General features: G+C 39.2%; 1 protein-coding gene across 1 annotated transcript; it reads left to right on the top strand.

The window, feature by feature from the left end:
* The first annotated feature begins 12,028 nt into the window (after positions 1 to 12,028).
* LOC132216193 (THO complex subunit 2-like) lies at positions 12,029 to 16,537 on the top strand. Its single transcript, XM_059665342.1, has one exon. The coding sequence runs from the start codon at positions 12,029 to 12,031 to the stop codon at positions 16,535 to 16,537; it is 4,509 nt and encodes a 1,502-aa protein (XP_059521325.1).
* The last annotated feature ends 55,552 nt before the right edge of the window (positions 16,538 to 72,089 follow it).

The raw sequence follows: 72,089 nt of genomic DNA on the forward strand, positions 1-72,089 counted from the left end.
AAGAGAGAATGTGCAAACTCCTGGGCAAGTTCGGGTCACAGAGTAACAGAGAACAAGAGAGAGGAAATTCTTTGGGGATTTTAACCAAGAACTTCTTCAAACTAACCAATTAACTTTCCAAGATTTTGTGTGCTTCTGATGGGGTCCACCCACTAACCGAGCCATTGTTCTCCAGGCTAGACTGACCAGCAAGCACCTCTCCTGCATCACCCCAACTTCTGCACATGTGCCTGCCTCCCACTTTGTTCTATCCCTTCCCCAAAATCCATAATCTGGTACTGGAGGGTGGGAAAAGGGGGTGTTAATCCTCTTGGAGGAATAATGCTATGAGAAGTTGTAGCTTCCTGATGAAGCTTCCTTTCAGACCATGCTTACAGTGTCTGACTTCCCTTTGCTTTCTTTCCTTTATTAATGTTAACTAGCCAACTATGACAATAACATTAATATAAATATATTGGAAAGCAGCAGGTGAGGTGGGATAGTGTCTATGAGATTACTAAATCTTCAACTATTTCCACTGCTATTTTATTTTTAAACTATAAATGTGGATTTCTATAATAAAATAGAAAATAATTATAAGCATGGATATATCTATAATTTATATTGAGTCTCCAAAATATTTTTTGAAATAATCTTTTTAACTTAGACCTGCTATCTTTGCTTTCAGAACTGATCATTGCAATGCTGATCCAACTGTAAGAGGAATGCAGCTATATATTTTAAGATATCATAGGCAGTCTTCAAGCTTTTAAAAGTATTCATTTTAGGCCAAACTCCATCTCTTGTTTAGATCAATATCCTTTAGCCTCTGGTTTTTAGTGACTGTTCAAACAACTAAAGTTCCCTGGGGGAAAATAGTAATAAAGTCCCATAGAGTCCTTGGTAACAGGTTTCCTTATCCTACAAAAAGTGGAAAATAGATGATTTGATGAATAAGGGTCTACCCTAAACAGAATCAAAAGGAATTACATACCACATTTTTATTATTTGAGCACAAGAGTTATATCTTTCAGCAATCATTTTAAATTGCTTACTCTTTCTTCTAACCCTTTGTTCTCCAGAGGTCTTGTCATGCTCTCTGAATAGAATATCTTTCCCACTATTTGCCTCTCAATCCATATTTGTGCCCCTATCAAACATCCATTTAAAATAAGTTTTCTTCATCAAGCCCACTTGAATAGTTCTACTTCACACTGATCATTCCATTATTCCATTTCTCTGAGTGCTGATGTTTTCTGTTGCATTAATTTGTACCTGTTTTCATGTCATCTTTGCATGTGTTGTTATAGCTTTTCATTTGCATGTGTCTCCCTATTATATTGTAAATTCCCTGAGAATGAGGACAATGTCTTTAACTTCATTTGCATATCTCCATGACATCCAGTAGAGAATGCCATTTGAAGGCAGCACTCATTAAATCACATTTTCACTGACAAAATCATGTCTAGCTTTGGAGAATATGGTTTATGAAGCACTCAATGTAGTTACATCCAAAATACAAATTTCATATGACATGTAATGAAATAGCATTTATATATATGCTATTTAAAGTGACCACCCACCCTGGGTTGTATGTTTTTTGAAACATGTATTTTCTACATAATATTGTGTATGTATATTTTCTGAAGACTTTTACATAAGATATATATATATATCTTCAAAGGTTGGAAAAATAAAATTAATTCCTTCCTTCCAGTAATATCCAAAATAAACAAAAGAATATAATTTCCTAGTATGTTCTTTCTTCCCTTAAAAAGTGATCAGACTGAACGATAGAATTTCTAACAGCCTTGGTGTTCTATAGTATCTAGAATATATATAACCTCTTTAGCTTTTTTAAAATATAAATTTGCCTCAACCTCCTTTTTAAAATCTCATCAAAATTGCCTCAAATTCTCAGTCCCAGAATTCTGCTTGTTTCCCTAAACTCAGAATCTTAAAACCTAAAAGCTGGAAGAGTTCATATTTCAACAATTTCCAAATATGCCAAAACAACAGGTTCAGGAAAGAATTCATAAAACTGAATATTCCAAGCTCCACTATCAGCACTTATCATATGAGATAGGGCCTAAGAATTTGTTTTAACAAGGACCCTACTTATTCCTGATGTTTTGGGAAATCAATGACTTTGTCTGGTTTCTTTGTTAAAGATATAAATAAATGAAGACATTATACATGTGTGTGTGTATATATATATATATAGCTACACTAATAAAAGACAAAGATGCTAATTGACCATACCTTTGCTATGCCCTAAGCCATGCCCACCAGCCAATCAGAGCGACCATATGCAAATTAACACAACCAAGATGGCGGCCAGCAGCCACGCAGCTGGAGCAAGCTGGAGGCTTGGTTGCCTGGGCAATGGAGGAAGCCAAGCTCCCTGCCAGCCCCGAGCCAGCTGAGGCCTCCACTCATGGCAACAAAGTTTCAATTATAGAAGACAAATAAATCCCAGATACCTGCTTCCAGCCAGCCTCCACTGGAAGCTTGGGTGGCTGGGGGTTGTGGCCAGCCTGCAAACAGCCGTCAGCCCTTCACCCAGGCTAGCCAAACCCTCATGGGGTGAGGGTCCTCACTGGGGGGCTTAGCCAGCCTAAAAACGGCCCTCAGCCCCTCACCCAGACTGGCCAGGCACCCCAGCAGGACCCCCCACCCTGAAGGGACTGTGGCCAGCCTGCAAACAGCCCTCAGCCCCTCACCCAGGCTGGCTAGGCACCCCAGTGGGGACCCCCACACTGAAGGGGCTGTGGCCAGCCTGCAAACAGCCATCAGCCACTCGCCCAGGCTGGCCACACCCTCATGGGGTGAGGGTCCCTGCTGCAAATTGCCATCAGCCCCTCACCCAGGCTGGCCAGGCACTCCTATACAATAAAAGGGTAATATGCAAATTGACCCTAACAGCAGAACAACTGGGAATGACTGGTCACTATGACACACACTGACCACCAGGGGGCAGACACTCAATGCAGGAGCTGCCCCCTGGTGGTCAGTGCGCTTTCACAAGGGGAGCTCTGCTCAGCCACAAGTCAGGCTGATGGCTGCCAGTACAGAGGTGGTGGCGGGAGCCTCTCCCGCCTCCTCAGCAGCGCTAAGGATGTCTGACTGCAGCTTAGGCCTGCTCTCCGCTGGCAAGTGGACATTCCCCAAGGATTCCTGGGCTGCCAGAGGGGTGTCTGACTGCCAGCTTAGGCCAGATCCCCCAGGGAGAGGGCCTAAGCCAGCAGGTGGTCATCCCCCAAGAGGTTCCAGACTGTGAGAGGGCATAGGCCAGGCTGAGGGACCCCCTGAGTGCACAAATTTTTGTGCACTGGGCCTCTAATGTATATATATTAAATGTCATGCTGCTCTTCAGATCTAGAACTGTCATTCTTAATTCCTCCCTGTCCCACACCCCCTATTCCCCTCTATTCCCTGGGCAGTTTCATCTTCAATGCTTTGCCTAGGCCTTGCCCACATACTTTCTCACGTGGAAAATCCTTTCTTTCCCTTTCTTGCCAAATCAGTCTTTGTGGTGCATATCTATCATGATGCCATTTCTGATCTCACATTCATATAGTCCTATTTCTTCACTGAATTCTTTGTTGAGTCATTTATCTGACATTGCCTCAGATACCCATGGCATGAAGATTCTCTGTGGATAATATTAAATTCTATTCTGGCTTGTGTTCCCATCAAACCTATTAAAAATTCTACCACTGGGAAAAAATTCTACCACTAGGAAAATACAATTTATCAATGTCAATAAATCCTTACTTATTTTGGGAAGTTTTTTTTAACTACTGGAAAACCATATCAATGATCTGTGTAGTATGAAAGTACTATGGTAACTCATTTTCTTAGCAAAGTGGTTCTCAAACATTAATGTACAAATAAGTCACCTGCATTAGAATCTCTTAGTCTGGTCCTGTGGTATTTTAATATGCACATATTGTGTTATTACATAGCTTTTGATTTAACTTTATTTCTCATTAAATTTTAAATCTCACAAAGCATTCTATCTTCTCCATGTGCCCAATAACATCTGTGTTTCATATACATAATAAATGATTAATAAACACTTGCACTGAATAATTAAATTTGTCAAAGACTGCTAACTAACTTTCTAATCTTAAAATATCTTATTAAAGATCACTAAAGAGAAAAGTTTGATTGCAAGAAATCTAAAATGCACCATAGAAAATCCTTACTTTTCTGTTTATGCCAATAATTAAAGGTAAGAAAAAGGTAAAAGATGTCATTTTCAGAAAGGAAACTCCACAATATGTAAAGATTGGGTTTTCTTTTGGTACCATCAACCAGTTCACACGAATGTTTATATAAAACTTACAAACTAAATTACCTTTCTTTTTAAACAAAATCATCAGTGGTAAATTTTGGAATTTAGGAATAACACTCACCCATGGAGGATTAATAACTGTTAGAATAGATGCTCTTGTCCCAGCTGGCTTTAGACTATAACTAAAAAAATTAGAAAGGCCTGTTTCTTGAGAAGAGCTTTGTTGGAATCAGTTGTAGAGAACGCTTTCCCTATTATCAGGTTGTTAATCAACTTGCATCTCTTATATACACATCTAAAAGTCGTGTGTGACTGAGACTTAATGGATCACCAAAGTAGTTAATTAGGGATCCTATCTGACAAGGATGCAGGTAGTAGTAGGTAGTAGAAGACACTCAGTGGACTTCAGACCCTCATTACTATGAGTCTCTTTGCAGTAAATACTTCTGGAGATGTACAAACTTTTTCAGGTTTCTAGAACTCATTTAGACCAGTGACTATCATAGTTTTTAACCAAGAATTTCTTCTTTTGGATTAAGGCTCAATGCTTCACTTGCTATAATCACAAACATTATTCAGTTCATGAACAGATGGCTATATCAGTCTAAATCCATTTACAATTATCCTTCATGTCATCTGAAATACATATAGAAAAAAACAGCTACTAAATTTACAGTTGTATATTTTTAAAATTTTGTTTTGGCTCCTCATTAAAATGGAAAGCATTAATTTTGTTTGCAAATTTTGTTATTATCAAAAGACATCTATTTCCAATTTACTTGAGAACTTCTTTCCCTTACTTATAATTATTTTATTAGTGACTATGGATAATATCTCTGAGATATAGGTTGGTATTGTTATCTTCATTTTATGGTTACTGCATTTAATCTTATTTTATTCTTATCTCTGGTCTCATGTTTAGGACAATATGCATCCTGGCAAGAGTCCGATTTCCCACATTCCCGTGATATAGCCCAAGTCCTTTGTTCCACATTTAACAATGGACCCTCCTCTAAACCATATTATCGCCATAGGTATGCTGATTTCTGCAGGTTTTCTAGGTGTGAAGTTATAGCCCATATTTATTACCTCCAGTAAACATTAGCATTGGGCTGTGATTGAAAGTGTAGCAAGTGGGATTTTATTCTCAGCATTCAACAATGAGGAGAGTCCTTGCATGCATCTGTGGTTCTATCAGAGACTTTCCATCTTGTGTTCTCACCCTCCCTTATTTTATTTTATCCTCTGACAAAGACATTCTCATTTGTTTATAAATGAATTTCATGTTCTCAGATACAGGGAGGAGCTGAAGAAGGAAAAATAGAGAACCTCAGAGACTACATGGGAGAAGGTTCAGCGCACAGACTGCAGACACGTGGCCTGAGTAGTATCAGGGTCTGCTACTAATGGTCCAGTATTTGGGGAAGTTACTTTACCTCATCATGCCTCAGTTTTTCTATGTATAAAATGGGGATAAAAACAGAATTCTCCTAATAGAGTTGTTCTGAGGATTAAAGGAATTCGTATTTGTAAAACACTTAGAAAGATGCCTGGAATAGGAGTGATATATAAATAGGTAAATGACAGGTGTTCTGGGTCATTGAAATGGAAAATGGAGAAATAACTGATTATAGTTTTAGGACTTTGCACCATCTTAAGAATTTGAATCATTTTAATATACACATTTATGTAGAAAAATCAAGGCCTCTATATTTCATACACTTCTTTGTTGCTTTACCAGTGGTCGGCAAACTGCGGCTCGTGAGCCACATGCGGCTCTTTGGCTCCTTGAGTGTGGCTCTTCCTAAGCCTTTGGAGTAGCCTAATTAAATTAATAACAATGTACCTACCTATATAGTTTAAGTTTTAAAAATTTGGCTCTCAAAAGAAATTTCAATGGTTGTACTGTTGATCTTTGGCTCTGTTGACTAATGAGTTTGCTGACCACTGCTTCAGGCCATTAATTAGACAGTGGAAGAGAAATCACAATGAGTAGTTTTGGTATGTTCAAATGGTTACCACAAGAGGCAAACACTTTTTGGAGATCGTTAAGTCCATCTTGTAAATAAATATAAAAATGGTACTGGTTACTTCCTCCAGGAATCTCTTGCACCATGCTACAAGACTCTTTGCTTGAAAATTCCTGTAAATAAGTCGCTAACAATTTGCTAATGAATGAATCATTAAGTATATCATTGGTTTTTACCTACACAAGGAGAATACTTTTTTCCAAAAACTGCCTTTTCTTTCAGGCATAGCAAGGCCTGAAACATTTGCACAAAAATTTTTTAAATTAATTAATTTATTTTTTATTGTTGACTAGTGACCCATCGTGCGAAATCGTGCGAGACCCGGGACCACTCCCCAAGCCATGGGACCTTACCCAAAGGCTCTGAGCACAAACCCCTGCACTTGCTACTGGGATGAGGTTCATGCAGGCAACCATCTTGGCTATGCCCCTCATGCCGGTCACGTCATTTCGCTTATTCACATTATGCCCCTGTCTGCCCAACAGTGCTTTAAACCACACCCTGGCCACACCCCCTAAGGGCACCTTGGCTTTGCTCAGAGCCTCTTCCATGGTCAAGCACCTGCATGCTAACTTGTACCCGCCCCTGTCCTCTGCCTGGGTTCAAACCTCCTTCTAGCAGGACTTTTTTCATGACGCCTCTGAGGGCAGCAAAGCTATGCCCTACAGACCGGGCGTGCCCTCATGTTAAGGGTACGTCCTTGTGTACACTACTCCGTGGCACCTCCTCTCTATTGGTGTTCACCCTCATTCTGCTGACTCCACGTCTGTCCCTTATGCCCATGTCCCTGCTTTTAACTCCAGTAATTCCTGTGCCTGAGTTTACCTTTCCTGCACTCTCTGGGCTAGGCCAAGGTCATGCCTCTACCCACAGGGCCAGTGCCTGCACTCCTTCCCATAGTTCCAGGCTCTGCCCCTCTGGTCCGAGTCCCGGAGTCCCGCCCCATGTGGCCGGCCGGCGCTGCGGGACGGCCCCAAGTCCTGGAGTGCCGCTCTGATGCCCTGCCTCCCGGTACATGGGGCCACAGAAACCCTGGTAGAAGCCACGCAAAGTGGCTGCCAGCCCCGTCCCCTCTGCCCTGCCCTTGCTGTGCATGCCGCCATCTTGTGATGGTGTTATGGTGTGAGGGTTAATTTTCATATTATCTCTTTATTACATAGGATAGTATTACAGATATCTCCCATTTCCCCACCTTTATCCCCTGGTCCCAGCCCCTACCTCCCCCAGAGGCAAGGTCTGATCAGCAGCTGCCACGAAAGCTGCAGATCAGGCCCGGAGATAGGCCTGGAGAGAGAGGCTCTGCCTGATCCACCGCTGCCATGGCGGCTGTGGATCAGTCCCAGAGATAGGCCCAGAGACACTGACTGGCAAAGAAACCGACCTATCAGAACCAAATCTGGGTGAACTCCAAGGAGCCAATGGCTGCCTAGGAGGTGGAGCTTTTGACGCTGACTGGCATAGAAACTGACTAATCAGAACCTAATCTGGGTGAACTGCAAAGGCAGAACCTATGTGGGGGCTGAGGAGAGGTTTTAAGGGCAACAGCTGTTTGGTGTAAGGTGTAAGAAAACGGTTCAATTTCTTTTTTTTTATTGCTTAAAGTATTACAAAGAGTATTACATATGTCTCCTTTTTTTCTACCTGCCCTCGACAATCCCTTGGCCTCCCCTACCCCCAGTGTCTTATGTCCATTGGTTATGCTTATATGCATGCATACAAGTCCTTCACTTGATCTCTTACCTGCACCCCCACCTGCCCCCCAACCCTCCCCGGCCTTCCCGCTGTAGTTTGACAGTCTGTTCCAGGCAGGCTGTCATGTGGTATTTTTCCTTCATTGACTGGCTTATTTCACTTAGCATAATGCTCTCCAGTTCCATCCACGCAGTTGCAAATGGTAAGAGTTCCTTCCTTTTTATAGCAGCATAGTATTCCATCGTGTAGATGTACCACAGTTTTCTAATCCATTCATCTACTGATGGGCACTTAGGCTGTTTCCAGATCTTAGCTATTGTGAATTGTGCTGCTATGAACACAGGGGTGCATATATCCTTTCTGATTGGTGTTTCTGGTTTCTTGGGATATATTCCTAGAAGTGGGATCACAGGGTCAAATGGGAGTTCCATTTTTAGTTTTTTGAGGAAACTCCATACTGTCTTCCATAGTGGCTGCACCAGTCTGCATTCCCACCAGCAGTGCACAAGTGTTCCTTTTTCTCCACATCCTCTCCAGCACTTGTCGTTTGTGGATTTGTTGATGATAGCCATTCTGACAGGTGTGAGATGGTACCTCATTATTGTTTTGATTTGATCTCTCACATGATTAGTGACTTTGAGCATGTTTTCATATGTCTCTTGGCTTTCTGAATGTCCTCTTTTGAAAGGTGTCTATTTAGGTCCTTTGCCAATTTTTTGATTGGATTGTTTATCTTCCTTTTGTTGAGTTGTATGAGTTCCCTATAAATGTTGAAGACTAAACCCTTATCAGTGATAACATTGGCAAATATGTTCTCCCATGTAGTGGTCTTTCTTGTTGTTTTGTTGATGGTTTCTTTTGCTGTGCAGAAACTTTTTATTTTGATGTAGTCCCATTTGTTTATTTTCTCTTTAGTTTCCAATGTCCTAGGATCTGTATCGGTGAAGAAATTGCTTCGGCATATGTCTGAGATTTTGTTGCCTTTGGATTCTTCTAAAATTTTTATGGTTTCCTGTCGTACATTTAACTCCTTTATCCATTTTGAGTTTATTTTTATGTATGGTGTAAGTGGGTGATCTAGTTTCATTTTCTTGCATGTATCTGTCCAATTTTCCCAACACCATTTATTGAAGAGACTATCTTGACTCCATTGTATGCTCTTGCCTCCTTTGTCCAATATTAATTGGGCATATTGGTTCGGGCCGATTTCTGGGCTCTCTATTCTATTCCATTGATCTATATGTCTGTTCTTGTGCCAGTACCAGGCAGTTTTGAGAACAGTGACTGACTTTGTAATACATCTTGATATCTGGTATTGAGATCCCACCTACTTTGTTCTTTCTCAAGATCGCTGCAGCTATTCGGGGCCTTTATTTATTCCAGATGAATTTTTGGAGGGTTCGTTCTAGATCTGTGAAATATGCCGTTGATATTTTAATGGGAAGTGCGTTGAATTTATAGATTGCTTTGGGTAGTATGGACATTTTAATGATGTTGATTCTACCAATCCATGAACACGGTATGTTCTTCCATCTCTTTATGTCTTTGTCTATCTCTTTTTTCAATGTCCAGTAGTTTTCTGAGTAGAGGTCTTTTACCTCTTTAGTTAAGTTTATAACTAGGTAGCTTAATTTTTTTGGTGCGATGGTAAATGGTATTGTTTTTTTAGTCTCTCTTTCTGAAAGTTCACTACTGGTGTATAGAAATGCCTTAGATTCCTTGGGGTTAATTTTTTATCCTGCTACATTGCCAAATTCATGTACTAAGTCTAGTAGTTTTTTGATGGAGTCAATAGGGTTTTGTATGTATAATATCATGTCGCCTGCAAATAAGGACAGTTTTACTTCCTCTTTTCCAATTTGGATGCCTTTTATTTCTTCTTCTTGCCTAATTGCGATGGCTAATACTTCCAGTACTATGTTGAACAGGAGTGGTGAGAGTAGGCATCCCTGTCTTATTCTTGCTCTTAGGGGAAATGGTGTTAGTTTTTGTCCATTGAGTATGATGTTGGCTGTGGGCTTGTCATATATGGCTTTAATATGTTGAGGTATGATCCTTCTATTCCCACCTTGCTGAGAGTTTTTATCAAAAATGGGTGTTGGATTTTGTCAAATGCTTTTTCTGCATCAATTGATATGACCGTGTGGTGTTTTTTCTTTCAATTTGTTTATGTGATGTATCATGTTTACTGATTTTCGGATATTGTACCAAACTTGCATCCCTGGGATAAATCCTACTTGGTCGTGGTGTATGATCTTTCTGATGTACTGCTGGATCCGATTTGCTAAGATTTTGTTGAGGATTTTGGCATCTATGTTCATGAGGGATATTGGCCTGTAATTCTCTTTCATTATGTTGTCTTTACCTGGTTTTGGTATTAGGGTGATGCTGGCTTCATAGAATGAGCTGGGAAGTGTCCCTTCCTCTTGAATTTTTTGTAGTAGTCTGAGGAGAATAGGTTTTAGTTCTTCCTTGAATGTTTGGTAAAACTCCCCTGTGAAGCCGTCTGGTCCTGTGCTTTTGTTTGCTGGAAGCTTTTTGATGACTGCTTCAATTTCTTCCATAGTTATTGGCCTGTTGAGATTTTTAGATTTCTCTTGATTGAGTTTTGGAATGTTGTATTTTTCTAGGAATTTGTCCATTTCCTCCAGGTTGTCTAGTTTGTTGGAGTAGAGCTGTCCATAGTATTTTTTAACAATCATTTGTATTTCTGTGGGGTCTGTTGTTATTTCACCTCTATCATTTCTGATTTTGTTTATTTGGGTCCTCTCTCTGCTTCTTGGTGAGCCTGGCTAGAGGTTCATCAATCTTGTTTATCCTTTCAAAGAACCAGCTTTTGGTTTCATTGATTTTCTGTATTGTTTTTTTTTGGTCTCTATGTCATTTATTTCTGCTCTAATCTTTATTATCTCCTTCCCTCTGCTCACTCTGGGGTTTTCTTGTTACTCTCTTTCTAATTCTTTGAGATGTAGAGTTAGATGATTTATACCATTTTTTCTTGTTTTTTTGAGATAGGCCTGTGCCAGAAGCTGGTCCATCCTTGCTTCTTGACACAGTCACTGCAGGAAAGAAACATCTGCACAGCATATGTTTCAAGAGACCTGGCGTATATAGCATACTGTTTTTAATATGTTTGCTCTCCTTAGCACTATGTGTTTTAACCAAGGTCACCTCTCTGAGATAGGTTGTTTCCCCAGGTAGGGATTTTTCCCTGAAGTTAGGGAGGGGATTAAACCCCTTAACTAAGTGCCAGGTGGGTAGTTAATCACTTTAACTACAAACAATAATGCTTAAGCTACATAATCTTTACTTCCTGGAATGGAGATAAGAAACGCCCTAACCTTTGCAATAGAAATTGACAGGATTAAAATCAACTGGTATAAATACAGATGTAACAAGACAATAAACACCAGAACTTGGCTGGAGATCCTAACCAGAACCTGGCTAGAGATCCTGGCTAGACTGCTGATCAACCGAACGCTGTCTCAGTGTCATTCCTTCTTCGCCGACTCCGTCCACACCTTTGGGGACCCCTGGACCTGCGGGGGCTGGACCCCAACAGGGTAGCACACTTCCTGCTCCACCTTGCTGTCTGCCAGCACCAAGAAGCACTTCAGCTCCAGCGTGAGCACCCGGCACTCCGCGTGCAGGCGCAGCATCTTCGTGGCTGGCACCAAGCAAAAAATCGGCCAAGAGACAAGCTGGTATCTCAAAAAACTTATTAGTCGGGACACTCCCAATCTCAGCAAGTCCTTTTAAAAGGCTCATCTGTGCAGAGAACACATCACTTCTCCAGAGCAGACTGACTGAATTTGGAGCTGCAAGGTGAGTGAAGAGAATTCCTACTGACCCTGATATCGACAGAACTTACCGAGGTGGGAGCATTCATAGTAGACTCTGAAATCATTGGGGCCTGAAACTCGAAAAGCAAACGCGCAGTTCCCAGCATTCCTCGTGGGCGGTACTTCCCTTTGATCCCCGAGCTGCCTAGCGGCACTTCTGGGCCTCTGTCACTAAGGCGACGAAGATGGAGGCGGCCTCGGTGTTGGTCCGGGTCGAGTGGATAAAGAACTGGGAGAAATCAGGAAGAGGCGACCTTTTGGACTTATGTTGGCTTCTCAGCAAAAACAAGAGCCACGGCAGTTCGACTTACAGAGATTTCCAGCGAGCTCTCTATGAGTTATCACACCATGTCATTAAAGGAAATCTGAAGCCCGAACAAGCAGCTGATTTTTTAAATGACATCAGCGAATTTCGTGAGGATATGCCCTCCATTCTTGCTGATGTCTTTTACATGTTAGATATTGAGACAACCGTTTTAGAAGAGAAGAGCAAGAGAGACTGTTTTATGCAATTGGTATTAGCGTGTTTGTATTTCGTCTCAGACACGATTCTAAAGGAACGCCTGGATCCAGAAACATTGGAATCATTAGGACTTATCAAACAATCACAACAATTCAATCAAAGGTCAGTTAAAATCAAGACAAAACTCTTCTATAAGCAGCAAAAGTTCAATTTTTTAAGAGAAGAGAATGAAGGGTATGCTAAGCTGATTGCTGAATTGGGGCAAGATTTATCGGGAAATATTACTAGTGATTTAATCTTAGAAAATATCAAATCTTTAATAGGATGCTTTAATCTAGATCCCAATAGAGTTTTGGGTATCATTTTAGATGCGTTTGAATGCAGACCAGAATATAATGACTTCTTTATATCTTTATTAGAATCTTATATGAATAGGTGTGAACCGCAAACACTTTGTCATATACTTGGGTTCAAATTCAAGTTTTACCAGGAGCCGAATGGAGAGACTCCTTCATCTTTATACAGAGTTGCGGCAGTGCTCCTACAAGTTAATCTTATTGATTTAAATGATCTTTATGTATATCTTCTTCCGGCTGATAATTGTATTATGGATGAATATAAACGAGAAATGGTGGAAGCTAAGGAAATTGTTAGAAAACTTATGGTGGTTGCATTGTCTTCTGAAAAAATTGATAAGCAAGAGAAGGAAAAGGAAAAGGAGGAGGAGAAAGTAGAAAAGCCACCTGACAACCAAAAACTTGGTTTGTTAGAAGCCTTATTAAAGATTGGCGATTGGCAGCATGCGCAGAACATTATGGTTCAGATGCCTCCATACTATGCTGCTTCCCATCAGCTAATAGCTCTTGCTATTTGCAGGCTTATTCACATAACTATTGAGCCCCTCTACCGAAGAGTTGGCGTTCCTAAAGGTGCTAAAGGGTCACCTGTTAATGCTTTGCAAAATAGGAGAGCACCAAAACAAGCAGAGAGCTTTGAGGATTTGAAGACAGATGTCTTCAATATGTTCTGTTACCTTGGTCCCCACCTTTCTTGTGATCCCATTTTATTTGCAAAAGTGGTGCGCATAGGCAAATCCTTTATGAAGGAGTTTCAGTCTGATGGAAGGACACAAGAAGATAAAGAGAAAATGGAAGTTATTCTTAGCTGTTTACTTGGCATTACTGACCAGGTACTATTTCCATCTCTTTCTCTAATGGACTGCAATGCTTGTATGACTGAGGAACTATGGGGAATGCTTAAAAAATTTCCTTATCAGCATAGATATCGTCTATATGGCCAGTGGAAGAATGAAACTTACAACAGTCACCCACTTTTAGTAAAAGTTAAAGCTCAAACAATAGACAAAGCTAAATATATCATGAAACGTCTAACCAAGGAAAATGTGAAGCCTTATGGAAGACAAATTGGGAAATTGAGCCACAGCAATCCAACTATTTTGTTTGATTATATCTTGGCACAAATACAGATGCATGATAACTTAATTTCACCTGTAGTAGATTCACTGAAATACCTCACTTCATTGAATTATGATGTCTTGGCCTATTGTATCATTGAAGCTTTAGCAAATCCAGAAAAGGAAAGGATGAAACACGATGATACAACCATTTCAAGCTGGCTTCGGCATCTTGCCAGTTTCTGTGGTGCAGTTTTTCATAAATATCCAATTGATCTTGCTGCTCTTCTGCAATATGTGGCTAATCAGCTAAAGGCAGGCAGAAGTATTGACCTGCTCATATTGAAAGAAGTGGTACACAAAATGGCAGGAATAGAAATCACCGAGGAAATGACAACGGAGCAACTAGAGGCCATGACTGGTGGAGAGCAACTAAAAGCTGAGGGAGGTTATTTTGGCCAGATCAGAAACACTAAAAAATCCTCCCAGAGATTAAAGGATGCACTATTGGACTATGATCTTGCTCTTCCCCTTTGTTTGATAATAGCTCAGCAGAGGAATGGGGTGATCTTTCAGGAAGGTGGAGAGAAACATTTGGAACTTGTGGGAAAGCTCTATGATCAGTGTCATGATACCCTGGTACAATTTGGTGGATTTTTAGCATCTAATCTAAGCACAGAAGATTACACAAAGAGAGTACCTTCAATTGATGTGCTCTGTAACGAATTTCATATACCCCATGATGCAGCATTTTTCTTGTCTAGGCCAATGTATGCACACCATATTTCATCCAAATATGATGAACTTAAAAAATCAGATAAGGGAAGTAAACAGCAACATAAAGTCCACAAGTACATAACATCATGTGAAATGGTGATGGCCCCTGTCCACGAAGCAGTAGTCTCATTGCACGTTTCCAAAGTCTGGGATGGCATCAGCCCTCAATTCTATGCCACATTCTGGTCATTGACAATGTATGACCTTGCAGTTCCACACACCAGCTATGACCGGGAAGTCAGTAAACTTAAAGTCCAGATGAAAGCAGTTGATGACAATCAAGAAATGCCTCCAAATAAAAAGAAAAAAGAAAAGGAGCGCTGTAGTGCTCTTCAGGACAAGCTTCTTGCAGAAGAAAAGAAACAGATGGCACATGTACAGCGAGTTCTACTGAGACTGAAACTGGAAAAGGACAACTGGCTTTTAGCAAAATCTACCAAAAATGAGACCATCACAACATTTTTACAGCTGTGTATATTTCCTCGATGTATTTTTTCAGCAATTGATGCTGTTTACTGTGCTCGTTTTGTTGAATTGGTACATCAGCAGAAAACTCCAAATTTTTCCACACTTGTTTGCTATGATCGAGTTTTCTCTGACATAATTTTCACAGTTGCAAGCTGTACTGAAAATGAAGCGAGTCGATATGGGAGGTTTCTTTGCTGTATGTTAGAGACTGTGACCAGGTGGCACAGTGATAGAGCCACATATGAAAAGGAATGTGGAAATTATCCAGGATTCCTTACTATATTACGGGCAACTGGATTTGATGGTGGAAATCAAGCTGATCAACTAGACTATGAAACTTTTCGACATGTGGTACATAAATGGCATTACAAACTAACCAAGGCATCAGTACATTGCCTTGAAACAGGTGAATATATTCACATTAGGAATATCTTGATTGTGCTAACAAAAATACTTCCTTGTTACCCAAAAGTTTTAAATCTGGGTCAGGCTTTGGAAAGAAGAGTGCATAAAATCTGCCAAGAAGAAAAAGGGAAAAGGCCTCGTCTATATGCATTAGCTAGTGGCTACTCTGGGAAGTTGAAATGTAGGAAGTCATGCATGGTACCTGAAAATGAGTTTCATCACAAAGACCCTACTCCGAAGAACGCAGTTGCCAGTGTACACAATGAGCCTGTTGGTGGGTCTTCATCTTCCATAGGAAGTGCATCTAAATCTCATGAAAGCAGTGCTGAGGAGAATGATAAATCAATGGAAAGATCTCAGTGTGGTGTGAAAGCTGTAAATAAAGCTTCTAGTGCCACACTCAAAGGCAATTCAAGCAATGGCAATAGTGGCTTTAATAGCAGCAAAATTATTAAAGAAAATGACAAAGAGAAACGGAAAGAAAAGGAGAAAAGAGAAAAGACTCCAGAGGCCAGGGCACTTAGTAAAGATGGTAAAGAAAAACCAAAGGAAGAACGGCCGAAGAAAGACGAAAAAGCAAGAGAGACAAAGGAAAGAACACCTAAGACCAACAAAGAGAAAGAAAAATTCAAGAAGGAAGAAAAAGCTAAAGATGAGAAATTCAAGACCACTGTCCCCAACATAGACTCAAAATTGACTCAAGAAAAGGAAATAGAGGAGGAGTCATTCAGAGAAAGAGATATAGCAAAGGAAATAAAATCAAAAGAAAATGTTAAAGGAGGAGAAAAAAGACCAGTTTCTGGGCCCTTGAAGTCACCTGTTCCCCGATCAGATATTACTGAGCCTGAAATGGAACAAAAACGCTGCAAAATTGACATGCACCCTTCTCCATCACATACCTCCACAATAAAGGACAGTCTCATCGAACTCAAGGAGTCTTCAGCAAAGCTGTACCTTATTCATACTCCTTCACCACTAATCAAGAGTAAGGAGAGAGAAACAGACAAGAAAGAATTGGACAAGTCAAGGGAAAGATCCAGAGAAAGAGAGAAAAAAGATGAAAAGGACAGAAAAGGTCGGAAACGACATCACTCAAACAATGACCGGGAAGTGCTACCAGACTTAACCAAGAGGCGAAAAGAAGAAAACGGAACAATGGCGGTTTAAAAACCAAAGGACTTGTATGCATGCATATAAGCATAACCATTGGACATAAGACACTGGGGGGTAGGGGAGGCCAGGGGATTGTCAAGGGCGGGGGAAAAAAAGGAGACATATGTAATACTCTTTGTAACACTTTAAGCAATAAAAATAAAAATAAAAAAAAATAAAAAAAAAACATTTTAATAAAATTTTGTAACTTAAAAAAATAAATAAATAAAAAGAAAAAAATAAAAACACAAAAGTGGCCCTAACCGGCTTGGCTTAGTGGATAGAGCATCAGCCTGCGGACTGAAGGGTCCCAGGTTTGATTCTGGCTAAGGGCACATGCCTGGGTTGCAGCTCGATCCCCAGTGAAGTGTGTGCAGGAGGCAGCCGATCAATGATTCTCTCTCATCATTGATGTTTCTATCTTGCTCTCCTTCTCTCTTCCTCTCTAAAATCAATAAAGAAATATATATATATATATATATATTTTTTTAATATATTTTATTGATTTTTTTTTTTTTTTTTTTACAGAGAGGAAGGGAGAGGGATAGAGAGTTAGAAACATCGATGAGAGAGAAACATCGATCAGCTGCCTCCTGCACACTTCTTACTGGGTATGTGCCTGCAACCAAGGTACATGCCCTTGACTGGAATTGAACCTGGGACCCTTGAGTATGCTGGCCCACGCTCTATCCACTGAGCCAAGCCGGTTAGGGCAGGATGCCTACTTTTAATAAACCAAGTTCACTGTAATGAAATAGTTCTATTCTTTTGGTCTCTCATGCTCATCAGATTGAAGGAGCCAAGGTTTCAATGAAATCCTGAAGCGAGGTGAGCTTGCGGTGCTGAAATTAGCCATCCTTCCTGAAGGCCCTCCTTCAGGTCCTGGCCTTTAGAGAATCCCGCCAGGCTCTCTACTTTGCCCGGGTGTTCACTCACCCGTGGCAGACTGTAGCGACTCCTGGGAGGGCCGCCCTGAGGCTGAGGCTGAGGCTGTGCGCACTAGATCTGAGCTGGCAGTGAAACCATCTGACTGAGCTGGTTCATGATTTATTTTAAGTTCTTGAATCAGTCATTGTTTTTTTTTTTTTTTTTAAATGGCCAAAAATGCTTTAAAGTTTATATTGAAGATACTGGCAAAGGAGAATATAAAAATACAAAATTTAAAGATAAAAAAACAATTAGTGTCATATTTGGTCTCTAACATATTTCTAAGATGATTCTAATTTTATTTTTATTTATTTATTTTTTTATTGCTTAAAGTATTACAAAGGGTATTACATATGTGTCCATTTTTCCCCCCCGCCCTAGACAGTCCCCTAGCCTCCCCTATGCCCCGGTGTCTTATGTCCATTGGTTATGCTTATATGCATGCATACAAGTCCTTTGGTTGATCTCTTACCCCCCTACCTCCTGCACCCACCCTCCCCGGCCTTCCCGCTGCAGTTTGACAATCTGTTTGAGGCAGCTCTGCCTCTGTATCTATTATTGTTCAAAAGTTTATAATGGTCTCTATTATCCATGAATGAGTGAGAGCATGTGGTATTTTTCCTTCATTGACTGGCTTATTTCACTTAGCATAATGCTTTCCAGTTCCATCCATGCCATTGCAAATGGTAAGAGTTCCTTCCTTTTTAGAGCAGCATAGTATTCCATCGTGTAGATGTACCACAGTTTTCTAATCCATTCATCTACTGATGGGCACTTAGGCTGTTTCCAGATCTTAGCTATGGTGAATTGTGCTGCTATGAACATAGGGGTGCATATATCCTTTCTGATTGGTGTTTCCGGTTTCTTGGGATATATTCCTAGAAATGGGATCACAGGGTCAAATGGGAGTTCCATTTTCAGTTTTTTGAGGAAACTCCATACTGTCTTCCATAGTGGCTGCACCAGCCTGCATTCCCACCAGCAGTGCACAAGTGTTCCTTTTTCTCCACATCCTCTCCAGCACTTGTCGTTTGTGGATTTGTTGATGATAGCCAGTCTGACAGGTGTGAGATGGTACCTCATTGTTGTTTTGATTTGCATCTCTCGGATGATTAGTGACTTTGAGCATGTTTTCATATGTCTCTTGGCTTTCTGAATGTCCTCTTTTGAAAGGTGTCTATTTAGGTCCTTTGCCCATTTTTTGATTGGATTATTTATCTTCCTTTTGTTAAGTTGTATGAGTTCCCTATAAATTTTGGAGATTAGGCCCTTATCAGATATGTCATTGGCAAATATGTTTTCCCACATAGTGGGTTTTCTCGTTGTTTTGTTGATGGTTTCTTTTGCTGTGCAGAAGCTTTTTATTTTGATGTAGTCCCATTTGTTCATTTTCTCTTTAGTTTCAAGTGCCCCAGGAGCTGTATCAGTGAAGAAATTGCTTCAGCATATGTCTGAGATTTTGTTGCCTTTGGATTCTTCTAGAATTTTTATGGTTTCCTGTCGTACATTTAAGTCCTTTATCCATTTTGAGTTTATTTTTGTGTATGGTGTAAGTTGGTGGTCTAGTTTCATTTTCTTGCATATATCTGTCCAATTTTCCCACACCATTTATTGAAGAGACTATCTTGGCTCCATTGTATGTTCTTGCCTCCTTTGTCAAATATTAATTGAGCATATTGGTTCGGGCCGATTTCTGGGCTCTCTATTCTATTCCATTGATCTATATGCCTATTCTTGTGCCAGTACCAGGCAGTTTTGTGAACAGTGGCTTTGTAATACAACTTGATATCTGGTATTGAGATCCCACCTACTTTGTTCTTTTTCAGGATTGCTGCAGCTATTCGGGGTCTTTTTTTATTCCAGATGAATTTTTGGAGAGTTCGTTCTAGATCTCTGAAGTATGCTGTTGGTATTTTAATGGGAAGTGCGTTGAATTTATAGATTGCTTTGGGTAGTATGGACATTTTAATGATGTTGATTCTACCAATCCATGAACACGGTATGTTCTTCCATCTGTTTATGTCTTCCTCTATATCTTTTTTCAGTGTCCTGTAGTTTTCTGAGTAGAGGTCTTTTACCTCTTTAGTTAAGTTTATTCCTAGGTAGCTTAATTTTTTTGGTGCGATGGTAAACGGGATTGTTTTTATAATCTCTCTTTCTGAAAGTTCACTATTGGTGTATAGAAATGCCTCAGATTTCTTGGGGTTAATTTTGTATCCTGCTACATTGCCAAATTCATGTATTAAGTCTAGTAGCTTTTTGATGGAGTCTCTAGGGTTTTGTATGTATAATATCATGTCGTCTGCAAATAAGGACAGTTTTACTTCCTCTTTTCCAATTTGGATGCCTTTTATTTCTTCTTCTTGCCTAATTGCGATGGCTAATACTTCCAGTACTATGTTGAACAGGAGTGGTGAGAGTAGGCATCCCTGTCTTGTTCCTGTTCTTAGGGGAAATGGTGTTAGATTTTGTCCATTGAGTATGATGCTGGCTGTGGGCCTGTCATATATGGCTTTTATTATGTTGAGGTATGATCCTTCTATTCCCACCTTGCTGAGAGTTTTTATCAAAAATGGGTGTTGAATTTTGTCAAATGCTTTCTCTGAATCAATTGATATGACCATGTGGTTTTTTTCTTTCAATTTGTTTATGTGATGTATCACGTTTATTGATTTGCGGATATTGTACCATCCTTGCATCCCTGGGATAAATCCTACTTGGTCATGGTGTATGATCTTTCTGATGTACTGCTGGATCCGATTTGCTAAGATTTTGTTGAGGATTTTGGCATCTATGTTCATGAGGGATATTGGCCTGTAATTCTCTTTCATTATGTTGTCTTTACCTGGTTTTGGTATTAGGGTGATGCTGGCTTCATAGAATGAGCTTGGAAGTGTTCCTTCCTCTTGAATTTTTTTTGTAGTAGTCTGAGGAGGATAGGTTTTAGTTCTTCCTTGAATGTTTGGTAAAACTCCCCTGTGAAGCCGTCTGGTCCGGGGCTTTTTGATGACTGCTTCAATTTCTTCCATAGTTATTGGCCTGTTGAGATTTTTAGATTCTTCCTGATCAAGTTTTGGAATGTTGTATTTTTCTAGGAATTTGTCCATTTCCTCCAGGTTGTCTAGTTTGTTGGAGTAGAGCTGTCCATAGTATTTTTTAACAATCATTTGTATTACTGTGGGGTCTGTTGTTATTTTGCCTCTATCATTTCTGATTTTGTTGATTTGGGTCCTCTCTCTTTGCTTCTTGGTGAGTCTGGCTAGAGGTTTGTCAATCTTGTTTATCCTTTCAAAGAACCAGCTTTTGGTTTCATTGATTTTCTGTATTGTTTTTTTGGTCTCTATGTCATTTATTTCTGCTCTAATCTTTATTATCTCCTTCCTTCTGCTCACTCTGGGGTTTTCTTGTTGCTCTCTTTCTAAATCTTTGAGTTGTAGAGTTAGATGATTTACTACCATTTTTTCTTGTTTTTTGAGATAGGCCTGTAGCGCTATAAACTTCCCTCTCAGGACTGCTTTCATTGTGTCCCATAGGTTTTGGATTGTTGTGTTTTCATTGTCATTAGTTTCCAGGATGTTTTTAATTTCTTCTTTGATCTCATTGGTTACCCAGTCAATATTTAATAGCATGCTATTCAGCTTCCAGGTGTTTGAGTATTTTGGGTTGTTTTTATTGTAGTTTATTTCTAGTATTATGCCATCGTGGTCTGCGAAGATGCTTTTTATGATTTCAATCTTCTTGAATTTGGGGATACTTTGCTTGTGACCCAATATGTGGTCTATTTTTGAAGATGTACCATGAGCACCTGAGAAGAACGTATATTCCCTGGCTTTGGGGTGAAGTGGTCTGAAGATGTCTATTAAGTCCATCTGATCTAGTGAGTCATTTAGGATTGCTGTATCTTTGCTGATTGTTTGTCTATAGGACTTATCCAGTGCTGTCAATGGTGTATTAAAGTCCCCTACTATGATTGTATTGTTGTCGATCTCTCCTTTGATATCTTCCAGGAGTTTTTTTATGAATTTGGGTGCTCCTGCATTGGGTGCATATATGTTTACCAGGGTTATATCTTCTTGTTGTATTGATCCCTTTAGTATTACGAAGTGGCCTTCCTTATCTCTTGTTAAGGCCTTCACTTTGAGGTCTATTTTGTCCGATATAAGTATTGCTACCCCAGCTTTCTTTTCCTTTCCATTTGCCTGAAAGATATTTTTCCATCCTTTCACTTTCAGTCTGTGTGAGTCCCTTCTAATGAGGTGGGTTTCTTGTAGACAGCAGATGTATGGGTCATGTTTTTTTATCCATTCAGCCACTTGATGTCTTTTGGTTGGAGTATTTAGTCCATTTATGTTTAAAGTTATTATTGAAAGGTACTTGTTTGTAGCCATTTCTTTTTTTGTGTGGCTGTTTTCTTTCTGAGCTTTTTATTTCTTCTTTTTACACCAGTCCCTTTAGCATTTCTTGCATTGCTGGCTTGGTGGTGATAAACTCCCTTAGCCTTTTGTTTGTCTGTGAAGCTTCTTATTTCCCCTTCAATTTTGAATGATAGCCTTGCTGGATAGAGTATTCTTGGATTCAGTCCTTTGCTTTTCATCACTTTGTAAATTTCTGTCCATTCTTTTCTGACCTGATGTGTTTCTGTTGAGGAATCATTTGATAATCTAATGGGAGATCCCTTGTATGTAGCTTTCTGTCTCACTCTTGCAGCCTGTAAGATTCTCTCTTTGTCCTGAACATTTGCCATGGTAATTATGATGTGTCTTGGTGTGGATCTTTTAGGGTTCACCTTGTTTGGGACTCTCTGTGCTTGTGTGACTTTTTTCTTCCCCACCTCAGGGAAGTTTTCTGATATTTCTTCGAATAGGTTTTCTAATCCTTATTCCTCTTTCTGTTGTTCTGGCACCCCTATTATTCATATGTTGTTTTGTTTCACGTTGTCCCAAAGCTCCCTTAGGCTCTCCTCCAGTCTTTTAATTTTTTTCTCCAATTGCAGTTCAGCTTGTGTGTGTTTTGCTTTCTTGTCTTCTAATTCACTAATTTGGTCCTCCGCTTCTCCTAGTCTACTGTTGAAACTTTCAATGGTGCTTTTTATTGCAGCTATATTGCTCTTCATTTCTTCTTGGGTCTTACATAAGTTATTGATTTTTTTCATCTGTTTCTTCTTGCTTCTTGCATAAGTTGTTGATTTTTTCCTCCATTTGGTTTATGCAGTCTAGGACCCTTAATCTGAATTCTTTTTCTGTCATGTTGCATGCCTCTGTATCACTTAGCTGCTTTTCTGGCGAGTTCTCCTTTTCTTTCCTTTGGGGGTTTCTTTGTCTACCCATGTTTGGTCTCACTGACATGTCTAGATGTTGAGTCATTCAGTGGCTGCTCCCTGGGGAGCTGTGGTTGCTCCTTAGGTGGTTGTGGTCGCAGCTGCTCCTTAGTTTGCAAGAGCTCCTTTGGTGGTTGCTATTCACAGCTGTGGTGGCTCTTCTGGCTGGTGGGGGAAGGCTTCATGTACAGCTGCTGTTCCTCAGGCAGAGGGTGTGGTGATCAGGAGGCTGCTGTTGTTTGGATCTGCTGAGTTGATTTAAAGGCACAAAATACAACACAACAAGGCACAACGTACCAGGCACTGAATGCAAATGTATTCACGATATAAATAACCCCAAATAAAGGTGACCACCTGAGCTAAGATAATTAGGGGATAAGGAAGAAAGAAGAGAAAAAGATAAAAGAGAAAAAAGAAAAAAAAAGGAGTGCAAAAATGAAATTGGGAAAAAGGAGGAAAAAAAGTAAGAGTGAAAAGAGAGAATAAAGTAGAAGAGGGGAAGAGACTATTTATATGAGGAGAAAACTCCAATAGAACCACCACTAATCACAACAAATACCAGCAACAGATCCCTGGAGATGAATGCAAACTACAAACAACCAATAATATCAAGCGAGGCAAGGGAAAACAGAAGCACAAAAATAACCAGGGGTGGGGGACCAGCAGAAAAAGAAAAAGAAAAAGCAGAACAACCTCACAAACAATCCTAAAAAAAACCATACCAATATACTCAACAAGCAAACAACAACAAAACAATAGAAAGAGAAAAGAAAAAAAAACTTTGGATAATGAAGAACGATAAGGGAGAGTTGTATAAGGATTTAGAGCAGGGGATTGGAAATAGGATATATAAGTAGGGTGAAATTTTGACAGCGGGTAAAAAGAAGTAGGGAAAATCTAAAGCAGGAATAGGGTAAGAGAAACAGGACAACAAAAGGGGAAATGTGAGGAAGAGGGTTTTAGCATAGAGGTAAAATTGAGGTAGAGAAAAATGATGCTAAAGGCATGATGAAAATAGAATGGAGAACACTATTCCCAAAATAAAATAAAGAGAAAATAAAATGACACTTTAAAAAAAAATGGTAAAATGGTAGCAGTAATAATACTGGTTAAAAATAAAAATGTAATAATTAAAAGGGTAAAATTAGGTGATGGAAAAAGAAAAAAAATTGGTTTCTTAGTTAAAAGGTGAAAAAAGAATTAAAAAAAAAAATTGCAGTAGTGAAGGTCCTTCCATTCTTCTACTCTTCAGTCTGGCATGCCTTAGTCCTGCCAGGTATTCAGGAGAATGTTGAATTTCCCTGCGATATACTGTTCTTCCATGTTGTAAACCACAGTCCTGCTTTTAAAGCTGGCCGTATTTGTTTCCCAGACTGCCTTAATTTGTATTTAACTAAGGGTCAGTTTGTGGCTCAGCCTCTGGTGGCAGTGTTTCTGGGTTGACCTCCGAGGCTCTACGACCTCTCTATCCAATAGTTAGGGTTTATTTTCTCTATTACACTTAAAACTGGTTTGGGGAAGTCCCCTGTCCAGAGCTGGTTCTTTAACCCTTACCCCGCTTGTGTTGTTGCTGGGACTCCATTGTTAATATCTTGACCATGCCCTTTACCTCGTGTAGTGGTCGGCAAACTGCGGGCTCACAAGCCACATGTAGCTCTTTGGCCCTTTGAGTGTGGCTCTTCCACAAAATACCCCATGCGTGCGTGCACATACAGTGCGATTGAAACTTCGTGGCCTATGTGCAGAAGTCGGTATTTTGTGGAAGAGCCACACTCAAGGGTCCAAAGAGCCGCATGTGGCTTGCAAGCCTTAGTTTGCTAACCACTGACCTAGTGGAATCTGACTATAAAATAAAGACTTGGCTTGTGGGTACTGTCGCTGTCTCTCCATCAGAGAAGCAGCGTCCCATCGAGACCCAGCTTTTATTCTCTTGTCTGTCTTTTCTAAATCCTTCACCGCACCTCCCCCCTCCCCCCCCTCCCCCCGCCTCAGGTTCACTCTTGGCTATGCTAGTGCAGCACATGTGGTGCTCAACATGGGGCTGAGTATGCCAGGGCCATGCCGGCTCGCCACAAATTTCAATTCCTCTTTTGGCAAAATCTATTTTATCCCTACTTCTTCATTTTCCACATGCATGGTCCTCAAAATACTAGACATGCTAAAGGCATCTGACTACCTACTGTCTTTTCACTTTTAAAACAGGCATTCAAATACTTTTCTGTAATTTGAATTTGTAGCACTGTTGTAATGAAATCCTTTTCAATTTTAAGCTTGCATACTTATATTCAATGGAGAGAAAGGCAACTAATATAATTTAACTTAATTTAAAATTTGTGGTGCTTTGAAAGAATATGTCTTGTATATATGTATGGTAAATGAACATCCTCATTGATTCAGCATGGATCTCCTAATCTGAGAGATAAGATCACTTAGCCTGTCCAGTAAAGAGATCAGTGCACTATACCAGTGAACAATACGTGACACTAAATGCCTCAGGTCAGCCCTCATAGATCAGAAGCCTAGGGATCCATATGTTAAAAACATACACAGTAAAAGATATTACATGAAGGACTGGGCTATTGTCATGAAGCAGGTCAGAGAAATTCTGTAATGGTAGGACATTAAGGCTGCATTGCCATGGGCAATTAAACCAATGTTTGGTAACCCAACACCATAAAGTAAAGACATAAGAACTTACAGGGAATGAGTCCAATTTGGGGTACTCAAAGAAGTATCCAAACCCTTCTATTTTTGTGAAAGAACCTAGAAGAAGCCTAATTTCCAAATGACTACTTTTTAAAATGCCTGTATATATCTCAAGTATATGTTTAAGAGGTTCAAACTTGCATTCAAGCACTTAACGTGTAGAGAAGCTGCAGTAAAATCTCATAAATTATAAACAAGTGATATTTTATCAAAATGCAAGTTTTTATTTAGATAATAGAAATTTTAGGTAATACAAAATATAAATAAGTGTCTTCAGAAACCACATTGGTTAGTTGTATGCTAAAATACACTATGCAAAGATAATTTACACTTGAGAAGAGTGTTCAGTGTAGATGTTGGTTAAATTTTATGACATATGAGAAAATTTGATTTTTCTATAACAGCGACAACATTTACTAAAAAAAAAAAAAAAGATGGCCTATGGAAATTTAAAATGTTTATTTTTTCACCCAAACAAGCAATTGAAATTTGAATTCACAAAAATGTGAGTTTTTACTTTAATAAATATATTATGAGGTATATTTCTTTAATCAAAGTGGTATAATCTTAAGTCTAATGAGAGTGGTTTTCCCCAAATTGAAGATATATTCCCTACAAATGTGAAGATAACTTGCTGTTCTATTTACTAGTAACTATGCCACAAAGCTAAATGTTATCAGACTATGAAAATTATTCAGAAGAAAATCATCTTTGTCAATGTGAGATTTCACTGCTGAAATATTTAAGAACCCAAATCACCAGGCGTGTTTTATAAACCAAACTACAGATGTTCTCTGTGTCATAACCTGCAGCAACTTTTAGGCATTCCATACGGCTAGCAGAACTATTAACAAGCACATGCAAAAATTGTGGGATGAAGCAAAACTGAATAATTCAGATAATTGATTTATGCCTGATAAGTGTCACTCAAGGAATTTTATGACATTATTTAAATTAAAAAAAAATGGTATGGTAGGTTTTAATTCCAGCTATAAAAATCATTGAGTGATTGCAATTTTGAAATTAGGTTGGGAAACATAAACACCCACAGTCCTCCAGAGATAATATTTTTAGATTTTAAGTGGTGAATAAGCTCTAATTGTCATAGTTATGCAGGTAGATACTTGTTAATATAAATAGAAAATATTAAGCTAACAACTCTTCATAATGTTATATCATAAACAATTCTCCATGTAAGCAGATAATTGTGCCAGTTTATTGAATACAATCTGGTAAATAAGAAACCTGAATAGACTGCTATATATATAATCACAAGTCCTGGTACATTGGGAAAAGAGCATAGGACTGAGAAAGCAGAGGAACCGAGGGCTTGGATCTGCTCAGTTACTTGGAATCAAACCTTAAGACAATTATTTTGCTTCTTTAGGCCTAAATTTATTTATCATGAAAGTTTTGGGAAATGTGCTACAAGATTTTTAAAATTACATCCAGTTCTATCTACACTAATAAAAGAGAAAAATGGTAATTGGCGTACGACGATACCCTTTTCATTGGCTAATCAGGGCTATATGCAAATTAACTGCCAACTATGATTGGCAGTTAACTGCCAACTAAGATTGGCAGTTAACTGCCAACAAGATGGCAGTTAATTTGCATATGTAGGCACAATGCAGGGAGGCGAAAGGGAAAGCAGGAAGAAGCCCCCTGCCACTGACAGTGATCGGAAACCCAGGGGGGAGCTAAGAGCCGGGGGCAGGGCAAAGGCGGCCCTGGGGCCATGATCGGAGAATCAGGTGCCTTTGCCGCCCTGGCCAGTGATAGCAGGAAGTAGGGGTGGAGCCAGCGATGGGAGCTGGGCACGGTTGAAGCTGGCAGCCCCAGGAGCTAGGGGTCCCTTGCCTGGGCCTAAAGTGGAGCCCATGATCGCGGGGCCGCTGCAGCTGCGGGTCCCCGCTGCCCGAGCCGGACGCCTCAGCCAGAGGCGTTAGGCCTGGGCAGGGGTGGAGCCTGCAACCGCAGGGAGCTGAGGGTCCCATGCCCAGGCCTGACACCTCTGCCAGAGGCCTCAGGCCTGGTCAAGGGGCCGATCCGGTGATTGGTGATCGGAGGGTGATGAGGGTCAACTCCTCTGGCCAAGGCATCAGGCCTGGGCGGGGGGCGGAGCCGGGAATTGGGGGGATATGATGGTCCCCTTGCCCAGGGCTGAAGCCTGGGTCAGAGGCGTCAGGCTTGGACGGGGGGTGGAGCCAGCGATCAGAGGGAGATGGGGGTCCCCTGCCCAGGCATGATTCCTGGGCCAGAGGCCTCAGGCCTGGGCAGGGGCCAGAGCCAGTGATTGGGGGGAGATGGGGGTCCCCTGTCCAAGCCTGACACCTCTGGCGGAGGCGTCAGGCCTGGGCAAGGGGCCGATCAGGTGATCAGAGGGTGATGGGGGTCTACGCCTCTGGCTGAGGCATCAGGCCTGGGCAAGGGGCAGAGCCAGCAATCGGAGGGGTCTGGGGGCCCCCTGCCCAGGCCTGACGCCTCGGCTAGAGGCATCAGGCCTGGGCGGGGGGCAGAACCAGTGATGGGGGGAAATGAGGGTCCCCTGCCCAGGCCTGACACCTCTGTCAGAGGCGTCAGGCCTGGGCAAGGGGCCGATCCTGCGATTGGAGGGTGATGGGGGTCAACGCCTGAGGGCTCCCAGTATGTGAGAGGGGGCAGGCTGGGCTGAGGGACACTCCCCCCCCCCCACACACACCCAGTGCACGAATTTCGTGCACCGGGCCCCTAGTAGTTAGATAATTCTGCTTACCTCCTATTTTATATTTGTATCTCATTAAGAGAGAGAGTGAGTATAAGAGAAAGACGCATTAAATGAAGAGGCTTTTGTAAAGAAACATACTCTGGATGCACCTAACTATGCTGGCTCGGACAGATTTCTCTTCCCCACCCCCAAACCCCTCCCCCAAACCCCAACCTCCATGCAGAACAGTCATGAATGATCTTTGAGGAAAAGTAGAAAACATACCTGTACTGGGCAATTGGTCTATTCATCCCCACACCCCTACCCAGGGAGAGAAGGTAGCTGGCTGTCAGATACGGACACTTGTCCAAGATCCAGGGGACCAGGATGCCTTTCTTGCCCTCAGGTCCCCTGAGTCAACCAGAACCCTTTCTATGAAGTCTTCCCCATATTTAAACCAGGGCTCAGAAAGGCTTTTGTTACTTGCAGATAAAAACATTTGGCCAAAGACTTCTAATAGCAAAGTGGATGAACAATCTGAATAGCTCTTTTGTAATGGAGAAAATAAACTTAAGAAAATATATACTACCTCATTTAAAAAATAAAGAAGTACAATGGCAACACTATGAATGCCTTCTTTTGCCCATTAGACTGGCAAAGATTAAAATGTTACACCCAGATTTTGCAAGAGAGAGGAAAGTAGGTCTGTTGTTGGGTGTGTAAATTGCTACAAACAATTTGAAGGGAAATTAGACAACACATATCAAAACATATATTGTGTATATCATTTGAACTAACACCTCACTGCTGGAAATTTATAATAAGGTAATAATTGTACATATTAAAGAAGATTTATGCTAAAGGATGTTGATTGTAGCATTTAATGAAACAGTAAATATTTTGGAATAACATTAGAGAGAAGATAATTTGTTATTACTTTAAATAATGTGATTTATTTATATATTTTTATTGTCCATCTCATTCCACTAGCATGTAGCCTTCATAAGGCAAAGGCTTTGTCATTAGGGTATTTTTCCATACCTGAAACAGGGGCTTAATAAATGTAGTTGAGTGAATGAATAAATTGAAAATGGCAGTGGAAGGATATTCATGATTTTCTGTTGAAAGAAGAAAAAGAACAAAAGAAATGCCCAGCCAATAATTAAGAAAAATGAGGATAAAGATGAAATGAACAAATTAATAATAGAAAAATAGTTAATGGAATCTCAACATTTCTATGGGAGTTTATTTTTGGACTTTAACAACCAAATTTTAAAATGTATCTGAAAAAATAATTGGGTGGTGGTAACTATGAAATTTTTGGAAAAGATAATTACTTGGAGTGTTTGTGGGTGTAGGAGGTAAGGAGGAAGAGCTTATCTTATAAGGTAAATGACATATTACTGAGTTAAAGTAATTTATGTGTTATAATGGCACTAGAATAAACTGATAGGTCAATGGAACAGAATAGAGCGCCCACCAATTTCTATAGCATTGAGAATCACTGGGGGGGGGTGGATGTTATACCCAGGCTAATGCAATAAATTGAGCTGAGATGATTGGTTAATGATTTGAAAAGTACCTTATTAAAATTTCCTATTATGTCATAATTGCAATATACATTTCAGATCAATTAAATGTTAACCATAAAAATATACCAAAAATATCCCATGAAAACTAGAGTGAATTATATACCTATATAATCCTGGTTTCAACAAGGCTTTCTTAAGCCTAAAGGAAAAGAAGATTTTATAAAGGGAAAAAAATGATAAATTTTACTGCAATAATTTAAAACTAAAATGAAATGGCTAAGTAAAAAAAGAAAAACTATTTGTACTAAGTAATAGAGTTACTAGAAATCTAATATGTAAATGAGCAAAAACACCAATGTAACTCATAAAAAATAAATAAAAATGGCTAATGAATATGTGAAAAAGTATTTGAAGAGGTATTCAACAGCAATCCAAGGTACACAGATTAAACCTTTTTAGTTGTTTATAAATTATTTTTAAAAAATAACCAGCATTAGCAAGAAAGGATAAGACGTACTCTCTCACACTGCTTATGGAAATGTGAATTGGCAGAAACTTTCTGGGGAAAAAACTTGAAGATCTTCAAATATGCCACATGTTACATTTACTTTTAGTATTATTTATTTTAGCACAGTTCTTTAAAAGTATTATCCAAACATATCACCATTGTTAAAAGAAAAGGGTACAGAAAAGGCAGAAATTCTTTTATACTACTTTACTACTATTTTCAATAATCCTTACTATGTTTTCTTATAGGTCTCTTTTAATGGAAAAATATATTATTTGGCTTTGAATGATTTTTAAAAATAGGATATTTACACAAGTCAAATTTGACCATCTGGTTCTGTGATAACAAGCCACCAACAAAATCTCAGTGGCTTCATATGTAAATGTCCATTTTTTACTCTGCAAGGCCATTCTACCAAGCAGTGAGGGCAGGATCGAGACCTGCATGCTGTGACTTTGTCATCTGGAACACAAATTTTCCAGGTTTCTGCTGCAAGAGAAGAAAGTGAGAGAGGGTCATGTACTGGCTTAGAATGCTTTAGGTCAGAAATGGCTCATTGGCTAAAACAAGTCCCATAATGTGCATATTCAATGTCTGCGTAATGTGGTGAAACACAAACATTTGGTAAATCAGTATTTGTAGTAATTATTTCTGCTATAATATTGCATGTATTGTTTTATTCACTTAAAATGTATTAGCAGACAGTAGAGATGAGCTCAGACAAGAACTGACTAGATTTCAAGTAGAGCTCAAAGGAAAGAGTGTCCAGTAAATAAGGTCATATTGGTTTGAGGACACAAATGTTTCTGTTTACTAAAATAAGAGATAACCTTGCAATGATTACTACAGTCATTTCACTATGAATATATATATGAACTCATTGTACACCTTAGATATATATACACTGCTTTTTAGAAATAAAAGTTTTAAAAATTAATATAAAAAAGGGGAGATAAGCCTGAAATAGGCTTTCAGCAAAAATAGTCTATAAGACAATTTGATTGTACTTAAATGCCACTGAACTGTACACATACTTAAAAATGGTTCATGTGGTACATTTTATGCCATATTATGGATATTTTACCATAATAAATATGCCTATGATAATTACCAGTTAAACAGAGTGCATCAGACTTGAAGTGAAGATTAGATTAAGGCTATTGCCTTCCCACCCAAACCTGCTATGTCAGAGGCTCACAGTAACCACCACTGTTGAGAGAGAGGGAGCAGCATTGGGATGAAAGAGTAAGGAAATACAGTGGGCTTGAGAACTGTGTCTATCAAAGAACATAGGTGATGGTCAATAGTACATGAAACTGATGGGAAGCAAATAAATCAATGTGTTTGAAGGAATTGTATTATCAAAGATAGCTTGCTTCTAGACTAAAATAATTCCATTTCAATAAAACAACCTTGAAATTCACCGCTCCCCCCCCCAGCTTTATTGAGGTACTAGAGGCCCAGTGCACAAATTTGTGCACCAGTGGGGTCCCTCGGCCTGGCCTGTGGGATTGGGCTAAAACTGGCTCTTCAACATCCCCTGAGGGGTCCCAGATTGCGTGAGGGCACAGGCCAGGTTGAGGGACCCCACCGGTGCACGATCAGGGCCGGGGAGGGACGTGGAAGGTTGGCCAACCAGGGAGAGACTGCAGGAGGGCTCCAGGGCATGTCTGGCCAGTCTCACTCAGTCCTGATCGGCTGGACCCCAGCAGTAAGCTAACCTACAGGTCCAAGCGTCTGTCCCCTGGTGGTCAGTACACGTCATAGCTACTGGTCTATGGGTTGACTGTCTGCCCCCTGGTGGTCAGTGCACGTCATAGCAAGCAGTTGAGCAGCCTTAGCATATCGTTAGCATATTACGCTTTGATTGGTTAAATGGCCGACCAGACGACCAGACACTTAGCATATTAGGATTTTATTATATAGGATAATTGACAAATAAAAGTTGCATATATTTAAGGTATACAACTTGATGTGTTTTTTTTTAATATATTTTATTGATTTTTTACAGAGAGGAAGGGAGAGAGAGAGTTAGAAACATCGATGAGAGAGAAACATCGATCAGCTGCCTCCTGCACATCTCCTACTGGGGATGTGCCCGCAACCCAGGTACATGCCCTTGACCGGAATCGAACCTGGGACCTTTCAGTCCGCAGGCCGACGCTCTATCCACTGAGCCAAACCGGTTTCGGCCAACTTGATGTTTTGATGTAGGGATACATTTTAAACTAATCAGCACAATCAGGTAAATTAACATATTTATCACCTCACTTTCTGATCATTTTCTTTTCTTTTATGTGATGGGAATACATAAGGTTTACCATCTTAGTTGCCATATCTATTCTTTCAGTTTGGAGTAGTTCCCCAGTTGTTCCTTGATTTTCATGACTATGACATTTTCAAAGATTCAGGCCAAGTAGCTTATAGAATAGCTTCATCTGTGTCTGATGTTTCCTGTTATTAGATTCAGGCAATGCATCTTCTGTAGGAATATCACAAAAGAAATGCTGTGGTCTTCTCATTGAATCCTATCAAGTGGTACATATTTTCATTTATTTCATTATTGGTGAGGTTAACTTTGATCACCTGATTAAGGTGGTGCCTATCAGGCTTCTTTGCTGTAAAGTTGCATCTTTACACTCTGTAATTCATAATTATTTTGTTGTGAGTTCCTTTGAGTTAATACCTTGTTTCTCATCCAATTAAAAATATTTTCATTTATGTATTATACTAGAGACCCGATGCACAAAATTCATGCAACTTGCAAGAGTAGGCCTTCCTTCCCCTGGCTGCCTGCACTGGCTTCCCTCTGGCACCCAAGACCCGGGCTTTCCTCTGGCCGCTGGCAGGCACCCAGGACCCAGGCTTCCCTCACAGCCCTGGCTTTGTCCAGAAGGACAGAAGGGTGTCTGGTTTAATTAGCATATTACGCTTTTATTATTATAGATCATTATAGACTCATGGATCTGTTTTATTCAATGAGTTATAATTTATTACTGTTACTTATTTTGTTGTAAATATTGTGCCAGATTTGGCCAGCATCCTGTGCCTTCAAGCTTCCTTCTGTGAAATGTCATCATTTAAAAATAACTGCCTTACTTTTTGGCACAATAAGATGTTCTAGGTCAGTGATGGCGAACCTATGACACGCGTGTCAGAGGTGACATGCGAACTCATTTTTTTGGTTGATTTTTTTTGTTAAATGGCATTTAATTATATAAAATAAATATCAAAAATATAAATCTTTGTTTTACTATGGTTGCAAATATAAAAAAATTTCTATATGTGACATGGCACCAGAGTTAAGTTAGGGTTTTTCAAAATGCTGACACGCCGAGCTCAAAAGGTTCGCCATCACTGATCTAGGTTCACCTTGTATTTTCTTGGCTCCAGCCTTAGAATCAGCCATTCTTCCAAAGAGGTTTGTCTCCTCATAGTGAAGAATGATATTTAAAAAGCAGTATCTGGGCCACAGGTGTATGAATTGCTATTTGAGGGTTGCAGCTCTTGGAATTTCTCAGTGGCCAGAGATAGAGAACACACACACACACACACACACACACACACACACACACACACACGTCATATCTATATATATTTTTATATCAACCTTATAGCTTCAAAGCCATGATTTCATTACCATATTTCTAATTTCAGTCTAACACCACAGGGTTCAATCTAGTTTCTCCCCTTCTACATTTGTAACTCGCATCTCTGACAGTGAGGAACCTGGCTTCCATCAGTTTTAATACGTTTATTTGAACAATCTCCCTGTGTGTAACCAATTTTATGTTGCTGCTGCTTTCACCCACCCCACATGAGTGAACTCCAGTCTGGGCTATTACACTCTACTCTGGGTTATCATGAACCCTCTTCCTTCTCCTCATCCTATCCTCCCACCATCCCCATATCTCCTCGGTTCCAATTCATGGATTCTGGATTGAGTTGTTTAGGAAAGAAGAGAGAGAGAGAGAGAGAGAGAGAGAGAGAGAGAGAGAGAGAGAGAGAGAAGAGAAGAGAAGAGAAGAGAAGAGAAGAGAAGAGAAGAGAAGAGAAGAGAAGAGGAGGGGAGGGGAGGGGAGGGGAGGGGAGGGGAGGAGAGGAGAGGGGAGGGGAGGGGAGGAGAGGTGAGGAGAGGAGGGAAGGGAAGGGAAGGGAAGGGAAGGGAAGGGAAGGGGAGAAGAAGAAATGGAGGGAAAAGGGAGAAGAGTGAAAAGTGGGAGAGAAAAAATAGGAAAGAGAAAGAGTAAAATGAAGAGAAAGCTGAATGTCACAGATTCTTTACAGCCCAATGATTGTTTGACCCATGGACACTGTCGAGAGAGGCCATTTAAAACTATTCCAGGCTGAACACTCTGTTCAGGGCTACCTGAGGTCAGTGGTTCTTAAGTGATATGATTTTGCCGCCAGGGAACATGTGGCAATCCAGCTCAAAATGCCAATTGTGCTAAGGAACTCTAACTTAGGTTATGATATTTTGAACTTCCTTCTTTAATGTGACTTAATTTGTAGTTAAAACCCAACTCAATATAAACAAAAATAAAATAAACCACCACACAGTGAGGGAAATGAATAAAGCTAATTGTTAATTGGCAGTTATAGTATTCCTGATATCAAAACACAGCTAAAGTAACTTTTCACTCTCCTAACTATATTATATTATCTATGAAAATAGTAAAGCCAGCATCATTTTTACAGTTGTTCTACATTCTTATGTATTCCCAGTCCTGGTTTTCATAATGGAGCATCAAATACCAGTTGCTTTCCAGGTTTCACCTTCTCATAAATGCCATCATCAAAAGTGAGGTGAAGGCAGCAATCTGCTTCTAGCAAAGGAGAATCCCCCAAAGAGGTGCATGGCTAGAGAGTCTGAAGCACAGTGTTTGTGGGGGATCATAACCCCATATGACTACAGAGCTGGTGGGAAGAAAGCCAAAGTCTCAGTGGTGTCCCACAGTCTTGCCAAGCATTCACAGCTGTTTAAGAGGCGTTAGATAACACCTAGAGGTCCCCTCAGGTCTACTGTTTTCCTTAGAGCTACTCTGGGATTAGAGAACAGAATTGTGTGAAAGTGTAAAGTCACAAGGTAAGGAAGGTACAACATGTACTTTCTTGCCACCTTAACACAGACTCTATTGACTTCAGAGAACCTCGCCCTATTCTTACAAACCTGGCAAGCATTAAAACACACACACACACACACACACACACACACACACACACACACACACACACCATCAGCCTGGCTCACCTGGTGTGTATTTTTTTCTTTTCTAAGTATATTCAAGTTCAAGTTTTGAGAGGTGGTTCAGACTTGTCCGTCAAAAAAATAGTTGGTTGTGGTCCTCCTATTCAGGGCAGTGTAACTGGTAGAAAAAGTTCACACTCATTTGGGGAATGTATATAAGATGGCCCCTCTGAAGATGTCACTATTTTTCACCATTTGGCTAGAGAAGAAACATAAAATAAATTTATTCTTACCTGGAATAATACTTTACAAAATAAGTGGTTTTATTTAAAAGATTAACATTTGTAAATAGTGTTAAATATCACTGACATGAATTAACTACAGGCAAGACCCATAATAAATTAAAAGAAATGCTCAAAACAAAACAAAACAATGCTCTAACTTTTGAGTACTTACAACCATGTGTAATAATGCTAAACGAAATTCTTCTAAAGAAAGAACATTCCAGAAAATTGTCTGGTGCTGTGAAGTATAATCAGTAGCACTTATCTTAATTTTAAAAGTTGTGTACTAAAGTCATTAAAATAATTTATAGTAATTAAGTAGGTTAACAATGTCCATAGATGTGGTATTTTTACTACTAATTTGTCAACCAAACTCTTTCTTTGGAGATTTGGTGAAGGAAAATTTTAGCTCAGATTAAAGGAATTGATAAAAATTACAAATTATAAGAGTTGTAAATCAGTGAGATGTATTACACTATACAAAAGAGAGGTAAAGGGTGTTGAACTTGGTAAGTCAGCAGTTAGGGATGACTTTCGGGGAAAGAAATGAACCTACAATGGACTGAGGAGGATTCAAGGGAGAGGAGACCTGGGAGGAGAGTAATGATGAACTTGTGAGAATAGAGGAGACTGAAAATGGAGGCCAATGATAGTCATTGTTTTCTCTGGGAGGTAAAGGATAAAAACTGTAAAAGTCTGGAACAGTCACTCACTGTGGAAAGCACAGAAAGAGCTTACTGGAGTAATCAAAGTATTGCTGGTTTAGGCTGAAAACCATAAAAGCACAATAATAGAAAAGAGCCAATGATAGGAAATCTAAAACAAAAATAAAATCGTATTAATACATCTGAGAGCTGGGGTCATTAAGGCAAATGTCTGACACGAATCTTGTTTGATCTGTCGCATTTTCGCAGTCTTCTACATGCCTCTGGTCAGTGGCTTCCTTCCGCTTCAGCATGGCAGCTGAGATGACCCGTTTCAGCCACACAGCTTGTCAGTAGTGGAACTGCAGGCCCTGGTTCTTGTCTCTAAGAACTAGTTTGTTATACATCAAATTCGGCAGCTGCAGCACTTTTTCAATAAGGCAGTTCATTGCTCAAATCCAATTTTTAAGTAATTTGTAACGTTAATTTTTCACTTATAGAAAATTACAAGGAAGAAAGGATGGGAGTAAAAGAAGAAAAATAAAAATATAGAATTAACCAGGCAACATGTTTGTGTTGAACTAAAAAAATCATTCGTCTTAATTGAATCTTGGTCAAAGAGCCATTGTCTTCTTTCCACAGTTTAACTGCCCATTTTTATAGGACCTTGTTGATTCAGGATTCACTAATTGGTAATATTCAGATAGGTCCTGGGGTTAAATATCTTTAAGGTTCAATGAAGAAAGTTATCTTAGGCGAGATGATAGTATACATAAGGTTAAAGAATGAATATTAAGCTACCTCTTAAAATAAAATATTTTAACACCTCTTCAAGAATTTAATAGGCCTTCATAGCCTATAAAACTGATATGCTAATGTAAAATAATCCAAAAGTCCTGCCGCACAAAGGCCCTGGATTCAACTGGAGATAATAACAATGCATCTTGTTAGTTTCATCTTCTCCAATGAGTTTCACACAGTAAGTGTATTAGACTCAATAGTGCAAGATTCTTAACCATGGTGGCTTCTTGGTATCACCTGTATAGCTTTTCAAATGCTGTTCTGCAGAGAGTGTAAGTTGTTGGAATGGGGCTCAATCTCATATATTCCTTCGTTTTAAAATCTTCCCAGATGAGGCCCTGGCCGGGTAGCTCAGTTGATTAGTGTCATCCCGATAGGCCAAGGTTGTGGGTTCAATCCCCAGTCAGGTCAGGGCACATACAAGAATCAACCAATGAATGCATAAATAATTAGAAGGACAAATCTCTCTCTCATCAATAAATAAAATTTTAAAAATCTCCCAGGATAATTTTAATGGATAGATAGGTATGAGAAACACTCTCTGTACATTGTAAAAATAAATTACTTGATCATAAGCAGTGGTTACAAAATGAAATACAATATGTATATAGGAAGGGTAACCTTAATTTGTGAAACTTTGTGTTGCCTATGTTTGTGAGTGTCAGTGTGTGGACATAAGTATTTACGTGGTTGCTATCTAAAATTTTTTGACTGAATTATGTTGATCTGTAGTAGGTAAATATAAGTACATTTTTATTAAATAAATAAGATGAAAAGACCTCATTTGGATCTTCATTTAAAGAAACAGCAAATTTTTATTATGGATAACAACATATTTTACTGTCAAAAGAATATAGCCAAAGCATTGAATTTATAACTAATAATTTACTAAAGAAAGAGGTGCAAACATCTAACCTAACTTTATATTAAACTGGTTGGAAAAATAAGTCTTAGAGATGATGAATGAATGTGTTCCTAGTTGGTGCCTATGTGCAAAAACATTTAAAATCACGTGCATTTTTATTTTAGCACATTGATGCTTTAGTATTTAATGCTGAAATGATTTTTGTCCCTATTTTAGTCAAAATTGGATGTGCTGCACTGCCTTTTTAATGCTGTGTGAACATCCTGGCATCTTTTCATGCACTAATTCTAATCAGATGAAGCTCCCTGGAAGGTATTTTGTTTAGCACTTTTGATGTTGCAAGTAAAGCCCAGCAATAGGAGGGGTGGGTGAAATATGTCAGTTCCTGCAGCACTTGGGTAGATGTCGGTTTTGGATTTGAGAAATTATAGGCTCCATGATAAATATTTCAGACTGCTGACTACAATGAAAAGTAATTAAAGCAGCTATGACAACAGGTGCTGTATGGGAGAAATGGTGCCTTTTATCATGAGGTTGTGGGTGCATGTGCTAACCGCGCTCACCATTTTCTCTTTTCTATTATTCACTGAATACCCTGGGGAGATTATTCTATTGCCAACATTTATAGGATATAATGAAACCACATTAAATATGTATCTGTTTGCTACCAACTGTGTAGAAAGCGTACGCTAACTATGGTTATGTGCGGCGAGTTCAGGACCAGCAAAGTTTGACTTCACCGTGACTTCATTGTGCTTGACCCACGGGCCCTCACTGTGTCATTGGCCTTTAATTCAAGTACCAGATAACCTTTTATTTGTTTGTTTGTTAAATGAAATCTTTAAAAGGGTTGTAATGAGCTATATACTTCTTTTAGACCTAAGGGTTTCCATATAGGGAACTCCTAAACATATGGCATATGAACAGCCACAATGGAAAATGATTTTAATCTTATCAGTCTTAATTACATATTTCTTTGGAATATTGAGCACCATATTTCACAGCACACTTCATTTTATCTCCACCCAACTCACAGACTTCCTTCTTAAAAAGAAAAAGAAAGGGCTTCTTAAAGAATAGAGTGGCTCAATTTTGGTTAACAAGGAACTATGTCCATGATAAATGTCTACAATGAGGCAGTGAATAACAGTGTCTCCTAAAGTAATGTGCTGTACAAAATGACTTGTGAATAATGCTTTTATAAAACTTTCTTTTCTTAGAGGTTAACTAAGATAAAGTTTCTAATCTTTTACTTCCTACTTGTATAGAAGATGATTATAATGGAATGGTGATCAGACTGCTGCTCTAAATGTAGAAGGAACATTTATGTATACACTATCCCTTTTTTATTATGTTTTCCTTTTAAAAGAATACACATTCTCCCAATGTTATAAAGGTGTAGAAGTCACTTCTGTGTATACAGATCAGTACTTGTTCATAGATGGCAACAACTTTATGATGTATAGTTAGGTTACTGACCTCAGAAGTAAAAACAAACAAATCTGATTATGTAAGCTTTATTTTACTAAAAATCAAATGAAATAAGTTTAAAGATTAAATGCCTTAAATTTGTACAATATTGACATCTTTATAATATTTCAAGTAAATTTGCTATGGAAGTACCTGAGAACTTTGGAAATGTCATATAAAATTTGATGAGAAACTAAATCTGCTATATATTGTAGCTTTGTGAATACAGAAAAAGAAGGATAGTGCTAAAGAAAAAGAGATGGTGAGTCTATCCTGAATTTTAAATCATTTGTTTAAACAAATGTTTACAGTTGAGTGCCTACTCTGTGTCTGGTACTTGGTCAAGCATTTAAGACAACCAGGATGAATACAGGCACTCTTGTTGATCCAAACACTTCGGAAATTGTATTTTTCTCCCAGAGGGAGAGTTGAGGAGCCATCTTCCCATCCCTGTCTAGTGTTTGAATTATTGATCTGAAAGGCAGACTTTCTCTATGGTTGTAGTTCTACTGTGGTGAGAATTCCCTGGACCTATGGTTTAAACTCCCTGGGTCCCCCAAGGGGGAGTGGAGCCACTGAGAAGGCAGAATTTTAATTGAAATTGACTTAGAACTTTCTAATGCTTTATAGGCATTATAGCAGAATTCTGCAATATAGGGGCTGGGCAAAAGCAGGTCTACAGCTTGTATGAAAAAAGACATGCAGGTTATGGTTATTACAATAGCTTTATTAGCTGTGTTTCTCGAATTCATAACTATAAACCTACTGTTGCCCATCCCTGTATATGAACAATAGCATTCCTGCCTTCTGGTTGATGAGAGGGTAACTAGGTTTTGTTATTCCTTTATCTGAAATCTTTTATTCATTGTCTGGTATGCTGGGCAGTGGGTTTCCAAGTGAGCAAGAGAGACACCATTTCTGCCCTCTTGGAGCTTATGCAGATCTAGTTGGGAAGACAGATGAAGGAGCAGCGGTTACAATACAGTGTGGTGACTGCTGTAGGAACAGAGAAGCAGGGTGCCTACTTGAGCCTTGAGGGGAATGGCGGTGAGCACCCAGCGAAGGCTGTCTGGAGGAATTAATAGTTGAACAAAGACCTGTAAAAACAAGTTAGGAAGTTGTGAGGGCCTGGGAGAATGGAGGACAGTGTTCCATGCAATGAGAATAGCAAGAGCCCTCTGAGAAGGACTTCAGAAAAAGAATCTGTTTGCCCGGATCACAGGAAGTGAGGCTGGAGGCAGAATCACAGACTTGTTGCCCATGTTAGGAGTTTGAGTTTTGTCCTAAGGATAATGCAGAACCATGTAAATAGTGCAAAAATTTTAGAGAATCATCGTCATAAGAAGAAAAAGAAAAAGATGGGTGGCCGAGAGAGATAAATCAGAAACTGTGGCAATAGTCTGCACGAAAGATTTTTGAAGAGAGAGCTAGAGTGTGGCAGCAGTGTAGATTCAATGAGATACCTGAGCTGTTTAGGAATTAGTGTACGAAGGATTTAATGCCACTCATGTGAAGAATACAGGTGAGGGAAGAATCAAGTATGACTTCTGGGTTCCTAGTTGGAATAACTGATTGAGTAGTGGTGCTATTTCCCAATATAAGAGGAGCACAGGAGAGAAAAAAGGTTTATGTAATTGGTTTGGAGATACTGAGCTTGCAGTGCTTCTGGAACATGTAGGAAATATTTGGAGTGGAGCTATCAGAGGTAGATAAAGCCGTGAGATGAGTACATGTCATTGCTTAGAAAGTGTGCATAGGAAGGGGGAAGAGATAGGCCTGAACATAATAAAATATAAAGCATACCTAAATGCCTAAGACTGAATTTGAGGAGAGTCAGAGATCTAAAAAGCAAAGCATGACAGCCCAGGACAACAAAAGCCAGCAGTAGAGTTTCAAAGGGAGAAAGTGGTGGTCAGCACCCTGTGCAGCCAAATAAGATGACTATTTATTTTACAAATAAATGTTCATTAGATTTATTTATTTATTTATTTATTTAGTAATTTGGTGATGCAGAGTTTGGTCATTAGATTTAGACACAGGATCTTTTGTTGATTTGCCAAAAGTATATATAACTTCTGTATTATATGTTAGGTGTAGCCACTTTCTTGCTGTTCTAGTGCCATGATGTTCTAAGTACTGAGCTAGGCCTTTTAGATATACTGCCTCTTGTGGTCTTCCCAATAGCCCCATGATCTGGAATTGTTATGTCCATTTTACAAACAAGCAAGTCAGGAATACAAAACTTGTTTTGATTTGAATGTAGGTTTGCTTTTCCCTCTCCTCCAGTCCGTCTCCTAGGAGTGCTGGCCCAATCCCTGAGAACGTGGGGCCAATTCATAACTGTTGTGAGGCCCCTCCTGATCTCTTTTTAATTGAGTTTGTGCCGACACCTGTTTCCCACCTTATAATCCAGTTTGGACTTCAGTGTTATTGTTCTCTGTCCAACTTCTGCCTTGGAAATCAGCGTAGAGCAGCGTTTCTAAATAGCACTCCCATTGATATTTTGGGCCAGATAACCATTCGTTGTGGGGCTAAGTGTGTTGTAGGATGTTTAGCAGCATCCTGACATCTACCCACTAAATGCCAACTTACACTTGCTCACTCTTAACAGTGACAATCAAGAGAAAAAAGTCTCCACATTTTAACACATGTCCCTCGCGGGATTGTTCCCAGTTGAGAACCACAGTGCCTTTAGGACGGAGGCTCTGCCTCATTCCTCTGCCACACCACCAAGAAACTGGGACCCAGTCCCTGACCGCTGGGCAAGTTGTTATGGTGCCTCTATCCAATCACCACTGGCTCTGACTTGGATTCTGAATACTCTTCTCCTGGATATACAGCTGCTGGGCTCCACCTGCCTACGGGGAAAATTGGTTACAGCACCTAAACCCCCTCCCTTCCGGCCTTTGCCACCTTTCTCTCTTAGCCAGTCTGTGGCTGAACTGTATTTCTTCTTCATTCCTGCAGCCAAATAACTCCCTGTCTAAAGTCCAGTTTAAGGTCCAAATGCCCACTTTTTGTCTCTTCTCCTGTACTTACCCAGGAAGTTTCTGTCCATATTCCAATATATTAGCCTGTGCAACACTACTAATGACACAAAAGTGTGTTTAAGAGGCGGGGTCTAGCCCTAACTGGTTTAGCTCAGTGGATAGAGTGTCAGCCTGCGGACTGAAGGGTCCTGGGTTCTATTCCGTCAAGGGCATGTACCTTGGTTGCAGGCACATCCCCAGTAGGGGGTGTGCAGGAGGCAGCTGATTAATGATTCTCTCTCATCGATGTTTCTAACTCTCTCTCCCTCTCCCTTCTTCTCTGTAAAAAATCAATAAAATATATTTTTTAAAAAGAGAGGCAGGGTCTAGCAGCCCTTGAGACAATTTCCAAAGCATCTCTCCTTTAAAAAGGCAACCTATTATAGCATCAGTTAGTTTAAATCCACTCCCAAACTTTATTTTCTGTATTATCCCTTGGAGTAATGTCTCAAGTAAAGTAGTACCTCATTTAATATTTACTATGCATTGCTTTTTTTCAAATTGCTTTTTTCAAATTCTAGGGTTTCATATCATTTCAGAATTAAGGACGTTAGTAAATAAAATTATGCCCTCTGGCATACTCAAACCTATGCCTCTGATCTTTAATTATCACCCTCACAAGTGTTGGGTTCCAAACTTGGGCTTTTCTTTTTCTAGAGTATTCAGAGGCATTCTCCTCTTCTTGATTATTTCAGTTCTGATGACTCAGTTCTCTCTTAGTTTATGCTTGTTTGAGGGTTAGCAAACAACCCTGCAGGAAGGTCCTAATGCAGACCCACTGGGGTTTTGCTTTCCTTTGTTTTTATAAGAATAAAATAATATTTTCTTTCTGTTGATTTTCAATACTGGGCCATATTAGCCAATTCCATGAAACAATTTATAAAGACAGCTTATTCAATAAAATATTCAAGTCACCCTAGTTGATGGCACTTTATGTGAAATTCCTTCTTCAACATCAGATGGTTTATTTTGCTAGTTTACATCACGAATCAACTACATCTACATTCCAATACCATAGGTATGTGTTTCTAATATGAATATTGATCGTTCAACTGTAGTCTGTAAGACAATTACATACCTAGGGTAAGGTCTGGACTCTTTTGAAAATGGGTCATTCTGGGGGTCAGCCATCCAGGAAAACTAAGGTATAATTTATTTAGGCAGGTGAGAGAATAATATTAAGTGTTCTTGAGAGTTTATTCTCTTAAACCTAGATTTGATGAATCTAACTAAAGGGAGTTCCTTGGTAGCAGGAATTAAGAGCATAAATAACATTAGTCATAACTGAATGATTTTTATGTGGAAGGCCAATAAGAAATTTATAGTTTTATTTAATCTCAGAGTAGCCATAAGATGCAGGTGGGCTCTGTGTTATTATCTCTGTTTTGTAGCTGGGCAAATTCAGATAGAGAGTTTAAGTAATATTTCCAAAGTTATTCAGAAGTGGGATATAAAGTAAGATCTGCTTAAATCCAAAATCTCCAAGCTAAGCCAATATGTTCTTCAAACTTCTACAATGGTGGCAGGCTCGGAACAAGACAGGAACATTACTAGAGCATTTTGTTAGAGTACTGTCCAATATAAACATAATACAAATCATACTTAGAATTAAAATTTTCTAGTAACCACTATAAAATAAAAATAAACAAACGAAAATTTTGTGTATTTTATTTAACTTAACCTAATATGTCAAAAATATAGTTTAAATATGCAATCAATTATTATTAATGAGGTGATTTACATTCTTTTTGTGTGTTAGGACTTTGAAATCCATTGCACATTTTACACTTTTAGCACATCTCTTGGGACTATGCATATTTCAAGTGCTTAATAGTATCTTGTGGCTAATGGCTACTGTATTAGTACAGCTCAAGAGACCTTAAAACGGGTTTGGGGTAACATGTTTTAAAGATTGCCTTGTATCATGCCATTTTATTTCACTTTAAAGCATTTTATGGCCTTGAGTAATTTCGTGTTTGGATCCAGTCGTAAAAGATTAGCGAGGCTCAGTAAGCCTCTTACCCCTACTAGTGGCCATCAGAAATGAGGCAGGTGAAATCAAAGGACAAAAGTCAGGATTTCAGATCAAGCTGCTCCTTCTCCATCACAAGTGCAGGAGTTTTCTTTTCTTAGGAATTTAATAATTGTCTTACATTTATTACAAAAATTTAGAATTAGAGTGATTTTCTGTATATTGATCTTTGGCCTTTCCTTTCTTGCCTAATGATTTTTTATTCATCTGGTAAATTTACAAAAAAATGGCTCCCTGAAAAGTGTCGGCACAGCCTTTCTCTTTTTCCTAAGATTAATCCAGTGAGTGATCTGCGAGTGGATGATTAGTTTCTCCTCACCTGTCATCTCCATGAGCTACCTTCACCAAACCAGTGCCACAAATGCAACAGCCTAGGAGGCAATAAACTGCTATGCAATAGCCCTTCTCTTTAGAAGTTCTAGTACCATTAAAGAGCTTATGAGCATATACATAACCCATGGACACAGATAATAGTTCAGTGAAGACCTGGGGGTGGGGGGAGGCGAGAGCTTGGTGGAGGGAGCTAATGGGGGTTAGGGGGCAGGGGGGGCATCTGTCATACCTTCAACAATAATAACAAAAAAAAAATTAATTAAATAAATAAATAAAAACAACCCTAGAAGCAAAATTCAGAAATTATTAACAGACAGTTGGATAAGAAAACCAGCCACCCATAGCTACTGACAGTACTTATGAACAAGAACTGGTTCACAAAATGAACAGAGTGCATTACCAAAACCAAGAAACTACATATTTACAATGAAGAGCTTTGGCAAGGTACTTTTACCAGTAAGATAATTCAGGACATTTGTAATGTAATCATGGGATTTGGGGAAATAAATAAAAAGGTGACAATTGTAAAATTTGCAATAAAGAATTCTTAAAGGAGAACCAAGATGGCGGCATAGGTTAACGCCGGAGTTTGCTGCTTTGAACAACTACTTCAAAAGTGAAACCAAAAAACAGAAGGGACATCACCCAGAACCACAGGAACGCTGGCTGAGTGGAAGTCCTGCAACTAGGAGGAAAGAGAAACGCACACGGACACTCAGAGGAGGCGCAGTGCTGAAGTCAAATTCTGAGGTGCGGAGTGCGCGGAGCGGGCTGGCGGCGGAGGGCGCGGTTGGCGTTTTCAATCGGGAGGGAGTCGCAGACTCTGAGCTCCAGATCCGGGCGAGTCTTTAGGGACCCAGACTCAAACGGGAGAAGCGGGACTGTCTGGCTTTGGTCAGAGCGAGTGCAGCTTTCTCTCCGAGCTTTGCAGCGGGTGCTGGGACTCAGAGAGGCAGAGCCCCTGGGGACAGGACTGAGAGCCGCCATAACTGCTCTCTCCAGCCCACCCTGTTGATCCTGTTCGACCCGCCCTGCCCAAGCCCTGCACAGAGGCATTTGCGGGATAGCCTCAGGCAAAGGCTAGATTAGCACCTCCCTAGAGGACAGAAGTTCTCTCACTGCTGACACAGCTGATTCTCATAGCCACTCGGCCTGGAGGTCAAACCCTCCCTGGAATTAGCTACAACAATCAAGATTTAACTATAAGACTGCAAACAAAGACCACTAGGGGGTGCACCAAAGAAGCATAACAAAATGCGGAGACAAAGAAACAGGACAAAATTGTCAATGGAAGAAATAGAGTTCAGAACCACACTTTTAAGGTCTCTCAAGAACTGTTTAGAAGCTGCCGATAAACTTAATGAGATCTACACGAAAACTAATACGACCCTCGATCTTATATTGGGGAACCAACTAGAAATTAAGCATACACGGATTGAAATAACGAATATTATACAGACGCCCGACAGCAGACCAGAGGAGCGCAAGAATCAAGTCAATGATTTGAAATGCGAGGAAGCAAAAAACATCCAACCGGAAAAGCAAAATGAAAAAAGAATCCAAAAATGCGAGGATAGTGTAAGGAGCCTCTGGGACAGCTTCAAGCGTACCAACATCAGAATTATAGGGGTGCCAGAAGATGAGAGAGAGCAAGATATTGAAAACCTATTTGAAGAAATAATGACAGAAAACTTCCCCCACCTGGTGAAAGAAATGGACTTACAGGTCCAAGAAGCGCGGAGAACCCCAAACAAAAGGAATCCAAAGAGGACCACCCCAAGACACATCATAATTAAAATGCCAAGAGCAAAAGATAAAGAGAGAATCTTAAAAACAGCAAGAGAAAGAAACTCAGTTACCTACAAGGGAATACCCATACGACTGTCAGCTGATTTCTCAACAGAAACTTTGCAGGCCAGAAGGGAGTGGCAAGAAATATTCAAAGTGATGAATACCAAGAACCTACAACCAAGATTACTTTATCCAGCAAAGCTATCATTCAGAATTGAAAGTCAGATAAAGAGCTTCACAGATAAGGAAAAGCTAAAGGAGTTCATCACCACCAAACCAGGATTATATGAAATGCTGAAAGGTATCCTTTAAGAAGAGGAAGAGGAAGAAAAAGGTAAAGATACAAATTATGAACAACAAATATGCATCTATCAACAAGTGAATCTAAGAATCAAGTGAATAAATAATCTGATGAACAGAATGAACTGTTGATTATAATAGAATCAGGGACATAGAAAGGGAATGGACTGACTATTCTTGGGGGGGAAAGGGGTGTGGGAGATGTGGGAAGAGACTGGACAAAAATCATGCACCTATGGATGAGGACAGTGGGTGGGGAGTGAGGGCGGAGGGTGGGGCGGGAACTGGGAGGAGGGGAGTTATGGGGGGGAAAAAAAGAGGAACAAATGTAATAATCTGAACAATAAAGATTTAATTAAAAAAAAAAGAATTCTTAAAAATCTTGTACTTGTTGAAATTTCATTACAAATGGAATTGTGTGGGGGAAAACCTGGATTCTACAAACTGAACTAAGACAATTTGTAGCAATGAAAATGTGTACAGAAAAATATTCTCAATATTCATCCTCTTCTCTGGATGAAATCTTGTAAAGATTTTCCCTTTTCTATATTCTTCCTTGTTCATGACATATATATTTATGACTCAAAGGTGGATGTGAGTTTAAAGGAGATAAGCAGGGTGTGGAAAAGAGCTCTATATTTGATGGCCCCTGAGGTGATCAACACTGGTATGATGACTTAGATACCAATAGGAAAATGCAAAGACAGCTCAGAAGACATAATAAAACAAGTATGATTTAATGATTAGGCATACATTTGACTTTGTACCAAGCAAACGAACAACTAGAATTTGAAGCCCCATCTTCACTACTTCTTTTTTATTTATTTTATTTTTTAAAGTATATTTTTATTGATTTCAGAGAGGAAGGGGGAGAGAGAGAGAGAGAGAGAGAGAGAGAGAGAGAGAGAGAGAGAGAGAGAAAGAGAGAGAGAGAGAGAGAGAGAGAGAGAGAGAGAGAGAGAGAGAGAGAGAAACATCAATGATGAGAGAATCATTGACTGCATGCCCCACACTAGGGATTGAGCCTGCAACCTGGGCATGTGCCCTGACCAGGGATGGAACCATGACCTCCTAGTTCATAGGTCGATGCTCAACCACTGAACCATCCCGGCCGGGCCATCTCCACTATTTCTTGAACAGACCTAAAAAGGAAAGGAGTTGACTAAAGTGACAACGTTACTTCATTCCCTTTACTCTCTGCATGCAACCTTGTATTCTAGGACCAAATCAGATGTTAATCTGGGAAACATTTCAGCTTATTTCTTAGCATGTAAGATATTCTGTCCTGACAAGTTTCTCTAATTGGTCACACTCAGTATCACTGAGACTAGATCCTCAACAAAACAACAGCAACAACCAAAAGGACAATGAGACCTGCAAGTGCAGGTTAGAGACATTTGTCCTTTATCAGACAGATGGAACAGTGCTGCTCTCCTACCCCCTTTGTCCCCCAATGAAAAGTCAGAAGCCCAAGGAAATTGAAATAGACTTTGTCTTTTCAAATAGGGCAATAGGGTGAATCTAGTGCAGTTCCGGATTACTGAAGTTTTTATCACTGTTTGGGAAATTTAAACATAACCATCATGGAACTAAAAGACTTCGTAGAGAAGCAAAACATGGAAAGCTCTGACTGGTAGCTTCTTCCCTCTCTTTCCTGCTTTTTTGTACTCAAATAAAGAAGCCTAGAAAGGAAGGTTTTACTGACATCCCTCATGGGAATGTTTCTAAGAAAACCGTAAGTCAACCTGCCCCTGTTTTTGTTTTTACTGCCATTAAAATTTACAAAAAATTATATTTAACAATGTCAGCCTAGTTTCTCAGTTCTTTGCATAACAGCTTTTTACTTAGAGTATTAGACATCTCCTGGGGAAAATATTTTGCATCTACTGGAGAATAAACTTGATTTTACCTGGATAATTCATCCCTTGCCCTGGGCTGACAACAAAAGGGCCAAGCTCTCCATATGCTGAACAACATTCCACAATGGCATAAGCTCACAGACAGGTTCTGTGGCTGTTACTACTTGTTCCTATGAGAGAGAGGGACGTTTTCACTTCTCAAAACTTTCCTAACTTTTCCTTTCCTTTTCTAAATAGATTTTACTGCTCTATGGCAACATACCAAAGTAAGTTTAGTGGGATTTAACTAGTACCTATGAAGTCATGCAATTCCTTTTCATCTACCTACATGGCCCTTCCTAAAACAAAACAAAACAAAACAAAACAAAACAACAAAACAAAACAAAACAAACAAACAAGCAAACCAGTTCCTTCAAATGGTACTGCATCTGATGTCCTGTGAGGCCCTTATTTGAATCAGTTAACCTTTGGTTTAACACATGTCACAATCGCCTCATTAAATAAACCTGTTTGTAATGGTATAAAATTGTCTCTTGCAGGGTATTGCCAGGCATCCCAAACTCTAATATACATCAAAATTTGCCTCAGAAATTCTCATTATTAAATCCTTTGTTTCACTTAGGCTAAATAGGGAGAAATGTTTTCTACAGGAGGCTCTTGTTAAAAGGGAAACATACCCTATATATTGGTAGAGGACATAGTTTTGCTCTAATTATATCAATCCATCTTTGATCTCCCCTATGGAACAGTGAGTGCTGTGGGTGTGGAATCTCTACTCATTTGCATGCTTAACTAATCAGCTTCTCCACCATGCCCAGCTATCTACCAAACATTTGATGCTGCTGAAGTAAAAGAATCGAGGATTAGGGAATTATTGGTCTACTTTCACACCAATCAGCCTTTAAACTTTTCTGAGAAGGTAAGAAGTTGTCTTAATTGTACATAAAGTTTTTCAAAGGAATGCTTTTGACAGCAACTCATGTATACTAAACTTCCCAGTGGGAAAAATTTTGTATCCCCTAATTATGTTTAGAGCCACTATAAAAATAACCAAAAAGAATTAAAGAGGAGTTAAAGACCCACAAGAAAAAAATCCCTACAAGTTAAGAAAGCACAATTGCAATATTTTCTTGTTAAAATTATAAACCAGAATTTCTTCAAACTGGGTAATGAAAAGTTAACATATCTTTTAGATTACCATATACTTGAATATAACCTGTAACAGTGACATCTGGTGGTTTTTATTATAATGCTGTGGCATCTTTTGTGCAAAGCCATGCCATAATTAAATAGAATTGTAACATAGCTTGGTGCTTTATGCATGAACAAATAAAGAGTTGCATATCCACTTTTCCCCGAAGTATGCCTTATGAACTTGCTACATCAAAATGTCAAATACTTTTGCAAGTTCACAAATTTGAAACTTTCAGACAAGGACATACAAATTAATATTAAACTTTTTGAGTCACACTACTGTGAACTTGCAGGCTTTAAATGTATGTATATTTAACTTTAATTTATTTTTCTTGTGTTAATGGAGTGCAGGCTCAGATTGGCATACTCTTTCATAGCTGCCTCCAACACCAGTCTGTCACTCACAGTAGCTAAAACCCCAGGTCGTCTGGAATAAATTTAATTCATTGCCCTCTTGAGCTCCACGAGGGCTAAATGAAGAGGGAAGGGTGAATAGGTGAATCTCAGTCTTTCTCTCACCGTGTTAAATGTTAATGATGACCTTGACTTGTCCATGTGCACTTCTCCCCTCCCCCCAATCCTGAGGTCTAGCAGCCCATATTCTGAAAAACTTTGCAAACACAATGGAAAAACCAGGAGGCTGTATATTAGCAATAAAGGTTCTTTGGAAAATTATCATGTTTTAGCTCCACAGAATTTTAGAACACCATCCATTTACTTGCACTTTTTTTCACTGGTTGGAGAGCAGTCAAGAGATTGATCTCTTTGGCAATTCTCAGCTCTTAAACTTCTCTGATAGTCCCTTTTGTAAATGTTGGCCGATGTAGAACTCCTGTGCAGAAATTGTACCATAAAGGGACCTTTAATCTTGTATTTTCTGTAGGCTAGGCACTTGGATAATTTATATTAGGTAATCTGCACTGTTTAATTTGGACTATTGAGTCTGGAGAAAAAAATTTGGCTCAGATGGCAACATTTGCACTTGTGTGTGCAAGTTGAAGGTGATCTAAGCATCAGATAAAATTGGTGGCATTTCCAACTGAAATGTGATATTTTTAAGTATATGCAAACAAGCAAATGCTCACTTTAGTAACTTGCAATTTTTGCTTTTTTTTCTTTCTGTCGGCCACATTATTTGTGGTAGGTAACAGCCCTTAAGAAGGGGAATACTTTATTAGTTACACAGAGAAACAAACTATATTCAAGCAAGATTTTCTCCAAGTAACTGAATTGCATTATCAACAATTTATTGTTCCCACAACACTAAATTGTGAATATATTTAGGCAAAGAAAATAGTAGGTGTAGATGCCATTTTGTACATAGATCATGTTGTAGAGCTATCAATTCAAAGAATATATCAATACTAATAGTCAGTTTTATTATCTTTTAATTCTTCTTGGGGATAAGGAATTCTATTTCCAGGAAAATCTAATCTGTGAAATAATGGATCAGGATTAGTGTCTGTCTGCTCTTTATGACTGTTTACTTCAGTTCCCATAAAGAGCAGAAGCCTCTTTGATGAACTTTTCCAGTCTGATGAACCATCTAAACATAGAAATCTCCAGCCTGGTTGGTGTGGCTCAGTAGTTGAGCGTTGACCTATGAACCAGGAGGTCACAGTTCAATTCCTGGTCAGGGCACATGCCCAGGGTTGCTGAGGGCTCCATCCCCAGTAGGGGGCATGCAGGAGGTAGCCGATCAATGATTCTTCTCATCATTGATGTTTTTACCACTCTCCTCCCTTCCTCTCTGAAATCAATTAAAAAAAACATATTTTCTAAAAACACAGAAATCTCAATTGATAATTCCATGTTTGTACTAATCTCTAGACTGGTAACTATCATTTAACTGAATGTCCAGTAGACATCTCAAACTTAACATGTCCAAAGGATCCATCATCTCCCCACCAAAGCATCTTCTCCCATAGTATTCACCATCTGATTAAATGGCACCTTTATTCTTCTAGCAGCTCACTTTAACTATCGTGAGTTATCCCTGACTCCAATGCACTCCATCAACAACTCTATTAGTTTGCTACCATCAAAATATAACCTGATTCAATCACTTCTTATCACTCTCAGTATTACTTTTGTCCAAGCAACTATTTCATTCACCTCATTATTCCACTTTTTTACATTATTGCATAATGTCATTTCAGTAGCCAGAAAAATCTTTTTAAAATCTAGGTTATACCACGTCATCCTTTTACTGAAACCTTCCCCAAAAATTCACTTCTCATGCAGAATAAATTTTTAAAATTGCTTGGAAGGTTCTAGATCAGAAGTTCTCAACCTGTGAGTCACGACCCTTTGGGGGTTGAACGACCCTTTCACAGGGGTTGCCTAAGACCATCGGAAAACACATATATAATTACATATTGTTTTTCTGATTAATCACTATGCTTTAATTATGTTCAATTTGTAACAATGAAAATACATCCTGCATATCAGATATTTACATTATGACTCATAACAGTAGCAAAATTACAGTTATGAAGTAGCAACGAAAATAATTTTATGGTTGGGGGTCACCACAACATGAGGAACTGTATTAAAGGGTCGTGGCATTAGGAAGGTTGAGAACCACTGCTCTAGATAGTCCTCTACTTCCTTTATTGCATACTATACTCTCCTTTGCTTAAGATTCAACACCTGGTTTTCCTGCTTTTACTGACTATGCCACCAGGCTGTTGCTTTGTGGCCTCTGCGCTTTCTGTTCCCTCTGCTTGGAATATTCATTTCCTAGATAATTTCTTTGCTTGTTCTCTCATTTTTTGGTAACTTTTTGTGAGAGCTATCATCATCGCAGTGAGGTTTTCCCTGCTCATCCTCTATGTGATTATCTACCTACATCTACCCCCATGCTCGCTATCTTCCTCCACTGGAATTTTCCTCCATTTATCGCCAACTGGAATTTCACATATTTTATGTCTTTATTTATTATATGTTTATCCCATACTTATTTCTCAGAATATCAACTCCATGAGGAGGTTAATGTCTGTTTTGTTGACTGCTGTGTTCCCTGCACGTAGAATAATGTCTGGAACATAACAAAAAAAATCAATAAATATTTACTGAGTGAATGAATGGATTGATTACCTGCAGCTACATCTTGTACACTCATTTCCTCAAGTATGAAGCATCATGTTTCTGATTAATCTGCTCTAAAAAGCTCTTGTTGTTATTACAGAGCTTCAAAACTACTAAATGCACCACACTACACTTTTTCAGTAATTGAAAACTACCTTGGGGAATCTATGAATTAATAGCCATTCCATTTTGCTTTTATTTCTATTGACTCCAAGAAATTCTTGAAATGCATTTCCTACCTTGTTCTTGAGAGCAAACAAAGATTAATATGTAAATTAAACACTTTGTCGTTCTAATGTGCCGTTGCCTAGCAGGTTAGAGGTCAGTTACTTATTTTGGTTACCTATTGCTGTGTACCTATCACCCCTAAAACATTAATTTGCTCATAAATCTCAACTGGGAAAAGGCTTGGCAGAGATAGCTTGTCTCTGCTAGAATCAGCATCACCTAGAATGGCTCAAAGGGGCTGGAGTCATCCGAAAACTCACAGTTGACTTTACCTATGGCCTGAGACTTCAATTAGGATACCTTGACATGCTTCCACAGGTAACTTGGACTTCCTTACCATATGGTGACTGGGTTCCAAAGGTGAGCATTCCCTAGAGCGAAGCTCAGGTAGAAACCATATCACCTTTTGTGACCCAGCCTTGGAAATCACGTAGTGTCACTATTGCTGCATTCTATTTGTCAAGGCCATCGAAAGGCCTGAGTTCAAGGCAAATAGAAAGAGATCCTTCCTCTTGCTGGGGGAAGTGGTAAGATTCTGAAAGAGCAGATGGGACCAGAAATATTATGGTCCCACAATATGTCAAATATAATAAAATGTAATTTGTCACAGCTACTACATGGTATCTGAGGTGATTTGAGCTCTACATGGACTAAAATGATATTCTACATTGTGAGAGCTCATGGTGAAGACCTACGATTTCCATGTTATCTCTCAAAATGGTTGGTGTACTGCTGTCATATAGAGGGTAGCATGGTAGTTTTAACATATGTCCACAATTGTTTTACATTCTTCCCCTCCCTTTGGATATGGGAGCCAAAGAGGCATTGTGTGAATTCCAATGCAGCTTTTATCTCTGTCACTGGAATGCTTGTGTTTAGGATCATGAGCTGCCACATAAGAAGTCCAACTCTCCTAAGATCTTGCTGTGAGGAAGCCAAGGCCATGCTCAAGAGACCTTGGGTAGGAATTCTGGTTGACAAGGTGACTCTTGATGATTGCACCCCCACTTATGTCTGGGGCTCCAGTGATTGCAACCACTTGAGGGACCCCAAGTAAGAACTGACCAGACAAATCCTACTAGAATTTCTGACCCAGACAAATCATGAGCAAGATAAATTGCCTATTTTAAGCAACTAAATTTTGAAGTAATTTGTTATTTAGAAAAGATAAACAAACATGTAGGGTTAAAGACCAAGAGAGTCTAATTCTTGTTTGACAGCTAAAATTATAATTATCAATTCTCCATTTGCTATACAAGACATAGGCTGGTTTGAATAATTAAACCTTTCCTTAAAACATTTTTGTGGTAAAATATTTTAAAAATCAGAGTGAACATCTCTTCAATTTATTGAATTATCAATCATAATTCTTTTATAAGAATATAACAAGCTGGTCTGTGTACAAAGAAACAGGGGATTAACTCTTATGTAGTTTCATCTGAGTCTCTCTATAGTTGGAGAATATCATCAAAGTGCATTGAGTCCATGATTGTAGTTTAAATTAATTCTTAATATCTTAACTGTTTTGTTGTAATAGATCTGTAAAACTGTTTGATTACTATGAGTTTTCTGTAAATGTACACCTTTTATACTATTTTAATACAATTGTTTTTGTTGAAAGTCAACCTTCAGTTAGATCTTTTAAAAAGTGAGAATGTTAGTAAATGTTAATGAGCTTTTTAAAATGACATCCCTCACACACCAAAAAAGCAAGAATAAAATGCATCTTAAAGGTAGAGAAATATTGGAGTGGTAGACTGAAAATAGTGAGACAGATGAGAAGAAAATGAAAACAAGAATTAGTTCAAAAAGTTTTCTGTTGATGAAGTATTTTTAAAAATCATAGTAGCAATGCACATATGTACTGTTTTCATTGTTTCTCATTCAAGGCTGGAGTGTTATAACTACAAAATTATGTTTTCCAAGTACAAACAACATTATTTCCTTAACTTCTTTCTTGATAGAACAGATGCAAAGGGCGTGACTAGAGAACACTGCAATTAAGAGAGCGCTTTCTTCCTGGCGTGCTTGTAAATACTCTGCATTCTAAGAATGGGTGTGTCTAGAGCAAATCTCAATTGTTATAGTTATTAAAAATAATGTGCAGTGATCCAACTTCCTACAAATAAGAGGGGAACTATATATATCAGTAAAAAATGATAGAACCCTAAGACTCAGGAAATGTAAATGTTCAAATTCTCAAATTTGGTCTTTTTTTTTGGACTTTTCACATATATTTGAGCATTCCACCCCTCCCAAAAAAGGTTAAGTTTTTTTGTTGTTTTTTTTCCTCAGACTTAAAATACAGCTCTTGTGAGAACTTTGAGATCATTCTGTTACCTTTGAGACTTAGCTAAAATGGTGTACAATTTCAAAGAGCTTCAAATCTCCATCGTGTGTGTCTGCGTGTGTGCCTGCACGTGTACGCCTGTGTGTGTGGGTAAATAAGAGGCATGCCAAGCAGCATAAAACACTCACTGCAGAGAGGTCCTGAATCTGGTTTGGCACATCAGGATGCCACTGTGTATGGGGGTATTGCTTACACGAGCGGCAGCTGTTCTTGTGACTCTAACGTTAAACACATTGGCTAAGTATATTCTGAAGCCAGTGATACACAAGTGTCTCAAAGATACATCCATACAACAGCATGTTTAGCCTTTTATGCGCTACAATGGGTGTCCCACATCAGCTCTCTTCTTCTTCAGGTTTCCTGCAGCCCCCCTGACTGTCCCTGTCACCCAGTGCCAGATGGGAAGTGAGAGCTCAGCTGATCCACCTCTTTGTGGTGGAAACCCCCAGAGCTTCAGCTCCAGGCTACAGGTTACCGAAGCCGTCATGAAAAATTCAGAGCTGATATTAACAAGTCCGCTGAAAGTAAAGTGGGTGTCACATTATCCAGCCTGCCTCTCAGTTAATACTAAGGCTGCTGTCGCCAAAAGAAGAAATGCATACTTGCTGTGTTTGTGTTCAAAACGATTTGGGTTGTGCTATGTAGATTCAGAACTAAAAAAAAATAAAAAGGTATTAGAAAGAGAAGAAGAAAGATCAGACAGTTGAGAGGGTGGTAGAGAAGGAGTAGAATACTATAGTGAGTTGGAAGGAAGTGGCCTCCTAATACTTGGAATGAAATATGCAAATATTTTACTGAAGTTCTACTTCTGGAGCTTTGTTAAATAATTAAGCATGTTTGTAATTATTTCATATACACATTGCTTTAATATTTATTCAGTAATAAGTCCATTTATAAAAATTCCTTTTAAAAAGACTTAAAATACTCTAGAAAACTTTTTGAGACATTAAAAAAATTACTCATTAGTCATAATTTGTTAAAAACTTGCTATGCTCCAAGCATTGCTCTAAAGACTTTTCGTGTATTACCTCACTTACTTTTCACAACAAGCCAATAAGGTAGGTAGTATTTATTATTAACGCACTTTACAGGTTAGGAAACGGAGGCACTGGAAGGTTAAGTAACTTGCCCAGGTCATGCAGTAACTGGAAGATTTAAATCCAGGCCGTCTCTTTCCAGATCCTGTACGCTTAACCCCTACTCTTTCACCACTGCTTATTCATTTATATTTCAAAGAATACAGAGAAACTCACAGGACACTGTAATACCCTACTCCCGTCCCAGATCAATAGATTTCATACTTTTAAAAACAAAACATTTTACAGATGAAGTTGAAATCTTTGTTGGCAACAAACCTCAGACCTATTACGTTTGAATTTTCTTTAGAGGCAACTATGATTATGAGTTTAGTGTATATTTTAAAATATAATTTGTATAAATATAAATATAAATATGACACCACACGATAAATATATTTCTACATCTTTCTTTTTCCCCCTCAACATTTAGTATTGAGGTCTATCCAGATTAAATAAAAAACTTTAAAAGAAAGCCTAGAGAACTATGTGAGTTTGTGAGAATTTAACGGGGAGGAAAAAAACACAGCGATAATCCAGCCATAGGCTACAGTACATATATTACCTCAGGAGCTGAATGGGATTTAATGGGAACACATAGGAGGTCTTAGCATGAATGCAATGATTTAGTAGCTAGACATACACGTCAGCCAACTGTCAACCTCCTTTGATTCCCACTCCCCTTTCTAATGAAATGAGGGGGCCAGTCCTCATCAGAAACTTTAAAGAAAGTACATTGAATCTCTTTACAATGAAGACGTTTCATTTTTTCCCCTTTCTTTTCAAAGTGTACTCATTTATGTTACTGTCACATCATAAAGTCATTCCTGAAATTTCATCAGGATAAAAATGCTTCTCAACTCAAACATTATAACACATAAAACTAAATAAAACCAAGTTATTGTGAAACTTTTCTAGTAACAACTCCAAATAACTCAGAATATAGGCAAATATCCACCTTGCTTCCAACAGATAGAAACTAACCAATATCAGAGAAGAACATATTAAGTGAATTGATTATATATGATTTGATCACAACCCAACTCTCTTGGTAATCTAAGCAAGAGCTATTTAGTTGTAAAAACACAGAACATTATCTGTGACTCATCATTCTTAGTCTAACCCTTTTGCTGCTTTAAAACACAGCCTTTAAAGATAGGAAGGAGGAGAGGGGATGGGTGGGGTAAGAAGAGTAATTAGAAATATCAGTAGATAATGTGATTATAATTCTCTAGCAGGTGTGAGTTTTATTAATGTAAACAAGCAGTATAACAAAGCTGAACTATACCATATAATGAAGTATTTCACCAGGAAATTATTATAGGATTTAATTTGTGCTAATTATTGCCATTTGCTCAAAATTTAGCATTTGAAGGCCAAGAATAAGCCTTACTTGTATCAACTCTAGAGTTTCACATACATTTATCTAGAGCCAAATTTCAATCTCAAAATCAAAATAGTTCTACAATGTTTGATTTTAAGAGAATAATTTCATCTGAGAGTAATGTAAAAATTCGTATTAATTGCAAGAGCTGTGTAGAGAGTTTGGTAGTCATAAATCTTGCCCCTAGTTTACCAAGAATCAAATAAGCAACAATGCAAAAACTACAATTTAATAAAAAAAGAAATTCTAATATTTCTTATTGTCATGTGTGGGTATTCATTTATTTGTCAACATTCATACTTTATGACAGTGTCTCAGTGCACAGTCATTCAAGAGCAATCTCAAACTACGGTAAGTGGAAAAGGAGAATCTTTTTCTTCCTTTTTTCTTTATCTGATTAAAAGTTTTCAGTTGCCCTAATACTGAGCAAGGTTGGCAAGATAGTCATTTAAAATGTCTCTTGAAAATAGTATGTTAAGTAGAATTTAATCTCTCATCACTGAATTTATCAGCTGAATGTTTCTGGGTAGTGGTCTCTAACATCTAGGAGATAATTATAGATAGAGAACTTTTTGTTGGTTGCCAGATGGGAGGGGTATTGGGGATGGGTGGGTGAAAAAGGTGAATGTATTAAGAAGTACAAATTGGTTGTTACAGAATAGTCATGGGGATGAAAGGTACAGCATAGGGAATATAGTCAATAATATTGTAATAACTAGGCGTGGTGCTGGATAGGTGTGGGATTTATTGGGATGATCACATATTAAGTTATGTAATGTCTAGTCAATGGGGTATACAAAAATATTTTTAAAAATATAAGAAAAAAAGGTAAAAAACAAACAAACAAAAATACAACTTCCAAGATTTAACAGTTGAAGACAATTCTAACCTATATCCTGTGCCATCTATGACAGGCATTATTTTATCTTTCTTTTCATGATAGCTAACAGGAGGACTTTTACTTTATTTATGAATCTAATTGTTCAGACAACTTCTACTCCCTTGAAGAATTCAATATTCTCATTTATCCAACTAGACTGACAATTACCCGAGGACAGCCCTTCTCTTATACATAGCAGGTACTCAGTAAATTTTTAGATATCAGGAAATTTTGTTATTTTGTTCCATATTTTAAATCTATAGTTTATAATTATCTTTACATTTTAAATCACCAGTACAAAATGTCTATGATTGGTTTGCAGACTTTGAAGTTATTTAGCTTCCATATTACCAATTTAGTACAGGTAGGCGATATTGATAATTTTATGTAATAAGAAACAAACCTTGAACTTATATTGCAAGTTCTCCCTCAGAATTGGGGTTTACAAATATTAGTTCTTATTACCCTAATTGCATGTCCATGAAGAACAGGCACATTTTCTTTTCTTTTTTTAGATAAAAAAGTGAGTCACAGAGAAGTTTAGCAACTTGTTTAGGTATCACATAATCATCCCTTCTGAGACCTAAGTCTTCTGTGTTCATTTAGATTTAATTTTCAAATGTTTTTAGCCCATATTCATTAATACAGCTGGATCACATCTGTAATATACATAAAAATGTGAATGTAAGAGAAATATGGTCTTATTTAGGCTATAGTTTTATCAATACAAAGACCAGGTTTCTATTATCAAAATAATTTATCAAAACAATTATCTTAAAACTCAATATACTTATAAACTTATTTTTTTTCTGTGCAGGCAGATTTTTACTGTAATTCTTAAGCTTTGGAATTGACCCTCATAGGTAAGCACCTACGCATGGCTGTGCCAACATTTGCAACATTTAGTTCAATTTGGTGGGGGAAAAGATAGACAAGGACCCATACTTTGAAGCAGTAATCTGTTTAGAAACAAAATGATACCAGAAGACCAGACTCTTCCCAGGCTTCCTGATGTTATGTCATCCCAATGAAGGTTGAAAACAAACATATGTTATTTTACAGTTCTAACCTCAGATTCTTACACATGTGATCAGTCAAAATCTCTTTATATAAAAGGCTAATATGCAAAGTGTCCCCGCAGGAGTTCGACTGGGAGACTGGGAGTATTATTGCTCACTATCATGTGCGCTGACCACCAGGGGGTGGTGTGGAATGAAGGAAGACCCCGGCCTGCAGCTGGCAGCCAGGCAAGTGAGGCCCTGGCCAGCAGCTGGCAGCTGGGGAAGGGAGGCCTCAGCCAGCAGTCAGGAAAGGTAAGCCCTGGCTAGCAGCCAGAAGGAAGGCCCTGGCTGGCAGCTAGAAGGCCCCAATTGGCCCTGACCGCTGGCCAGGCCTAGGGACCTCACCTGTGCATGAATTTCGTGCATCAGGCCTCTAGTTTACATATAAATAAGATTTTGTTATACTATGGTTGGTTGTCAGAACCCTGATAGTTACTGAGAATTCAGAGAAACCCTTTCTTGTCCAACTTCATGACAAATGAGCCCATTAGTTGGCTTTAAAAGAATCTGTTTATCTACATTCTATATACAACCTTATAAAGAAGTAACCATGAGAATCACTAAAGTGAACAGCTTGACCAAACATATTGATGCTGTTTTCACTATTTTATAGGACTAGAGTCACAGAAATATTTTTTAAAAAATATTTTTATTGATTTCAGAGAGGAAGGTAGAGGTATAGAGAGATTGAAATATGAATGATGAGAGATAATCATTGATTGGCTGCCTCCTGCATGCCCCACACTGGGGATGGAACCTGCAACCCAGGCATGTGTCCTGACCGGGAATTTAACCATGACCTCCTGGTTTATAGGTCAATGCTCAACCACTGAGCCATGCTGGCCAGACCAGAAATATTTTAAGTGTATTTTAGTGACATAAAATTCATGGTAGAAATCATGATTTCTATCCCAATGAAAATATGAGCTGGAAAAAAGTTTCCTATTGAAAATTACACTTTTAACTAAAATAACTATATAATATTTTTTCTCGCAGAACACATGTCTAGTGTTTTAAAGGGCATTTAAAATATTGCATTAGAATAATCTCTTTGGTAATGAGACTATTGAGTCATTGAATCCAAGTGCAATGGATGTGCCACAAAGGTTATTAAACTTTTATTTTTCTAAAAATTCCATGATTCATCTCACATTCTGCTGTCAAATGTTGGCACAATTAACATAATGAGATCAATTAATAATTCACTGACTGTTTTATTTAAGTTGTGTCTTGATGGTTATGAATGACACTCATTTTTTGTTTATGAATTTGCCAAGCCTTTATTTCCTTACTACTTAATCTGTTACTAACATGGTCCTGGCAGCTTTTCTATTCCTTTATTGTTTACTGAATAAATAATTGATGGGTGAGTTATAGAACTTCCTCTCCCACTTTTACTGCCTTTCCACTAGAAATGCCATTTTCAGCTTCTATCACTGCCTTAAGTTTATAGTCCTGGAGATAAAGTACAAGTTTGGAGAAAAAAAATAAATAAAAGTAAAATAAGGTCAATATTCCAGTTGAAGCTTTTATTTTCTTGAAAAATTTCTAAAAGATCAATGGGACTAGTGGAACAATAATTTTCATGATCAAACAGAAATTTCCAATTATTTGAGGGTGAATAAGAGGCTAGGAAGGGACTGAAAGACTGGGAGAAAATGGTAAGAATGAAGGATTTTCATTATGAAGGTCTTGCTTTGTGTAAGAGCAGGTACTGGGTATAAAGAGATAAAATTTGGGAGATACAAAATGGTGGCAGAATAAACAGAAGTGTCCTGAGCCTTGTCCCAGAGCAGAAAGAATGAGCAACAAAATCGAATAACTCCACCCCAAATTGGCAAAGTAGACACAGCTGGTGAGACAATTTGCAGCTGGGAAGGGCAGAGGCACCTGGAAAATGGTAAAATCAGTGATGTGGGCTGGAGAGAACTGTGAGACCTCTGAGCCCAGAGGGTCAGAGGGAAACCACAGGGCACCAAGGCTGCGCCCCTTGGGACAGGTGTATCCTCTGACTGTGGAAAGGAGGTCCACAGGACTGCTGGGGGCAGGGGATTCTAGATCAGGGTCCACAGCCAAGAGAGACTGAGCCCAGAGGGGGCAGCCTGGACGGCTACCAGGCCGTGCCGCACTGTGCCAGGGGAGAGAGGGCTTGCAGTGGTGCAGCTCCTTCCCCTCTTTTTGGTCTTTGCTTTTGTTCGCTGAACCTAGCTCATAGGACCTTTCAAGTACAGACACTAACCAGTGGCTGAGACGCAGGTGGAGGTGCGGACATGTGGAGTGTGGGGAGAGGAGAGGGTCGGGGAGAGGAGGCCGTGAATCTGGCGCCATACCTGATGTGCCTGACCTAGGTAGCCATTTTATCCTGAAGAGATAGCCCCTCCCTGCAGTCTGCAGACAACCAATACAGCCACATCCAGACTACACCCTGAGTGATACAAAGGATACAAAAAAAAAAATCTGAATAGTCCCCGAGAGCCCACAGGGACTGGCCTAAAGTGAGGCCTTCAGTCCCAGCAACAGGAAACTGAGAAGTGGTAGACAGTACAGAAGAGTGGGATCTTGAACCAGCCCTCATTTTTATTTTATTATTATTTTGTTAAATATTTTTTTCTTTTTTCTTTATTTTCTTTTGTTTCTTTATTTTCTATTTCTTTTTGCATTATTTTTCATCATTCTTTTTTTTTATTTTATCCTATTTTTAAATTAATTTTTTAATTATATTTTTCTCTTTCTCTTTCTTCTTATCCACTCATCCTCTTTCTACTTCTTCTATACTGAACTGAGGTCCTCCCCATATTCATCCAATTCCTTAACCTTACTTTCTGTATATAAGATTCTGCCCCCACCCTCTTTACTGGGTATTTGGTGTTTGTATGTTTTGGTTTATCTGTTTGTTCTCTGGAGATATATATATATATTTTCCTTTTCCTTTTATTTTCTTTCATACCATTTTTTTTTCTCTTCAATATCATCTGTGCTCTCTTTTCTCTCCCTTAATTCTCTTTTCTCTGGTGGTCACTTGTATTGAGGTTACCAGTGTCGTGAATACATTCGTGTTTTGTTCCTTTCGTGCGATGTCTTGTCAAGATGAATTGTATCCTGTTTGGCCAATGTGGTAGAAAGCCAGCCACAAAACCAGACACCTGGAGAGGAGACTGCATCTACAAATGGGTCAATAACACTCCAGACCCAACTACAGAGGCAGGAAGAAGGCAGGAGTGAGGGAGAAAGCATGAGTGAGTGAGGGAGCAAAAGAGGAGTGTGTGGACGTGTGGGGTGTTTGTGTGTGTGAGTGAGGCACAGTTAGATCATGCAGGACCTCCAGGGGCAGGCTGACCAGGCTTGCCTAGCCAGGCAGCCTCTGTTACCATTGCAAACAGTCCCAGAGCGGCCGGCTCTTCCACAGAGACCACACCTTTTTGAAGGGGAGAGCTTCTGTGACTGGGAGGCCAGCCTCACCTACACCCAGGGTGTCCTCAGATAACACCCGAGACTCTACAGCCACCCCTGACAGGGACCTATTACCTCAGCTGCAGTCCCACAGTCACCCAGACTGCAGCCACCCTTGACGCGGGCTCCCGTGAGTCCTGAAGCGCATTCCCCTCTGGCTGGCCTAATGCTTTAGCCCAGGAAACCACAACCATGGGAGCAGCAGCCATGAGCAGCCCGCCCCTGTCCAAGGAATGGCAGCCTCATGTGGCCTGCCCCCATCTGAGGAGCAGCAGCTGCACAAGCAGGCTGCCTTCATCCAAGAAGCAGCAGTTGCACGCAGTCTGCATCTGTCTGAGGAGCAGCAGACCCACAAGCAGCCCGCCCCCATTGGAGGAGCAGCAGCCTCGCACACAGCCAATCCCCATCTGAGGAGCAGCAGCTGCACCAGCAGCCTGCCCCGGTCCAAGGAGCAGCGGTCCAAGGAGCAGCAGTCCTGTGAGCAGCATGTCTACATCAAAGGAGCAGCAGCCATGCACAGCCTGCCCCTGGCCAAGAAGCAGCAGCTGTACGAGCATCCCACCCCCACCAGCCAGAGGAGCCACCACTGTTGTGAGCAGTGCCCACCAGAGGAGCTGCCACCAATTGAGAAGCAGCCTCTGCCATGACCACCCAAGGAGCAGCTGCTGCCTGGGAAGCCGCTGCCACCGAGGAGCAGCCCCTGCATGACTCAACACCTAGATCCTTCGGTGAGAGCAAAAATGGAGAGACAAAGAACCCCCCCCCCCCAAGAAAAGAAAAGGAGGAATTGCTAGAAAAGCAGCTAAGTGAAACAGAGGCATGCAATATGTCAGAAAAAGAATTCAGAATAGGTCATGCAGTCATAAACCAGGTGGATGAAAAAATCAACAACCTAAGTAAGAATCAAGAAGAAATAAAGAGTGATATAGCTGCAATAAAAAACACAATGGAAAGTTTCTACAGTAGACTAGGAGAAGCAGAAGACCGAATTAGCGAATTAGAAGACAGGGAAGAAAAACACACCCAAACTGAACTGCAAATAGAGAAGAAAATTAAAAGACAGGAGAGCCTAAGGGAGCTTTGTGAGGAACAACATTAGGTGAAGCAACATACAAATAATAGGGGTGCAAGAATGACAGGAAGAGGAACAAGGGCTAGAAAACATATTTGAAGAAATAATGTCAGAAACTTCCTTGATGTGGGGAAGAAAAAAATGACACAAGCACAGAGATTTGCAAACAAGATGAACCTGAAAAGACCCACACCAAGACATGTTGTAATTATGATGGCAAATGTTTGGGACAAAGAAAATCTTAAAGGCTGCAAGAGAGAGACAGAAAGTTATGTACAAGGGATCTCCCATTAGGTTATCAAATGTTTTCTCAACAGAAACATTCCAGAAAGGAATGGAAGGAAATTTACAAAGTGATGCAACGCAAGGGACTGAATCCAAGAATACTCTATTCAGCAAGGCTATCATTCAAAATTGAAGGGGAAATAAAGAGCTTCACAGAAAGAAAAAGAAAAGAAAAACTAAGGGAGTTTATCACTAATAAGCCAGCAATGCAAGAAATTATAAAGGGACTGGTGTAAAAAGAAGAAATAAAAAGGAAGAAGGAACACAGGCACAAAAATAAAAATGGCTGCAAACAAGTACCTATCAATAATAGCTTTAAATGTAAATAGAATAAATGCTCCAATCAAAAGACATTGAGTGGCTGAATGGATTTTAAAAAAATGACCCATATATATGCTGCCTACAAGAGACCCACCTCAGAACAAGGAACTCACACAGACTGAAAGTGAAGGGATGGAAAAATATTTTTCAGGCAGATGGAAATGAAAAAAAAAAGCTGGGGTAGCAATACTTATATCTGACAAAATAGACCTCAAAGTGAAGGTCATAACAAGAGATAAGGAAGGCCACTTCATAATACTAAAGGGATTGATACAACAAGGGGATATAACCCTGGTAAACATATATACACGCAATGCAGGAGCACCCAAATACATAAAAAAAAAAACTCCTGGAAGATATCAAGGGAGAGATCCACGACAATACTGAAAGGGCAAGGGCTACGCCCTCCATCTTGCCCCAGGGCAAGGGCTACGCCCTCCATCTTACCCCAGATCTTCCATTTTTGGGCAGCAGCCATTAGCCATGTGCTCAGCAAGGAGCTTCTTCCCGGAAGCCCAAGCCTCTGCTAGCCACACCTAGGATTTCTTTAAACTAACCAATGATAATCAAGGGAAGTGCGTGCCATAGATACGACCACATCCTGTGTAACAAGACACCGACTTGCACCTGGCCAATCGGCAGGGACCACAGTCCTCTCTCCTCCCCTTACTCCAACCCCCCTATAAAACCCCTCTCCACACAGAGCTCTCTCTCTCTGCCTCCTGCCACTGCATCGGTGAGTGTGGTGGACGGGGAGCTCGAGCTAGCTCGAATAAAGATTCTTTGCTTTTGCATCGGACTCGGCTGGCTCCCTGGTGGTCTTTTGGGGATCCTGAAATCTGGGCATAACAAATACAATCATAGTAGGGAACTTTAATACCCCACTGACATCACTGGATAAATCCTCTAAACAAAAAATCAGCAAAGAAACAGCAATCCTAAATGACTCACTAGATTAGATGGACTTAATTGACATTTTCAGAACATTTCATCCCAAAGCCACAGAATACACGTTCTTCTCAAGTGCACATGGGACGTTTTCAAAGATAGACCACATATTGGGTCACAGGCAAAGTCTCTCTAAATTCAAGAAGATTGAAATAATATCAAGAATCTTCTCAGATCACAATGGCATAAAATTAGAAATCAACTACAATAAAAACAATGAAAAAAAATCAAACACTTGGAGGCTAAATAGCATGCTAACAAACAATGATTAGGTCACCAAAGAGATCAAAGAAGAAACAAAAAGCATCATGGCAACAAACAACAATGAAAACACAATAATCCAAAATCTATGGGACACAGTGAAAGCAGTCCTGAGAGGGAAGTTCATAGCTCTACAGGCCTACCTCAAAAAAACAAGAAAAAATGGTAATAAATCATCTAACTCTACAATTTAAAGAATTAGAAAGAGAGCATCAAGAAAAGCCCAGAGTGAGTAGAAGGAAGGAGATAATAAAGAACAGAGCAGAAATAAATGACATAGAGACCAAAAAAAAACAACACAATTCAAAAGATCAATGAAACCAAGATCTGGTTCTTTGAAAGGATAAACAAGATTGATGAACCTCTAGCCAGGCTAGAAGCAAAGAGAGAGGACCCAAATAAGCAAAATCATAAATGAGAGAGGTGAAATAACAACAGAAATACAAAGGATTGAACAACTCTATTCCAACAAACTAAACAACCTAGAGGAAATGGACATATTCCTAGAAAAAAACAACCTTTTAAAACTCAATCAGGAAGAATCTAAAAATCTCAATAGACTGATAACTATGGAGGAAATTGAAGCAATTATCAAAAAGCTTCCAGCAAACAAAAGCCCAAGGCCTGACAGGGGAGTTTTACCAAACATTCAAAGGAGAACTAAAACCTATCCTCCTCAGACTATTCCAAAAAATTCAAGAGGAAGGAACACTTCCAAGATTATTGTATGAAACCAGCATTACCCTAATATCAAAACCAGATAAAGACAACACAATGAAAGAGAATTACAGGCCAATATCTCTCATGAATATAGATGCCAAAATCTTCAACAAAATTCTAGCAAATCAGATCCAGCATTACATCAGAAAGATCATACACCATGACCAAGTAGGATTTATCCTGGGGATGCAAGGATGGTACAATATCCGCAAATCAATAAACGTAATACATCACATAAACAAATTGAGAGATAAATATCACATGGTCATATAAATTGATGCAGAAAAAACATTTGACAAAATCCAATGCTCTTTCTTGATAAAAACCCTCATCAAAATTGGAATAGAGGGATCATACCTCAAAATAATAAAAGCCTTATATGACAAACCTATAGCCAACATCATACTCAATGGGCAAAAACTAAAACCATTTCACCTAAGAACAGTAATGAGTCAGAGATGCCCACTTTCACCACTCCTGTTTGACATAATATTGGAAGTGCTAGCCATAGCAATTAGACAACAAAAAGAAATAAAAGTTATCCAAATTGGAAAAGAAGACAAAACTGTCACTATTCGCAGATGACATGATACTGTACATAGAAAACCCCAAAGACTCCATCAAAAAAATTACTGAATTTAATAAATGAATTCGGCAATGTAGCAGGATACAAAATTAACGCCAAGAAACCTATGGCATTTTTATAGACCAATAGTGAATTTACAGAAAGAGATATTTAAAAAACAATTCCATTTACCATCACACCAAAAAAATTAAGATACCAAGGAATAAACTTAACTAAGGAGTTAAAAGTACACCAACTGTACTTGGAAAACAACAGGACACTGAAAAAGAGATAGAGGAAGACATAAACAGATGGAAGAACATACCGTGTTCATGGATTGGTAGACTCAACATCATTAAAATGGCCATACTACTCAAAGCAATCTACAGATTCAATGCACTCCCCATTAAAATACCAGCAGCATATTTCACAGACCTAGAACAAACTCTCCAAAAATTCATCTGGAATAAGAAAAGACCCTGAATAGCTGCAGTAGTCCTGAGAAAAAAGAACAAAGTAGAAGGGATCTCAATACCAGATATCAAGCTGTATTACAAAGCCACTGTTCTTAAAACTGCCTGGTACTGGCACAAGAACAGACATATAGACCAATGGAATAGAATAGAGAGCCCAGAAATCAACCTAGACCACTATGCTCAATTAATATTTGACAAAGGAGGCAAGAACATACAATGGAGTCAATAAGTGGTGTTGGGAAAATTGGACAGATACATGCAAAAAAAATGAAACTAGACCACCAACTTACACCATACACAAAAATAAACTAAAAATGGATAAAGGACTTAAACATAAGACGGGAAACCATAAAAATATTAGAGGAATCCACAGACAGCAAAATCTCAGACATATGTTGAAACAATGTCTTCACCGATACAGCTCCTATTGCAATGGAAACTAAAGAGAAAATAAACAAATGGGACTACATCAAAATAACAAGCTTCTGCACAGCAAAAGAAACATCAACAAAACAACAAGAGAGCCCACTGCATGGGAGAACATATTTGCCAATGTTATCACCAATAAGGGTTTAATCTCCAACATTTACAGGGAACTCATAGAACTTAACAAAAGGAAGATAAACAATCCAATCAAATAATGGGCAATGGACCTAAATAGATACTTTTTGAAAGAGGACATAAGGAAGGCCAAGAGACATATATGAAAACATGCTCAAAGTCACTAATCATCCGAGAGATGCAAATCAAAACAACAATGTGGTGCCATCTCACACCTGTCAGAATGGCTGTCATCAACAAATCAACAAATGACAAGTGCTGGCAAGGATGTGGAGAAAAAGGAACCCTCGTGCACTGCTGGTGGAAATGCAGACTGGTGCAGCCACTGTGGAGAACAGTATGGAGGTTACTGAAAAAACTAAAAATGGAACTTCCATTTAACCCGGTGATCCCACTTCTAGGAATATATCCCAAGAAACCAGAAACACCAATCAGAAAGGATATATGCACTCCTATGTTCATAGCAGCACAATTTACCATAGCTAAGATTTGGAAACAGCCTAAGTGCCCATCAGCAGATGAGTGGATTAGGAAACTGTGGTACATCAATACAAAGGAATACTACGCTGCTATAAAAAAGAAGGAACTCTTACCATTTGCTACAGCATGGATGGACCTGGAGAGCATTATGCTAAGCGAAATAAGCCAGTCAGAGAAAGATAAATATCACATGATCTCACTCATTTGTGTAATATAATGAACAAGATAAACTGATGAACAAAAACAGACCCAGAGACAGAGAAGCATTGATCAGACCATCAAACCTTAGAGGGAAGGTAGGGGAGGGTGGGAGTAAGGGGGAGAGATCAACCAAAGGACTTGTATGCATGCATATAAGCTTAACCAATGGACACAGACACCAGGGAGGTAAGGGCATGAGTGGGTGAGGGAGACAATGGGGGGACAAGGACACATATGTAATACCTTGATCAATAAAGAAAAAAAAAGAGGTAAAATGTTGGTATCTGGAGTTTCAAATATTTGAGAGGGAGCACGTCTGACAAGACTCAGGATTAGTAATGAGAATGAGTGGAAATCAAAGTCATTGAAATTGCAAAAATCCAGGCATGTCTGGATGAATCATTACCATCAATGTATAAATCATAACTTACTTGGTTATAACTTACTTGGAGTTACTATTCAGCTAGCAAGTGCCAGAGTTAGGATTCCAACCCAGGCCATCTGGCTCCAGGGCCTGTTATTTTAACCAGTGTGTATCCTGGACCTTGAGGGTGATGCAGGGCATGGAAACACTTCCTGGTGCTGTTGCTCCTGGGAGATGAGAAATCGAACTACTTCCACTGAAGAAAGATGCCATGTAAGAGGTGTCCTTGATGCTGAGTTATATTCCAGTCAAGTCATTCTGCAAAAATATGGAGGAATTAGAGAAATTTTTTTACGTCAAAAGAAGGGCTCAGAAGAAGGTTTAAAAAAGAGCTGGAAAGATTGAACAATTATAAGAAAATCATAGGTAAACTATGCTATTTTGCTTTTCCATGAAATTGAAAAAGGGAAGGGGGAAGGAGAAAAATATAAAGAAGAATGGAAAGCACATAAAGACAGGTGCAAGAAAGAAGGAGGGACAATCACACAGGCGGTGTGCTGTTCACAGAAACAATTTTTCAAACAAACTCAAACACAAGCATATTTTATTTATCTGAATACCATGAACATCTGTTTTTGCACCTCCGAGCTTCCAAAGCACATCTCAGAACTTGTTTTCTCTGACGCCTGAGAAGCTGGTCTATCACCTGGATATTCGTGGTCCAACAGTAATACACAATTCATACTTTTGAGGTTTTGTATATGGTACATCATTACTCAACAATATCTGTTGAATCTGAATCGAAATACGAGCTGTAGACAGTTAGAGAAGAGAAAGTAAAAAAGAAGACGAGAGCTGAATGTGACGTTTTCACCTGACTCTGAAGTGCACTCCATTTCCCCGCAAAGCATGGCCCAGTTAGACGGAGAGAAACACCTACAAATTAAGACAGAATTATGCAATGTGATCTCATTCACTATGATATTTCCTAGGTGGAAATGTTGATTTTTCAGAAAGAAAGGAATGTATTAAGATTGGATAAATGGAAAGGGGGAGTGGCGGTGCAGGTGCCAGGGCGTGAGCTCCCCATCCTCTCCCTTCCTCTTACAGCAGTTCTTCTGCAGCCACCCTCTCCCCCCCCCCAACTTTTCCGGTAACGGGACTCTTCTTTATTATGAGGGGGCTAGTCCATGAAGTTTATTTAGGTAGAACAGACTTCTCCCAACAAAGGTGGGCATGTGACCCAGCCAAGCTAATACGAGCAGTGCATTCCCTTGGCCACAGGGTTTGAAAGTTCATCAGTCAAGAGACTCAAGCAGAGACACTCTGAACTCCCTCAGGACTTTGCTGAGAGAATGAGAAAGAGGGATGGTCTTCTCTTTGGGATTGTTCATTGAAAGAGGTATAATCCAGAACTAACAGTGGTCATTTAGACAGTGGATAATTTTTTAGAGTGGTAAAAGAATAGGATGAAAGTAAGGGGAGATGGAAAAATGAGGCTGGAGAGATAGGCAGGGGTGTGATTGATTGTAAAGCATTTTGTGACAAGTAGACAGATTGAATGTCTTTTCGTAGGTTTGGTGGTTGGGGAGCCTGAAACTGCGGTCTGTCCACATTAAAAAAAAAACACACACACCCAAAAACAGTTTGTGAGGATAGATAGGAATATGAAGAGATGGAGGTAACAGATCAGTTCAGCGACCATAGCCATTTTCCTTACAATAAATAATAATAGTATGTACTGTGATATTGACAATAGTGCTGGACAAAATGACTATGTCGGTGATAGAATTAGTAATGTTTTAGTGATCTAATGAACAATAATTTGAAAGAGAGAGAACAGATTCAAGGATCACTCACAATTTTCTGGTTTAGAACATTGTAATAATTTGAACCATTAATAGAGATTGGGGATAAAATTCAAAAAGGCTTTGAAGGCAGCTGAGAACAATGAATTTGGATGAGTTCAGCAAGAGAAGTCTATACATCCACATGAAGAAGTCCTGAAATCATTATGAAAGCATTATAAGTCTGAAGTCCAGAATTACAGAAGTTAGGGTGGAATTACAGAATTGGAAGTCATCAACATATAGGGATGCTACATAAAGTCACTGATATAAATGAGATTACCCAGGGGTAATGGATTGTATAAGAAGAGAAGATTGTCAGAGAAATAAAAGGTTGCTACAGAGGATAAAGATGATCAAGGAGAATATTGGTGACATGGGAAACAAGAAAGAGAGACTTTCAATAGCTGTCAGGAAGTCAAGAAATTTAAGGATTAACAGTATCCATTAACTTTGTCATGTAGGAAGTTACCTTGACCTT

The sequence above is a fragment of the Myotis daubentonii genome, chromosome 1 (assembly GCF_963259705.1).
Source record: "Myotis daubentonii chromosome 1, mMyoDau2.1, whole genome shotgun sequence".
NCBI classification, from domain to species: Eukaryota; Metazoa; Chordata; class Mammalia; order Chiroptera; family Vespertilionidae; genus Myotis; species Myotis daubentonii.

Coding starts and splice junctions, on each gene's coding strand:
- LOC132216193 (XM_059665342.1), top strand. CDS start 12,029: ATGGAGGCGGCCTCGGTGTTGGTCCGGGTCGAGTGGATAAAGAACTGG.